At 37.1% G+C, this 72,089-nt stretch overlaps 2 long non-coding RNA genes across 2 annotated transcripts; one reads left to right on the top strand and one right to left on the bottom strand.

The window, feature by feature from the left end:
• Positions 1–3,052: 3,052 nt before the first annotated feature.
• Positions 3,053–19,846, bottom strand: LOC139132918 (uncharacterized). The gene is made up of 9 exons (XR_011552484.1): positions 19,707–19,846; positions 16,443–16,643; positions 15,463–15,600; positions 15,093–15,153; positions 14,212–14,264; positions 10,379–10,520; positions 9,837–9,920; positions 8,336–8,478; positions 3,053–4,988 (listed from the first exon to the last, which is right to left on the bottom strand). It is a non-coding gene; the product is annotated as an uncharacterized lncRNA (long non-coding RNA).
• Positions 19,847–36,941: 17,095 nt separating this feature from the next.
• Positions 36,942–53,032, top strand: LOC139132917 (uncharacterized). Its single transcript, XR_011552483.1, has 4 exons — positions 36,942–37,056; positions 40,035–40,111; positions 46,983–47,108; positions 50,749–53,032. It is a non-coding gene; the product is annotated as an uncharacterized lncRNA (long non-coding RNA).
• Positions 53,033–72,089: the final 19,057 nt, after the last annotated feature.

Below are 72,089 nucleotides of genomic sequence, written 5' to 3'. Positions count from 1 at the left end.
AAATATCAAATCAGTAAGTACTGCGGTTCTCAAGATATTTGAGTGGACGGACGCCTCACAAACGGACATACATACATACATACATACATACATACAACAGACTGACGACGGACGCCGGACGGATACCCATCCCAATAGCTTCTATAGACTATAGTCTATAATAGCTAAAAACGGCTGGGACGATTTGCTGCACAGTACAAGAATGCAAAGGAAAAATTCAAGCAAACCTGGCGACACAGTAAAAAAATTTCAAGATAAATAAGAAATGAATTTCGAATCACTTCACGTGGAAATTCAGGGGAATTTTTGACAGTGTTGAAAAAAGTTGCACATCACAAAGGTCGTGCATCTAATGAGATTTCTATGCAAACTTGGTATGGTAATTTCAAGTCTTTATACAATGATTGTTCTGATGAGCATACAGGAGATGAACATTTACGTTCTGTGGAGATCGTCTACAGCTAGAACGTACATCGGACCGTTACGATAAAGGAAGTGATGAAGGGTTTTTGAATATTTTAAATGCGAGACTTACCGAGCAGGAAATTTTGCATTCCTTAAAAAATTTTAAATCTGGTAAAGCTTCTGGTCGCGATGGTCTCCGAAATGAATTTTACAAATACTCTGCAAATGTTATTTTACCAACCCCACTTGAAATTTTCGATTTTATTTTGATTCTTGAATATTTCCCCTATAATTGTCTGTTGCTATTGTTATACCACTTTTCAAAAAGGAGTCAGATCTGATGTTAATAATTATAGAGGAATTTCCCTTTTAAATGTATTAGGTAAAATCTTTACTTCCATCTTCAATGACAGATTATTCAAGTGGTCTGATGCGGTTAATGTTCTTTCAGATTGCCAGGCCGGTTTCACGAAAAATCATAGCACTATGGATAATATTTCCGCTCTCCATGCCATAATTCAAAAGTACTTATGTGCCAGACTAGACTCTCTCCAGCCCCTCGCCTGCTTCACCTCTGACCATAATACGGCCTCAGAGGGTGAGCCGAGCTTCCAGCGAGCCGGCGACGCCGGCGATGCACGGCTGGCTCAGTGAGCGTAGCTTGTTAGAAAGACCGTCGAGGGCGCATAACTGCGTAGCCAACGAAGGGGCTGTGACGTGAGAGAGTCTAGTGCCAGACGTGGGAAATTCTATTGCTTTTTTGTTGAATTTTCAAAGGCCTTTGACTGAATAAATCGTTCCCTTTTAATGTCTTGAGTTAAAGTTAAAATGTACGATATCCTGTACTCAATGTATTCTAGTGTTAAGGCATGTGTTAGATCTTGTGACGTCATGTCTGATTATTTCCACTGTCCGACTGGGGTGCGTCAAGGGTGTGTTCGGAGAAGCATACTGGGATGGGAGGAATTAAATACAATGTTAGTAAGAACTGAGCAGATGAGAATTCAGCTTATTTTTGCTCTGCTGTACGCAGATGACATTGTTATTTTTGCTGATTCTGTTACTCATCTTCAAAATCTTATCAAAATTTTGCATAAATTCTGTTCAAAGGGGCATATTAAGGTTTATCTAATAATTTAGAGAAGACCAAAGTAATGATTTTCCGGAAAGGGGAAGATAGAGCTTGTAGCGAAGTCTGGCGATTTGGCAAAACACCTGTTTGCGTAGTTTTCTCCTTCAAGAAATATGTGGTATATTAAAAGCCATACATACACTTGCTTCACAAGTCAACATAGCACTAACTATGCTGTCCATCGCCAGATCGAGCCTCGAGTTCTTTCCATTCAAATGTCATTTTAAAATCTTTGCCTGTATGATTTTACCAATGCTTTGTTATGGCTCTGAAATCTGGGGATTCCAACACTTTGATGTTTTAGAAAAAATCATAGGAAATGGTGTCAACAAATTTTGGATTTACCGAACCATGCCTGTGATGAAGTTGTAATCGGAGAACGTGTCACGGTCCCTCCACAAAACAACTCTTGTCTGCCAGCGAAGGTGACATTTGAGGGTGACGTCCCAAAGTTTGTGCATGCGCAGATGTCAATGTGTCTCCGTTGTCGGCAGGCTTGGTTGTTGGCAACTCTTGGTCGTCCAGCAGTGGTGACGCCCCAAAGTTTGCGCACGCGCAGATGTCAATGTGTCTCCGTTGTTAGCAGAACACCGGCTCCCCAATTTCCACCATAAGCTTGCTCTAAAGCACTGTATAACTTACTGGTAAAGCTTTTAGAAATGCCTTCAGGTCGACTCCCAAGCAGGCTTATCAAATGTTATGTAACCTTGACAGCACCTGTAGGCACACATGAGTGACATCTATTAAGATATTTTGTTTTCTTATGGCTTTGGCTATGCATGGATAGCTCAAGAAATTGGTAATAATTTTTTATTTTACATATTTCAATATAAGAGTTTCAGACATACTTAACCCTTTGAGCACCAAAGTAAGTTTTTGTCACCCTTAAAAAATACATCTCAGTCAATTTTTGTCAGATTTTTGCCAACATTTTGATGAAAATCTGTAGTCAATGAAATGTGATGTCTTCTTTGTTCAAAATTATCAAAAAAATTACAGGAAAATTCATAAAAATGGTAAAATGTTGCACTAAAATTTTGTGGGAAAAATTACGGCTCTCAAAGGGTTAAACAGCAATGGAAACTTTGGTAATGGAAAAGCCCATGTTACGCTCTTACACCCAATTCGAACCTGTACTTGAGCCAGAAAAACTACATTTCTTTGCACCATAACTGGCAACTCATTCAAACCTTTGCTTGCTTTTGATGCTCAGAACTCCTTTAGCCATTTTAGAAGGAAGAAGGCAGAATATTGATCCATCAGCTGGACTGTAAATTATTTAGTAAGGGTGATGTAGAAGATGAGTATCTTTTTATGTTAATTTGTCCATTTTATAGCACACTACAAAAACATTACCTCTTATTGCTATTGTTGAGCCAAACTTTTATAAACTTACTAAGTCAAACATGAAGGAGACAAGTTTGTCACTAGATAACTTTTTTGATATTATTATGACTTAGGACATACTCTACAGGAATATCTCAAGTGTCTGCATGTGAAATCAAAGCAAATAAGTAACTTCAAGCAAAGAAACCTTGCCATTTTAATACATAAAATTTCTAAAGACACAATTCTCCTATGAAGCGTATTTCAAGTTTTCAATCTCAAGAACAAAGTTCAAGGTTACACAGTACAGTGTTACAAAAGTAAGCTACACATAAACTCCAAATCTAATACTACTGTAAAAGTTAAACTTGACACCACAGGTAACCAGTAGGTCAGTTTCACAAAAAGAAAAAAAGGATTTATAAGAACATGGGTATATAATATACATATCAAAAAGTCTGAGATGTGGTTGATGATGTATTTGTTCAAGCAATAGCCTTGGTATTTACACAATGTCATGTATCTGGACTCAATTACAGGAGATACTGGTAATAATCAAATCGTGAAAACAAAACTACCACATACTACTAAATCATCTCTTTACAGCTATAACTTTTTACAGAATGACTTATTCAATGTATTTGCAGTTCTCCAGTAACATCATGTTCAGTTTCAAAAAAGTTACAAAAAATTTCCCTCTTGATAACATAAGCATTAAGGAACCAGGAAAATTCAACCCCTGTACAATTACTGTGACTTAAACAATTCACACTTCATCAAAAAGTACTTGACAGACTCGTGAAAAATTTTCAAGTTGTCTATTTAACAACATTTTGATTACAGATTGATGCCCGATGCAATGACAAATGACATATTGGTATTTACTGATGAACTTGATATAAAAAAAATTTAAAAAACCTGATTTAAATGACGGCATGTGCAGAATTTTCATTGAGTGAGCCATAATTTACTGGCTAGCTGTGCTGATCAGCTCTTAATCTCATAACAGGAGCCACTAGCATTAGGCTATGGTGTGTGTATAATATGCAACCTGTGTATATACATAATACTTCTTCATATAAACACTTTTACAAACATGTACACCCATCCATTCAAGAATTTAAAATGACAGATACAAGTGAGAGAATGTTCAGTATAAAAATGTAAATTATACCACCTGATCATAATTATTAACATAAATTAGCATTTATAGTTGTTTTTGAATTGAAAGCGTAAAGTAAAACCCCAGTGAAGAGTCTCTCTGTATCTCAAGTATATCTACATTTAAATTTGGTAAAACTGATTCGATGGATCAAATTAAGTCACCACGGTGATGAACAAGGCATTCCAAAATATTGATAATATGAAAGATGACTTGCAATTCTATACAAAAAATTCATGAATAACTGAATACAACACAACATCAGTTTCATGGATAGACGTAGCACTATCTGAAAATCTGATTAACCAATATTGCAAAATTACAGTTAAGTGTAAAGATCTTTGACATGGTTTCACACATATGTTGGTGTTATTCTCATCACTTTATTTTCATTTGGTGTTTTCCATGTCCAAGGTTTCCACCATTTTGTATTTTCATCACTATCATCACTTCTCATACTTGTTGATCTTTTGATACCAGCAATGGAGCGTCGTTTCTTTGATGCTAGAGACTTTATAGCTAATCAGTGAGACCAAAATCTCTGTCCATGGCCCTTTCACAGCGTTTTTTACTACTCAACTGATCAGTGAGACCCAAATCTCCATCCAAGGCACTGTCACAGCATTTTCTGCCCTTTAAACTATTTTCATAACATTTTACAAAGCTAACTTCTGCACTTTCAGAGCTTCTGTTAGCATTGTCAGCATCAGGATCTTTTGTTGTTGCCATGACAGTAGATGAGGTCTCTTCATTCACAACCAGTGTTTCTATGGAAACTGCTGTACCGGTACATGTTGATGATGAAGTTGTTTGTTCAAACCTGCTGTCTTTCTGCCCTTCCCTCTGGTTACCATGACTACTGGGTGCTGCACCCTCAGGTTCAGAGTCTTTGTCACCCATTGTTGCGCTGCCATGGAAATCACTTCTATCTTCTTGTCCTTTTGCCTTTTCAAGTTTTTTAACCTGGAACAAGACACATTGAAAGAATGTTGACATTATTTCAAAGCTGTTGATATTTTTCTGCCTTTGACAAAAAAATCTTTCAATATGTTTAGAGAACACAAAATTTTATACGTGACACAGTCCCATTTAATGGAAGTATAGGTGCTCATAAAGAAATTTACATGTAGACCCTGGCAGCTATGGAGACAAAGGCAATACAATTGATAGGTTGATTAACATGAAGTTTATCTGTAGAGATTGTAAGCTTTAGAGACTGAGGCAAAACCATTGACAGACAGATTGACATAAAGTGATTATGTTTGAAAAATCAAATTTCTGTAAATACAAATGCACGAATAATTCTTCACTCTGATGACAAATTACTGAAACAAAGTTTACTGCCGTAACAATGATACAGAGTCCATACACTCAAATGGACTTCAAAATTCAGGGACTTTCAAGGACTTTTTAGCAATTTTTAAGAACCTTTGTAGGTCTACCACATATTGTGAGTGGATTGTCAATTTTCCAAGACCTTCCAGGACTCAATTTTATTTTCAAGGACTTTTCCAGGACTGTCCGGAAAGATTTAAAATTCCAGACTTTCCAAGGGTGTATAGATCCTGCAGACAAAAGTCTAGCTTCACTTACACGGCCATTATGCTATGTATGCTGTTACCAGTCAGTTTTCATTTATAAATCTCTGTGACAGGCTTTAACTAACTTTGCAGAAAAAAATTGAATATACTGAGACTATGAAATTGTTGTCTGAGTAATTCATGATATGTATGCTTATTATTGGGTTAATTTATTTATAATCATCTTCTCTTTTACATTGCAGTATTCACATGATCAGATGATCAAGCCAAGTTTGTCATCTCTCGACAAAACTATAGATTTATCCCCTAGTCTTTTTGTGGCACAACATGCAGCTTATGTCACAAATTTTGGTGTCTTGAACTTTTTCGGCATCAATCTTCGGTGTGCTCATCAACGTAAACAAAAAAACATGGTGGCCTCTATTTCTCCAATGATTGAAATTAGTGTGTGACATGAAATTTCGTAAAACTCTATCATAATTATTAGAGACTGAAAATTTATCCATGCACTTGGCAAATTTTGAGACCCCTTGTTTTAGTTTTATCACCAATATGGAGATTCGTATTTGTATATCATGAGCATGCAATCATCTAGCATTACTGCTGTACATGAATGGGACTGCCATGTTCCTTGCCAACACAAATGACAACAATGATTATCACTTGCCCACAGTATTTTGATATTATTCCAAAAGTAGTTCAAAAGTTAAAATGCGGAATTGTTAAGGAAAATTCCTCTTATTTTGCAAAATTTAACCAATTCTTCACTTAACGTGCTTGTGATAAGTGTATAATTCCCTAATATTTTTCTTCATTCAGCTCAGAATCTACTTGCAATGTCATCACATGTCTAATGTTGTTGACACAATCATTACATTACTCAATACATGTTTTCCTTTGATGAACAAAGAAAAATACCAGGGAAGAACATCTACTTTATACCTCTCATCAGCATTAAGCTTACCCTAACTCAAGTACACCACCACCAGCTCCTCTTGACCATAAAACATCAACTCAATGACAGCAAACATGTACATGTATGGATAGCGTTCTCATACGGGCCTGAAACACAAAAGTCAAAACAGACTGTTAAATAGTCATACGTGGTCTATAGCATCAACATAGTCACTGGATATCACTCTGACAGTTATATTCAGCTCTCAAGTGATGTCAGGTTTCTTTATAAATACAATTACAATTACCTTATTTAGTTAAGTCTTCTTGAATCCCCAAAACAAGCTACATTGTGCTGAGAGTGAAGAGTCACAGTATCTATTCACTTCATATTTGTAATTTGGCAGCTTGTAAAACCTACCAGCAAAACAGCAATTACAATTCTGTTCTTTTCTGATTACCGGTAGTTTAAGAATGTGATCTTTCATTAGTTGGTCAAACATAAACTTTTGAGTCTTGGTAATTTTCATGATCATACTCTACTATCACACTGTCAAGATATCTTTATGATCTTTACAGTTGTACAGTGTGTGTGTAAACATTCCAATGCTATGGCATTTTTTTTCATTGACATCAAAGTTTCATCCAAGTTTGGTGTTTCAATTAACTATCAGAATAAGAAAGGCTGTGTAAGCATTAAAATAATGTAATTACGTTTGTGAGAAATTGTAGATTATTGTTACCAGAGAAAACATCAAACATGCAATACATGCCCCTGTTGACAGAAATTTGAACCAGGCCTCTGGTTTGAGCCTTTTCACTAATATTGCTGCTGTTGCACACTGGTGATGGCTAAGTACAATTTTTGAATTCCAGTGTACAAATTTTTTACGGCAGTATGTGCCTCGAAAGTGAAAGACTTAAAACTTTTGCCCAAATTTCCTATAAGAAACTTTCATCAATTCTCTTACCAAATCAACAATAAAAATTGGAGATCACCATGCAAAGTTTGGAAATAACAAAACAAATTACCAAACGTTTTGCGATATTTGACATTCAAAATGGCCGTTATTCCTGTGTTAACTCTATGGGGGGAAATTACATTTTGGATTTTTGAAAAACTATGACAGTAAAAGTTTTTCAAATATATGTCCCAGAGGAGCATATAAAGTCTTGTGAAAAATTAGAACTGTGAATAATGTCATTTGGAACTTAGCCCTGTTATTCAAATCAATCGTTTCTCAGAGTGTTACAAATAGATCAAAGGCTTTTGGATGTTGGGCAGAAATGATTCAATATCATGATGTTCAAATATGCTAATGACAGCTGATATTTGGTATTTTTGTGTTCATCCCCATTACGTTATGCAAGGAGGCAGAGAGGTAGTCAACTGAATGATAAACTATATTTTGTGAAAGACACACTTTCTTAAAAGTTCAATCTCCCAATCTTTCAATTTCTCTGAATTTTATCATTATTATTCATTCTATTTCAAAGAACAACTTGACATTTTTTATTAGATGTAACAGTATGACAATGCCTGCATGCAAGTATACAGTGTACATGTTAATGTGTTGGAATATGCAGGTACAACATACATTGGTTCAAAACGAGACATGTGCCATTTTATAGAAATTTTTTAAATTACTGGATGTGTGTTTCAATCTAAAGTATGCTAAACTTTGATTGACTACAACATGATAAGAGAATGTGAATTTCAAAAATGAATGATATACAAACCAAGCCAAGCAAATGTATGACAAAAGTGTAAATATTTCTGGTCCCTGTTTCTTCATGGTAATGTACCTACAACATTTGTATGATGGAACATGCCACATTATGCAAATAAGTACAGGAAAAAAGATTCCATATTACCTGTACATTCTGTGAGGCTTCATTTTCTCTGATACCACCTCTGTGAACTTTGAACTTTGATGTTTTGCCAGTCACAGTGGAGAAAACAATAACTATGGCATAGCGAATTCACTGCCGTATCTATGGTGATCCCTGGATGGTAGCTGAGAAAAAAGATCAACGTTACATTTCATTTCTAATTCAGTAGAATAAGAGGAATTCTCCTTTAAAGCAGAGTACACCTAGCATATCTGACATGAAAAGTAGGAAAAACTACTCGGGCAAAATTAAGGATTGGAAATAGTTGGGTTAAGAATACTGATATTGATTTTCAGACTTGTTTCCAAATTTAGGTAGTATGCACCTAAAAAGTAAAAGACTTGAAGTTTTGCTCTAACTTTCCTCAAGGAATATTTCAACCCTTCTCCTTCAAAATCCACGATAAAAATCAGGGGTCACCGTGCAAAGTTGGAACTAGGGAAACAAATTATCCATGATATACCGATATTTGAAATTCAAAATGGCTCCCATCCCTGTGTTAACTCCATGTAGGGAAAAAAGTTTCGATTTTTGAAAAACTAAGACGGTGAAAAGTTTTCTTCCACCAAGAGCTTTATAATAAACTGCCACAAGTGGCAGATCAGAAAGGAATTGTAAAAGTTTGAGAGTCTGAATATCTGTCCCTGAGACGCATTCTACCTTAACAGAAGAAATGACTCGGACTTTGAGATATAAACACAGCTGAATTGAAACTATCTATTTAGCTTTCAGTGTACATGTCATGTAATGATACTGACTGTCAGCAGTTCTGTATGACCCTTTACATTCAACTTTGTTATTAATATAACATTCATTGAAAGAGTTTTGTGAAGACAAGTTTATGTAAATGTTATTGGGGTTCCTTGGTAGTCTATCATACACAGCATTTCTTACCTATGTCAACACTGCCATTACAAGATGAAAGACTTATGAAATGAAACTACAGATGACATTCCACAGTAAGTGAGGCTACCCACTATTCCCCTTGATTTAAATTGAATGAGAAGTCGATGTATGGAAGTGCTAAAAATTGCACACTTGTCAAGACAAAGTTATCATCAACTAAGATGGTCTCATCATACCACCGGTCAGACATGCAAATTTCCTTTGTTACGAACATTAAAAAGATCAATACCTTACTTTTGCCAACACAGGTGCAACTTATTCCCTTAATTTCCTTGAAAATATTGTGTATGGCTGTCAAAAATCTATGTCGACAAAATTACAAAATTGCTATCTCCTCCACGGAAAAGGGGTTGATCTTCTCATTATTCAGTGACAAATCAGATAATTATGGTTATCAGAACTATGTTGCCAGAATTTTGAAATATGGACCGAGTTGTTCTGTGTACAGAAGAAATTTGCTTCAGTTCAGTGAGTGATCTCTGTGTGTACAGATCATGGAGAATTGTGGGTAGCCTCACTTACTGTGCATTCCAAATGAGAAATTACCAATCACTGTTTCAGAATTTCAAATTCTTACCTGCACACATCTGTTTGAGAATTCTCCTCTAAAAGCTCTCATATCTTCTAAATCAAGCTCTGCTGTGCACACTTCCTTCCCATGCTAAAAAAGAAAACATTAACACATGTTAACAAAATTGAGTGGATAAAAAAATATTATTACATTTTCAGCCGAATGTAAACATCTTTGAAATATACTGGTATCGAATTTGTCACAAACATTAGCCTGTGAGAAAATAACAGAATTACCAGTATATTATGAGTCTTTACTGTTGTCTGCATTGACTTTTAGCTGCCTTCTTGAATGTTGCATGGAGACAATATAGAAGTTTGTGTAACAGCATGCCAATATTATTAATGAGAGTGGCTAAACTTGACATGCAGCACATTCTAACTGAGACTTTGCACAGCAGCAATTAATTCATCAGCGGAGATACTGATTTCAAAGTATTAATAGATACACTGTCAACAATAATTATGTATCATGACCATGGTGGATTGACAGTAATTGGTGCAAGAAAGATATAGTTACACTGTGTACTAGCTGTGACATCACATTACCTGGCCTGTGAGTTCTGAGATCATTCTTGGTAGGCAGTAATCTTCCAAGGTTTGAATATTTGCCCAGCCTCTGAACCAACAGAGTTCTCTGAAATTGCCTTGGTTACAAAGATCAATCTTGGCGCGAATCTTTAAGCATTTTCTGTAAACAAGAAATAAATTGATGTTTAATTTTTTAGCAGTTACTTTCATAGTTGTGTGTAATAAATATAAATATATCATTCACCATATTTTCAAAACCCATGCTGGAGATAAAGTAGAATGCATAATATTAGACTGAACCTGTTTCATGCAAAAATTCACTGTGTTTAATCACATTTACAAATCCAATTAAAGCTTGAACACTGTTCAAAGCTGCTTGTAGGAAGTACAGAAAGATGGCACAAGCTCCACTGGTAGGATCATTAAAGAAGATGCATTAATTTATCAAAAGCTTAGCAGAACATGAATGAAATTTGAAGTTTAATATTCCCACTGTACTTAATGTCACTTAAAACTGTATTTGTACATCAAGCTGTGTTCAATGCCTATGAACAATCTACACATGGATCTTATTTTTGAACAATCAAAATTACAGTACATACTGGTAATTGGACAGCGGAAATATGAGAGAGATATTTGTCAAACTTCAGAAAAAGGAGTAACTGTGTTTGTTTTTGAGAAATGCCTTACACTTGTAAGTTTAACCCTTTCACCCCCAGTTCCCTGTATACAGGTCAAAGATCACCATTGATAACAATGGGTTTGGGTGGAACCATGGTGGTGAAAGGGTTAAAAGGACCCTATCAATGTCATTTTTGAAGAGACAGTGAACACAGAATGGTACATGCCAAGTGTAGATGTACTCAGCTTACTGATATACATGTAGCACATCTGAGTGATACAGACAGAATGATCCAGTGGGATCTTTTTGAAAATTTGCAGACATTGAAAAAATCAATTGACACCATAGGAATTTAAGAAATGTATTTGCAGTCCGATGTGATATGGTGTTCTGTTCAGAAACACTTGAATATGTCAGTCAGCTACCTTGTAATGTCTCATTGCATGATACCCACTCTAAGACAAACAGACACAGCAGCACAAGTGCATCAGCAATTGAGTTATCAATTCCACTGACGTGGGCAATCATGACATGGAAATTTCCTTTGGCTGCCTCATAAAAGATGCTCCTTACTAATTGCATGATGTCAGGGCATCTCGTTGTGCCTTTTTTCCAGATGTGCACGACGGTTTGATTGTCACAATGAAACAGCACTCGGCGGCCATGCCAGCGATGCCCCCAAATTGTGTAGGCGCGGTCCTTGCTTTTCTTCGTTTTTGGCATGGTGAATTTTGCGGTGTGAACTTGAGCGTGGCAGAGGTTGAAATGGGCGAGATATAGCTTTGATCACACTGATGTGCGCATGGATAATGACGTGGAAAGGGTGATATAATTGTTTAGATAACGGTAAATGAGGGCAGTTGGTAGAGTAGGTTACGTCTCAAGTGCATCCAGAAGTGGTGTGGCAGGTGACGCATGGTGACCCATACATGTCAAGGTCTAAACCCTTTTCCCCCCGTGTCCCTCCAGACGTTAACAATGATTAGGGATGGACCATTAGACCTTGGGAGGGGGGGGGGTGGTCACAATGAAATTGTGAAAATTTTTTTTTACTATTGTAAATTTCTGAAATTTTTTTTTTCCAATTGAGATTAGCTGTGCAATTTTTTTTTTTCAGAGTAAATTTTCAGATTTTATTTTTTTTTTTAGTTTGTCGCTGTCTGAAGATAAAGAGGGCAAAGATGTGGTGCCAAGCACCACAAGCGGCACGCAAGCGGTCACGGGGGGGGGGGGGGGGGAGGTCAGAGAGGGGTGTCCCCCTGCTGCTGTTGGAGCTTTTGAAAAATAGAGATTAAAATGGTGTTATTTGGTGCACTTGGGGAGTATTTTTGCGGGGGAGGTCAGGAGGGGGGTGTCCCCCTCCTGCTGTTGGAGCTTTTGAAAAATAGAGATAAAAATGGTGTTATTTGGTGGCACTTTGGGAGCATTTTTTTCGGATTACACATCTTCCTCTGAAACATGGTCTTCTTGCTCCTCAGTAGCTTCATATAGTTTTGAAAATTGACTATTTTGGTTTCCTGGCTTCCCTTTCTACTGCGTGGTGAAATGCCTACATTCACCCCACCAAACATCATGCATATCTCATGATTTACAATTGATTTTGACAAGCTGAGAAGCTAAAATAAGCTAAATAATAAAGTTAAATTTGCATATTTGTGTTTTTAGAGCAATTGTTGCCCTTTTTTGATCAAAACATCTATTTCTCTGCAGCAGCATGTCCAAATTGATTGGATGTGTATAGATGTGTTGAAATTTCAATATTTGTCTTTTTAGGGCAATTTATGCCATTCATGGTCAAAAAATCTGTATTCTCTGAAAGGGCTTGTCCAATTTCTTTGAAATTTGCAACACAAAAACGATTATTCATGCAGATTTATTCAGTATTTGCTATCGAGAAACTTTCAAAGTTCAAGCCTTTTGTTTTTTTTTGTGTTGGGATTTGTTGGATAGATGGCATTCTACGTAGCGTATTGTTGAATGTTAAAACATGTGTTGCTGTTGTTTTTTGAGGCTGTTTTTTGAGAAAAAAGAATTGAAAATGCCTTTTTAAAAGCAAATAATACATAATGACTTGATATGTTGTTTTATCATTGACGTGTTTCTACTTGTTCACCCATTCTTGCATTCATCATTGCAATAAAATGCCGTGAAAAAAATGAAACTGATGTGGCCTACATCTGTTTACCTTGATCTTAAAAGGCAAATACAACTTTCTGTCTTGACAACCATACCATAGTTTCAATGTTTTACCTAGTGTACCTGCTTGGTTTGTACGCAGGAAACAAGTAGAAAACAGGCTCTATAATTTCATAATTTTCAAGTGATCAGAATACAAAAGTCCTGAAAAGATAAGATAATCACAACTTCCAGTATAAGGGATACAGTCACTCTAAATGTATAAATTAAAATTAAAAATGTGCCTGGAGGATGTACTAAAAAATACAGAAAGTTGCTTTCTGTCGGTAAAATCTAAAAAAATTCAAAATTTTAAAGACTTTTGCAGATTTTTTTTTTACGCCTTTGTCTTATTTATTTTTTTTTTATTTTGCAAACTAGTCTGAAGATTTTTTTTTTTCCTAACTTTCTGCTCTGAAAATTTTTTTTTTCTGTTTTTGACCACCCCACCCTCCCAAGATCTAATGGTTCGTCCCTTATAGCAAAGCCATAATCACCCATTACTGTACTTTTAAAAGTAGTACATGACAAAACTTTGAGTTAATTCCATGATACAATGAAATTGGGCTGTTTGCTGACACTGCTCCTGCTGTATTTATGAGAAAATGGAATTTAGTAGTTGGATTTCTCTGCTTGACTCAATAAGTCGAAATTTAACAGCATTCTCATGGCCAATTGATAAAATGAATCATGAATTACTGAAGGAATAATTTAACTACATTTGTTGTGTATCAGGAATAAAATAGAGTATTGCTGTTGCTCATCAGGTCAATTATCCTAAACATTATTGCTTGACAGAAAATATTTTGATTGTTATTCTTCTGATGCAGTTCAGACTGACATTTTTCACAGTTTGATTTTGTTCCATCACTGTTCAGATAGTCATAGCACATACATGTACTACAACTATACCAAGTCCATATAATAGATTGTAAAGAGTGTGAAAATACAAGATGGTGTCTGAATTGTCAGAATTGATATCAAAATTAAATATTACAGTAATGTATGACAATAATTCAGGATTTAATAGAAATATACAATCTGATATACTTACATGCCAACATCACAGATGGTATCTGTAGTGACTGGGAGACTGCAGTAATTTTGCTAACACATGGAATAAATGCAGAAAGATATTTTGTTCATCATGGATATGGTCAGGACAACTGTACTTGCTGGAAGTAGGAATAACACTATATCAATCTGATTACATTCATTTGTTTATTAGAGGCAGAAAGCACCTCATAGATACACTGGCCAAATCTGAAAAGACCTGATGTATGGACTTGAATTGATCTTCGCAGGGAAAAAATATGTTTTCACCTTACTGCTTCTGTGAGAATAAAATGTTTTTTCCCTAACAAGGTATTAGAGTTTATAGCCACTGTGCTAAATCTTTAATGCCAGGAATGAAAATGTTCTCAGGGTGAGCCTTGACTTTTATTCTTGATTGTGAAAGTGAACTATTTCAATGCAGTCCCTACACACAGTGGTAGCACTATGGTTTAAAACTTTACGGGGAAAATTTAAATATTTCATTTTTTAGGTGCACATTATCTCTAACTTTCTTCACAAGACTCACGACTGGATATCTTCTGTTTTGTCAGTTTCTGAAAGTGAATGCCCCTCTAATCTAAGTAAAGTAATATAGAATACTTCTGAAATTGCTATCCATAACGCCTAATCAATACCTAAAAAGGCATATATGAAAACAGGAGGGTCTGTTTTCTACATCCATTGGACACAATTTAATTGAAACTTAATTCATGCACATACTGTTTTGGATCAAACTTTCTGTGCAAGATGTACCGGTATCTAAGGCTCATATCGGTCAATGCTGTTTTAAGACACCTTGACAGCCCAGTGTTCAATAAATACATGTGTCTTGCTGCATTCAAATACACATTTTTTCTTTCAAAGTAACCAATATCTTACCAGATTTCTAGCTCATGGCCTAGCCTGCATCTTGCACCTCTAGACTTGGCCATCTCAATGTCTGTGAACAGTTGAAAGATACAATCTTAAGTTCATCCAGAAAGTCTATCAATAGTAATACACTAACAGCATATACTTTCTTTGCAGCATTTGATTTTGTAGGAAATTTTCAGATGTTCTCGGTACCTGAAAACAATCTAAAACAATCTCCAAGACGTGGTATTTTTTTGGTCATGGTTTTAAAAAACAATTGCGGCAGTATTGATTGTGACTCAGCAATTAATAACTAGGATATAAAGGTGATGTGCTGCTGAGTGGAGTCACTTGTAATTTGCAATTACAGAATGGAAGAAACAAATCAGACTCTTACTTTTTATAATCCTTTCGAATTCCAAGTTTCCGTCAAAGTCCATCACCCACTGATTGATGGTACAACAACAAGTATCCAAAGCAACTTTACGGCCCATGTTTGTAACATGCAATGGTCCTTACATAGCATATATAGAACCTGAGAAAAGGAAAAAAACAGACATTAGAAAACATGTATATGTATGTGCTGTAAAAGAAGTGAGGATGAAATACATCATTGTTTGATTATTGTATTGAAATGGATATCACAGTGAAAGACCGTAGCTTGGAATCAAGAAAAATTCTCACAAGTATATACATGAACAGTACGACTTTCTTAAAAACATTCAGAGTTCATTCAAGTGCCAATGTCTTCACTTAAATAGACCTCAAGGTCAGACAGGGACATACTTTGTGCATGGCCAGTGCAACTCGTAAGAAGTCAAATTCATTGATTCCAACTAATCCCAACTGCCCCTCTTCCCTTATATTCATTGACAAATGTGGCTAAATATCAGTAATGCATCTTTGTTGAAAGGCAAATTTGAATATGAGTCAATGCATAAGTAAATCATTAAATTTGTTATACTGAATATCATCTATCGATCGGTACAGAAAGGAAACTTGGTAACAATTATTGTTGTATGCCTGAAAAATGTCAAAAAAGACATCAAATGGATATCAGCCACATGCCATGAATAATTTGGTTTGGAAGTCAATGATAAGTTATTGAAAAAGTGAACAAATATTTGCTCAATAATTTATTTCTGAACGTTTTCTGGTGTACTAAGACCATGAGAATATGTGTACCACACTGCAACATGTCCTTTGTGCTATATTCAGGTAACATGTACATTAACTTTGTTCTCCCTCCTCAAGCTACAGTACTGCATTAAAGCTCAACATTGCTTTTATCACCAGGCTTCCAAGTGGTGTATCCAACTACACGTGACTACATTCTACATTTTGCACAGTGTGGTGCTGAGTTCCCTGTACTTGTACCTTGCAAAGATGGCTGTTGTTGGTCTTCTGAGGGACTATGGCACTATTGTTCCACAAACTAAACGTCCATGATTGCGTTACGTTGTGTTTACATTTTCAGACTGTAACCCTGTAGCCTTGCCTCTATATAGTCAGTATATTCTTCCACCATATAGACAGTCACGACTGTCTATGCTTCTAGCTACCCAGCAACAAACATACCTAGTGGGTGGCAGCAAAACATGATTGCTATGAAGGGGGAAATGGGGGCAGGAGCGAAACTACTGTGACTCCCTTTTCTGGAGTGACATGCACAATAAATTACACATTGGATCTTTTTTTCACCTTTACGGTCTTTTAAGTAATATACTAGGTATTACAATGTGTATGGCCATGGCATCCACAGCATTGAAGGGCCCGTGTCATGTAAAGATTTATATAGTGGACACAAATATAATTATATTAGTCGCGCCAGCGGCTTACTGACTACGCATGCGCTTATTCATAATATACATGTACTATGCGAGTAACCGGAAGTGTACCCTTCTTTCTCAAGATGGGCGCCGCCATGATTTTTTTTTTGAGTACTCGTAAATAAACAAATACGAAACAAATTATTATGATATAACATGCCTTTTATAAAATATACCTCTTTAATTAGCCAGTAAATGTTATTATACACCTTGTCGCTGATACAAAGTATCGTTGATATAGATAAACGGAGAAAACTGTCGTGCATATGAACGGGGGCATACGCAAAGAATGCTGGGATTGAATTATAGAAGAGCGCCCCCTGTGTCAATAATTAGATTCAAAAATTGCAAGTTTTTAGACGGAACGCTATAGTTTTCAGCTTGCAAGTGGAAGGTGGGCAGTGCGGTTACCATTGCAATGATAATTATTGCATAATACGTCCCTTGTTTAACGCCATAGGCTGTTATCATTGTAAAAATTGCCAATTTTTTTCCAAAATTTTTACACGCTACAGAAAATCTATACCTGCCCTGCTGCAGGGTTTGACGTCGTGTAAGAACGTGAACTGCTTTCATCAGAGGGAAACTGGGCATAGTTGTCATATAAACGTTTATGAAGTAACAATTACAGTTTATCATGAATCAATACAAATAACATTGCCAATCTTAACCCCTGGCGCGACACCAAGGGCTGAGCCCTATATAATATTAGATATATATAATTAGATATACTAGTAAGGGACTGGTCAGTTCTTCAGCCTGGGGGGGCTGGTGGATTCATGGGGGGGGTCACCCTGTTTTTGACTTTGGTGATAGGGGGGTCACCATGTTTTTGAAATGCCCAATAGGGGGGGTCAGTGTGTTTTTGAATTTTGACACAGGCTCATCATTGCCTAAAATGCTAGTGTCAGCCACAAAATTCATCATTCAGTTGTATTTTTCGGCGCGCCCTTCGGGCGCGTAACTTTAATAATCAGTCATATTTTTCAGCACGCCCAACTTTAACATATCAAGCATACATACATCAGAGATATCTGTATGTTCAATATTTTTCAGCGTGCTCTTCAAGCTTATTACTTTAATATATCATACATCTTTCAGCATATGCCCTTCAGGTGCATGACTTTAATATACAAGGCATATATATCAGAGATATCAGGATGTTTCATATTTTTTGGCGCGCCCTTCGGGCGCCATACTTTCAGAGATATCTTGATGTTTGCTAAGTGAAAGTGTACCATTATGAAATCTGCATTTCATATGAAAAGGATGACAAATTCCTGATACTTTTCTGTTCTCTCTGTGAGAATTCAGTATGAGAAAGCAACATGCACAAATATTTCACAATATATATTTGATACAGTGAATTATTTTAGAGATAGAAAAATGACAAGATATCTTTCCTTCTCATTGATGCAATTATTTTCCTTTGTTTCATAGGTTTTCTGTAGAAAGATGCTTTTTTATGAACAAAATAACAGTTAAAAAAGGCAGTTTTTGTCATTATTAGCTGTGCTTTTATGGTTTCAATGTTACACAAGAAAAGGTCCTCTCAGACACTGTACACATCAGATTTGGCTAAAAAAGCTCTCTATGGCTCCTCAGTAGATTTAATTGGATGGTTGGCAAGTCTTAACACCCATCAAAGTTTTTGATTCACTGCTTTTTCCTCTTTGATATTAATGATTGACATCCATTTCTGTACAACAGTTCAGGACATCTGGTTAAGCAGAGAAAGTGTGAAATACATTCACAGCTCATTCAAAATACTGGTCATTCAAAATGTACTGCATTTAAACTTTAAGATTGACACTTTGAAATTCCTATCTTACAACTGACATGTCAACAATTTCACTAAAACATAGAATGACTATTTAAAATATAAATATATGTAAAATGTAAAATATAATATAATATATATATATATATATATATATATATATATATATATATATATATATATATATATAATTTATGTCCATCTTTTGTTTTACCTTTGTCGCGCCCGGGGGGGGGGGGGGTCACCCTGTTTTAGAAATTTGGAATAGGGGGGGTCACCCTGTTTTCAAAATTTGGAATAGGGGGGGTCAGCCACTTTTTGACATCGGCAAAAAATAATCCACCGGCCCCCCCAGGCCGAAGAAACTGACCAGTCCCTAATTACTGCTTCCCCAAGGTCTCCCTAGGTCACTAGGGAGTACAACATGCCAGTGTATCACAGCATGTCACGATCGAGAAAATATTTATACACTCAAAAGTTGCTATCAGGGTATTCTCGTGACGTGAATGATGTGGTATTCTGTTGAATGACATGTGGTATATTATACAGATACTCGCCAGTCCTACCTAATGAGACGTATTGGAAAGTACAATTCACATCCTATGTTTGTGTCCACTAATCTAAACGGCACAGGCCCACAAGCCCCTTCAATCACAGGCATTAGACACGTCGCTTCCGAGTCGCGATCGATCGCACTGATTCACAGTAAACAGAGACTGCAGAGAGAGAGAAAAGGTGTGCATCAAACGAGCTTGCTGCGGATCCGTAGCCCACTCCCTTTGCTGGTTGTGTTTGGGGAGTGGGGCACAACCAGCAAAGGGAGTGGTAGGGCTACGAATCCGCAGCAACAAACGAGCTTGCTGCAGTACAGTAGCTCGAGGTTTTGCCTGGGTATTTGGGTCGGACGGCAAAACCAGGCAAAACCTAGAGCTACTGTACTGCAGCAACAAACGAGCAAGCATACTGAAAACTGCCGACGACGGCAAAATGTTCAAGCGGCGATTTCGCCGCATAATTTTCTTTAAAACTTACCGAAATGTGGCGGCTAGAGGCTGTTGTTCATAAAGTTTATGATCCATAGCAAGAAACAGCCAGATTTTACGGCAAACTACTCAAAACGTGAAGGTTTCAAGGGGAGTCCGAGCGTGGCTTTCATTTCTCGACAAGTTGACTGCTCAGTCTGAGGTCAACTGTCTGTGACCTCGGATCTCTGGCTCCTCATTGGTCAAGATGTACGATGTTGATACGTCATATACCTCTCTGTTTACATGTCCCCGAGGCGATCAGACATACGACGGCACCATGATCAGAATTTGGACGCACTTTTTTAAATCTTTTATTAAAATGCATACTTCAAAGAAAAATTTCAATATAGCATTAAGTTATGTTGTTTCCAAGAGCAAGTTAATTACAATTGTAATATGAAAGTGTAAATTTCAATGGATAATTGTACATTTCAGAGTAAAAGCTGTATGTTCTGCAAGTACCTCTGACCAATTGAAATATTTTTCCCCCTTTGCCAATATTTATGAATAGTCGATTTACCAATTAATGTAAGGAAATTTGCAAAGCTTTCATCAGCTTGAGAAATATTATTCAGACAACAATAAGTATATAAATGTTGCTTTCTGTTTTATATATGGGCGATTTTAAAAGTTTATAATTATCATTCCAGACATCTTGAGCAATTCATTATTTGACATCGTAAAAGTCTGTGTTCAAGGGTATCTTTGTCCTTCCATACATTACAATAAAATCGTGTACATTTGCTTACATGAACGTTTCTGTATTGGAACTTTGTCGCTTATTACATCCATTGTCTACAAGCCTCAGAAAATGTTTTAAAAGCGTTGACCATTTTACAGAAGCATTTTCATTTGGTTGAATACAACGCTTTGTTATTAGCCATGATTTCAAAAAAACTTGCTTGTAGAAGCATGCTAAACTCTAAATATGATCTACAAAGCTAGGTTTGTGTCATCTGACATTGATGGAATAAGGGACTGGTGGATTATTTTTTGCCGACGTCAAAAAGTGGCTGACCCCCTATTCCAAATTTTGAAAACAGGGTGACCCCCCCCCGCGACAACGGTAAAACAAAAGGTGGACATAAATGTGTTATATATATATATATATATATATATATATATATATATATATATATATATATATATATATATATATATATATATATATATAATATTTTACAAATATATTTATATTTTGTGTTTTAATGAAATTGTTGACATGTCAGTTGTAAGATAGGAATTTTAAAGTCTTAACATGGATGTTAAGACTTGCCACCCATCAAATTAAATCTCCCGAGGAGCCATAGAGAGGTATTTTAGCCAAATCCGATGTGTGCAGTGTCTGAGATGACCTTTTGTTGTAACATGATTGAAACCATAAAAGCACAGCTAATAATGACAAAAACTGCCCGTTTTAACTGTTATTTTGGTAATAAAAAAGCATCTTTCGACAGAAAACCTGAGACACAAAGGAAAATAGTTGCATCATTGAGAAGGAAAGATATATTGTCATTTTTCTATCTCTAAAATAAGCCACTGTATCAAATATATGTTGTGAAATATTTGTGCATGTTGCTTTCTCATACTGAATTCTCATAGAAAGAACAGAAAAGTATTAGGAATTTGTCATGCTTTTCATATGAACTGCAGATTTCATAATGATACACTTTCACTTAGCAAACATCAAGATATCGCTGACATATATCTCTGATTTATTTAAGTATGGCGCCCCAAGGGCGCGCCGAAAAATGCAACTGAATGATGAAATTTGTGGCTGACACAATGCATTTTAGGCAATGATGAGCCTCTGTCAAAATTCAAAAACATACTGATCCCCCCCCCCTCTTATTGGGCATTTCAAAAACATGGTGACCCCAACACCAAAGTCAAAAACAGGGTGACCCCCATGAATCCACCGGCTACCCCCAGGCCGAAGAAACTGACCAGTCCCTAACACAGTCATGGTGGTATTCGAAAGCGATACATAATACGATGGAATATGTGACCAGCTTTTATCTTTCGGGCCAAGAATACGTTTAATCCATAGCGTTGTAAGGACGTCTGTGGTGTTGACTTAATCAATTAATCCTTTGATACGGACAGCGGATTAGCAAGTTGGCAATGTTTGCGGAGCAATTACAGTGATGTATACACAGATTTGATAGGAGATATTGTGGACTTGTAGTAAGAAAGAAAGCAGTCAGACGGTTTGGAGTCGAAATCTTTATTTGAAATACCACAGTCAAAATTAATAAAATCAAATAAAGTAAACCGTACGTTGCACAAAATACGCACCCCTCCCCACCCCTCCCCACCCGAGGGGACTAACTTCTGTGCCCTGTGCTGTCACGGTTAAATGTACGACTAAAAGTTCGTGAGCAATGGTGAAAAGAAGGGTGATGCGACATTAAAATACTTCAGAAATGATTGCCTCGTCTCACAAAATTTGACCACGACAAGAGACATGTCAACAGTTTCAACATGTACTGTATATCTTCTGTTTCCTTATTGAAAGCCGACGTTGGAATACGTAGATTGATCGATGCTTGGAATTCTCGTCCACTTGAAGGGATTAAAGTACATGTAACGCGGTTTGTGCAGTGACAGCGTGTGTAATTATCCATCTGGCACCATATTTTGAGGTTCTGGGGCACAGAAAACTTTGTCACCCTACGAATACCAGAAAGATGTCGCTGATTTGCAAAGTTACCGATAAACCATTTTGTGCTTTTCAAATTCAAGTCCACCAATTTGCATTGAAAATGTTATTTTATGGGTTTTCCATAGTCTATGCGAATGAATTTAGCATTCACAGCTCTCGAGTCATTTTCAAAGTGCAAAACGCATTACGAAATCATATTTTTTAACATTACACAGATTTTTGCTTTCCCCGGGAGTCTTTTAAAGCATGTTTTCATGATGACATGCACGGCGACCCCATATTTTATGTCATTTTTTAGTTTGTCTTGTGATAAAGATCTTGTGCAAATTTTCATGTAAACGACATGGGTTTTGTAATTTCACTGAATTTGGCGTTCTCCACCTTGAATGTTTGAATTTGTTCCATCTACCTATATAACCGGTAAGCCAGCTCCCATTGAAAATGACCAGTGTATATTTCGCAAAAAGTAGAAAGATAACAAATCATAAATGTAGTTTATGTAAACTGAACACACATGGCAAAAACCACTGCGGGAATTCAAACATCTCTGACTCACAAATCAATAAATACAACACTATAACAGTACAACACCTGTACTGAACAACATCATTCCAATCACATGATTGGCCCTGCATTGGCACATGATATCTCGACAAGACAATAATTTCACGATCTCACTTGCCGTGACAGGACTTTAACAAAGAGACATACTATTCAAGTATTCCTACGTCATGTGACTAGATTGGCGCCAAAAGTCCATTCTCTCATTGGCTCTGCGGCAAAACATTTGTTTAAATCAAGTTATTATTCATATCATTGTACCTGTGCGACATCTTATTGGTCGATGCGACCGAGGGATTTCTGTGCATAACCACCACGACTTTTATCGTCAGTTTTCCAAATGATCGCAACGCATGAACTTTTGGATCAGTACGTTCTGTAAGTTTCCGACCGACGGAAGATGTACAACGCCGGAGTCCACTGCCTGCAATTGGGATCTTTTCAAAATTTCGACCGACCTACAGATATTCTACGCTGAAGTCAGCTGCCTGTTCCTCACACGAACTGTTGCCGGAATTTCTTCAAGTTTTCGACCGACCTACGATGTACTACGCTGGAGTCCACCGCCTGTTCCTCATGTGCATGAACTTTTGCTATGATCTCAGCACACGCAAGTTTCCTACCGACGGACGATGTACTACGCTGGAGTCCGATGTCCATTACACCCACATAAGTACGGCTTGGCGTGTGGGTGTCCTACAAGACGGGTGAGTCTCGATCTCTCTCAATATTTTGTTGAGACTAATTTTGTGTCCTTTGAGAAAGTAAGGGTTTCAGTGGGGGAAAATTAGATTCATTTATAGGCGGTCATTTATGGGCAATACCTTGCATATGGTAAAATGCGCCATCGACTATCAATTTTTAAATACCGATTTTTTTTTCAATATTTGTGTGCACCCATACAAGTGCAGCCTGGCTTGTGGACGGCCCTATAAGACGGTCAAGTCTCGAACTCTCTCAATGTTTCTGTGAGCTACTGGTTGTGGAGACTAATTTCGTTGTTCTTTGAGTTCGATGTGACGGCATGGTCTTGGAGAAATACAGGCCATTTTTGTTTTGGAAGGCAGTAGCTTGCATATACTAGCATGCGCCATGGACTATCGAATTTTTTGTACTTATTTTTTCAACATTTTTGTCATCCACCGGATGCTGAGGCTAATTTTGTTGTTCTGTGAGAAAGTTTTAATTTCGTCGTTATTTGAGAAAGTTAAGTTTTCACCGTCATAATTTTGTTAAAATCGGATATTCAAACGGTACGTAGGTCTCTTCTTCTGTCTTCTTGTGTAGATTTTTAACGCAGGCAATAAGTTGCCTCTATGCTCAGCTCTAGACTCTATAAAGTTGTAGTAGATTTGCCAGTTCTGATTTATCTGGTGAAAGGTTCGTTGTAATTGTACTTTATTGGTTGGTTCTGCAGATATAATAATAATAATAATATTGGGTTCTTATATAGCGCACATATCCACAAGTACATGTGATCAAGGCGCTTTACAATTATATCTGTCTAGTTGGTTTTTAATTGGTTAATTTCTAGTTGGTTGTAATTGTACTTTATTGGTTGGTTCTGCGGATATAATAATAGCGCACATATCCACAAGTACATGTGATCAAGGCGTTTTACAATTATATCTGTCTAGTTGGTTTTTAAATGAGTTCACTGAGTCAGCTTTGAATGTAGAATGAGGCAGTGTATTCCATATGTCGATGGTGCGTTGGGTGAAGAAGTTTCATCTGATCTTTAGCCGGCAATGATGTTTGACTAATTTAAGTGAATGACCTCTGGTTCGGTTACAGCTGCTAGTGGTGAAGATTCCATCTGTTACTTTGGTGTCGTAAAAACCAGTCATAATTTTATATAACTCTTTTAAGTCACCACGTATTCTGCGAAATCTAAGTGTGGGTAACTGCAACTTTTTAAGACGATCTTCATATGATAAATGTGTCAAACCTGATAACATTTTTGTTGCTGTGCGTTGGACATTTTCGATACAGTCAACGTCTTTTTTCTGGTATGGATTCAAATTACTCAAATTAATCTCAAATTACTACTGCAGTACTCAGGAATAGGACGCATCAAGGATTCAAATAGTAACTGAATGTCTCTACGTCGATAATAGTGAAGGATCTTCTTATTATACCCACTATTTTTGTTTGCTTTATTTACTTGGTTCTGTATGTGACTCTGAAAACTTAGATTGTTATCAATTAGTATACCAATGTCTTTCTCATTTTCAACTTCTTCTAATTCAGCATTAGACCCGTCCTGTCGGCGCATGGTATATGACTTAGGCAGGATACTTTTATTGTGTATTAGTAAAACTTTGCATTTATCCGGAAGAAACCATAGCAGGCAGTCATTGCTCCAGTCTACCAGACTGTCAAGGTCACGTTGAATTAACTTCATATCTATGGTCTTCTTTATTTCTAAATATTTTTTTTTTGTCATCGGCAATAGCTTTCCTTTTAGAGTTCACATATTGTCAAAACGTTTTGCAGTTAGACTTTGTGTAAGCTGCGATATCTTTCTCTCTGGCTTTTCTGTCTTTCTTCACAATGTTTTTTAGTTTATTTCTAGCTTTGCAGTATTCACGATATGTAGCAGGGTCTGCGGAATCCATACATATCACCTCAAAAGCCTGTGTTTGCTCTTAATATGATGCATATTGTTACTGTTTAATGGTGTCTTTCCTTCATGGAGTCTGTTATTCTTTATTGGGATACACTTTTGTATCGGATTTCTCAGTTTAGTTGTGAACATACTATAGGCGCTCTGTGTATCAGTGTTCTGAAGGAGGTGCTTCCAATTAATTGCCATTTCCTTAAGTAGTTCATCGTAGTTTGCCTTGCGATAATTGTATCGTTTCTGCGTAATAGAGTTTACCTCTGTGTAGAAATTAAATTCGATCCTCAACCCACAGTGGTCGCTGGAACCGAGTGGACTGTGATGTTCAATACTGGGTATATAATTGTCGTCATTGGTAATCACCAAGTCTAAAGTAGATGGTTCTTGATTAACTCGTGTTGTAGTTGGGTCCGTTATCATCTGATTGACGTAACAATCACATAGACATTCTCGAAAACCCTTTCTGATATAGACCAAAATTCCTCGTTGAGTATTTCCAGGGAATCATTTCGGAACATGTCGTATTCTTCAATCATAAGTTCTGCAGCGGTTACATCATAGCGACGATTCTTCGGAAATGCTTCAGTTATAGCAATAATATCTGGTTTCTCTTCATTGTCATCCATGATATATCTCTGTACGAATTCATCAAATTTGTTTAGTAAACTATCAGTGTTAGTATGAATACACAAAATTCTATCTCTGTAAGTTATGAACATCCTTATTTACAGTTTATTATCACTGTTCACTGCTTCTTGACTTTGATAATTTTCCTTCCCCATCCAGGACATCTTTTACATTTTTACTTGTGTACCAAAAATCAGACCTCTAGCTCTATTATTCAGACCTCATTTTCACAAATACTACCATAGCTTTTCGTCTTTTTGCATATCTAATCCTCTATTGCCCCTGTGCATTGAGGTGTCTCGAAACCCGGTCATTGCTGCTTTGCGGCTGTATTTTGATTGATTTTTATTTCCCGTTTCTATTTCATCCTGGAAAGGTTCAATAAAAAAGGTGATCCTGTGACACAAGCAGAAGGCTGAATGGACCCGAAGATGGAAGGTGTGATACCCATTTTCTTTCCGTTTTCATTTGCTTGTTAATTGTTGTCCCAAATGCATGATTTTGTTTCAGCTGCGCGAGAAGATTTTTTTTTTGATATCTCGGACCCTAGGCCTCATCGTTGGACGTAAAATGAAGATTACAGATTGTACCCGCTCATGAAAAAGGTGAGATATATGTTTAATGTTTTATCATTTTCTTGATAATTAACTACGACTTGTATGGATGAATGTAATTTTTTACAGCTCCCTTGGAAAGAAGACCCTGGCCCCAACGTGGGACGAACAAAGATTGGTGATTATGAAAGGTGACATGTTTATTTTTTATTCATTTGCTTAATAATTAATTACAATTTTGACCCAAATGCATGATTTTGTTTCAGCTGCGCGAGAAGATTTTTTTTTTTTGATATCTCGGACCCTAGGCCTCATCGTTGGACGTAAAATGAAGATTACAGATTGTACCCGCTCATGAAAAAGGTGAGATATATGTTTAATGTTTTATCATTTTCTTGATAATTAACTACGACTTGTATGGATCAATGTAATTTTTACAGCTCCCTTGGAAAGAAGACCCTGGCCCCAACGTGGGACGAACAAAGATTGGTGATTATGAAAGGTGACATGTTTATTTTTTATTCATTTGCTTAATAATTAATTACAATTTTGACCCAAATGCATGATTTTGTTTCAGCTGCGCGAGAAGATTTTTTTTTTTGATATCTCGGACCCTAGGCCTCATCGTTGGACGTAAAATGAAGATTACAGATTGTACCCGCTCATGAAAAAGGTGAGATATATGTTTAATGTTTTATCATTTTCTTGATAATTAACTACGACTTGTATGGATGAATGTAATTTTTTACAGCTCCCTTGGAAAGAAGACCCTGGCCCCAACGTGGGACGAACAAAGATTGGTGATTATGAAAGGTGACATGTTTATTTTTTAATTACAATTTTGACCCAAATGCATGATTTTGTTTCAGCTGCGCGAGAAGATTTTTTTTTTTGATATCTCGGACCCGGCCTCATCGTTGGACGTAAAATGAAGATTACAGATTGTACCCGCTCATGAAAAAGGTGAGATATATGTTTAATGTTTTATCATTTTCTTGATAATTAACTACGACTTGTATGGATGAATGTAATTTTTTACAGCTCCCTTGGAAAGAAGACCCTGGCCCCAACGTGGGACGAACAAAGATTGGTGATTATGAAAGGTGACATGTTTATTTTTTATTCATTTGCTTAATAATTAATTACAATTTTGACCCAAATGCATGATTTTGTTTCAGCTGCGCGAGAAGATTTTTTTTTTGATATCTCGGACCCTAGGCCTCATCGTTGGACGTAAAATGAAGATTACAGATTGTACCCGCTCATGAAAAAGGTGAGATATATGTTTAATGTTTTATCATTTTCTTGATAATTAACTACGACTTGTATGGATGAATGTAATTTTTTACAGCTCCCTTGGAAAGAAGACCCTGGCCCCAACGTGGGACGAACAAAGATTGGTGATTATGAAAGGTGACATGTTTATTTTTTAATTACAATTTTGACCCAAATGCATGATTTTGTTTCAGCTGCGCGAGAAGATTTTTTTTTTTTGATATCTCGGACCCGGCCTCATCGTTGGACGTAAAATGAAGATTACAGATTGTACCCGCTCATGAAAAAGGTGAGATATATGTTTAATGTTTTATCATTTTCTTGATAATTAACTACGACTTGTATGGATGAATGTAATTGTTTTACAGCTCCCTTGGAAAGAAGACCCTGGCCCCCAACGTGGGACGAGCGAAGATAGATGTCACCTGGCGACCGGAGAAGTAAGTAAGTTGGTAAGTTTTGGTTATAATTAATTATATGGAGAAGGAAGATGCCGTGGATGTGTTGATGCTGACACAGTCGATGCATTCGGATGGTTTGTGAAGATGGTTTTGAAGACTATTCTCATGGCTGGAACTGGTCCCAAGGATTGATGCGATGTTGTGGCTGGTACATGGGAAAAATTCTGCCCGAAGCAAGGCAAAAACACCTGTGGATTTAACAAGAATGGAAGACCACAGATGGTATGTGACTTTGATGCTGTCACATCACAAGAACTCCGCGGATGAAATATCAACAAATGGTCTACCAATCAAAAGATGGCTGTAACTCACATGGATTCAAAATATCAATGATTCAAGATGCCCTGGATGCTTGGAACCACCTGGACCACGCCACAAGAACTCCGGTGATGGATTACGTCCGGACGTGTGGACACGGGTTCACTAATTAATCAATTGGGTAATGGCCGCGCTTTTGGGTTGGTCTCGGACGTGTGGACACGGGTTCACTAATTAATCAATTGGGTAATGGCCGCGCACATGGGGGTCGGTGCCCGGGGTAATAAAATTAAATGGACTGGGTTTTTGGCATTTACCCAGTCTACCTCTTAATATGTGTTCATTAATTAATCAATTGGGTACTGGCCGCGCATGGGGTTGAGTGCCGGGATAATACATTTAAATGGACTGGGTTTTTGGCCTTTATCCAGTCTACCTCTTAATTTAGAGTAGGGACGAAGCAAGACTCCCCTTGTCAAAACTGCGACGACAGTCAGGGCTTTAGCTTGGGTGGGCGCGAGGGATTTTCCCTTATAGGCTGAGGTATTTGAGGTGTCGTTCAATTTGGTCTAGCTTCACGTGCTGAACGACGTTAATCTGACTGGATATAAACTCTTAAATGAGTTTCCAGCCGGAGACCAAAAGACCAAACCACCCCCCCCCCCCCAATCACGTTCCCTGTTTTGTGAAGAGAGTTCCAGTGGACCTTGACACCAGCAGGCCCAGTCAGATGCAGTGATCTGTAAAGTAAAAGTGGGTTATAGTATCTTCAACTTAAAATAAGGTAAGTTTACGATACTTGAATGCTCTTTATTCTCGAAATCTCTGGTCACACTATGGGCAAGGTTAGCAGAGTAACCATGCCTATAGGTAATAGTAACGGTCGCCAGGAGTAGTTTGACAAATCATTAGGATGTCGTTGAATAATGTATCTACATACTATTGTGCATTGTGAAGGGATGTAGCCATTGTTGCTAGGGTAGCAATTGCAATGTTTAATGAATTTTATTTTGTGTAATCATTTGTTCAATTTTGCCAAAAACGTGCTAAGTGTTCCCTGTTGACATGGACTTTGGTAGCTATGGAAAATTTGATCATTCCCGCATGCCGTAATTGAAATTTGCGTAATACGCAGCCGATAGGTTTCCTTACACATCTTTAATTTTCCCGATGCCATAGATGTGGTCATGTATGTCATGGTAAGTTTGATAATTATTAAGGCTATTATGCAAATTTGCATAATAGCATCACAGTAGTAGCATTTCCTCAAGCATATTTTTCTGTTGCTTTGTTCATGCAACTGTTTCAAGGGTTAGTTCGTCAGTTTTTTGTTGTGCCATTGCTGCGTGCAAAGATGAGCTTTACGAAAAGATTACCATTTGCTTGTTTGATGGCTTCTCAATATTGCCACCAAACCACGTGACAGATCAAACTGCTTTTAACAAAATTAAAAGTGGTCACTTTAAGGATGACACGAGTAAAATGTCAGCGATCAATCGGTGTGTTTTTAGATTTTTCGCAAAATCCAATATGGTGGGCTAAATCATGTGACCGATCCAAATGCCGTTTGCAAACTTAAAAGAGATCACTCTAAGGATGACATGAGTAAAATTTCAGCTCAGTTACTCAATTAGGATTTTTGCAAATTCCAATATGGCGGCTTAATTCACGTGACCAATCCTAATGCCTTTAGCAAATTTGAAAGTGTTCATACTGAGGATAATACAAGGATACAAGGATGATTCAAGTCAAATTTCAGCTCAATTGGTGCTTTGGTTCTGGAGAAAAAGACTTTTAAAAAATATTTCTGGATTTTCGCAAAATCCTATATTGCAGCCAAATCACTTGACCGATTCCATTGCCTTTTGCAAAATTTAAAGAGATTACTGATAGAATGACATGAGTAAAATTTCAGCGCAAGCCGTGTTTTTGCTGTATAGTAAAGATTTTTAAAGATTGAATTGGGATTTTTGCCAAATCCAATCAAAACGACGCTTGCAAACATGAAAGAGATCACTCTAAGGATGACATCACTAAAATTTTAGCTAAATCGGTGTGATAGTTCTGGAGAAGATTTTTAAAGATTGAATTAGGATTTTTGCCAAATACAATATGGAGGCAAAATCACGTGACCAATCCAAATGCTGTTTGCAAACTTGAAAGTCTAAGGATATACGGCTAGTTTTCAATCGGATTCGAACCCACAACATACGGCATCAGTCGCCTAGCTGAGAGGCCATAGACAGAACCGCTCGGCTAAATCTCCACTCCCAAAAAGAGTGGTTCAATAGCCGGCTAAGTTGTTACATTTTTCTGACTGAGACCGCTCAACACGTTGTAGAGTTCGTGAAGCACTCACGCACGCATGCTCACTATCATACATCGCACATACACACTTTATCGAAGCGAAGAAACGAATTTCATCGCTTTAACTGGGCGAACGATAACCTCGGGGACAATTCTGTCCACCAGCAGTGTTACCAACCCAGGTTAGAAAATACGGCTAGTTTTCAATCGGATTCGAACCCACAACATACGGCATCAGTCGCCTAGCTGAGAGGCCATAGACAGAACCGCTCGGCTAAATCTCCACTCCCAAAAAAGAGTGGTTCAATAGCCGGCTAAGTTGTTACATTTTTCTGACTGAGACCGCTCAACACGTTGTAGAGTTCGTGAAGCACTCACGCACGCATGCTCACTATCATACATCGCACATACACACTTTATCGAAGCGAAAGAAACGAATTTCATCGCTTTAACTGGGCGAACGATAACCTCGGGACAATTCTGTCCACCAGCAGTGTTACCAACCCAGGTTAGAAAATACGGCTAGTTTTCAATCGGATTCGAACCCACAACATACGGCATCAGTCGCCTAGCTGAGAGGCCATAGACAGAACCGCTCGGCTAAATCTCCACTCCCAAAAAAGAGTGGTTCAATAGCCGGCTAAGTTGTTACATTTTTCTGACTGAGACCGCTCAACACGTTGTAGAGTTCGTGAAGCACTCACGCACGCATGCTCACTATCATACATCGCACATACACACTTTATCGAAGCGAAGAAACGAATTTCATCGCTTTAACTGGGCGAACGATAACCTCGGGGACAATTCTGTCCACCAGCAGTGTTACCAACCCAGGTTAGAAAATACGGCTAGTTTTCAATCGGATTCGAACCCACAACATACGGCATCAGTCGCCTAGCTGAGAGGCCATAGACAGAACCGCTCGGCTAAATCTCCACTCCCAAAAAGAGTGGTTCAATAGCCGGCTAAGTTGTTACATTTTTCTGACTGAGACCGCTCAACACGTTGTAGAGTTCGTGAAGCACTCACGCACGCATGCTCACTATCATACATCGCACATACACACTTTATCGAAGCGAAGAAACGAATTTCATCGCTTTAACTGGGCGAACGATAACCTCGGGGACAATTCTGTCCACCAGCAGTGTTACCAACCCAGGTTAGAAAATACGGCTAGTTTTCAATCGGATTCGAACCCACAACATACGGCATCAGTCGCCTAGCTGAGAGGCATAGACAGAACCGCTCGGAAATGACGTGTAAAATTTCAGCTCAATTGGTGCGTTAGTTCTGGAAAAGATTATTTTTAAAGATTAAATTAGGATTTTTGCAAAATTCAATATGGCGGCCAAATCACATGACCGATCCAAATGCTGTTTGCAAACTTGAAAGATATTACTCTAAGGATGACGTGTAAAATTTCAGGTCATTAGTGTGTTAGTTCTGGAGGAGAAGATTTTTTAAGATTAAATTAGGATTTTTGCAAAATCAAATGTGGCAGCCAAATCACGTGACCGATCCTAATGCCTTTCGCAAAATTGAAAGTGTTCATACTTAGAATAATACGAATTTGAGATCAATCATTGTGTTGGTTCTGGAGAAGAAGATTTTATAAATTAAAACCGGATTTTCGCAAAATGCAATATGGCCACCAAACCACGTGGATGTTGCAAATTTTTCTCTTTAACTTGAAAGTGCTTACACTAAGGATAATTCAAGTAAAATTTCAGCTCAGTCGGTGATTTGGCTCTGGAGAAAAAGATTTATAACAAAATAAATCTGGATTTTCGGAAAATCCAATATGGCGGCCAAATCACGTAACCAATTCCAATACCCCTCTACAAACTTTAAAGAGATCACTGTTAGGGTGACATGAGTAAGATTTCAGCGCAATCAGTGTTTTAGTTGTAAAGAAAAGATTTTCAAAAGATTGAATAGGGATTTTTTCCAAATCCAATATGGCGGCCAAATCACATGACCAATCCAAATGCAGGTTGCAAACTTAAAAAAGATCACGCGAAGGGTAACATGAGTAAAATTTCACCTTAATCGGTGTTTTCGTCCTTGAGAAGAAGATTTTTAAAGATTAAATTAGTATTTTTTGAAAATCCAATATGGCAGCCAAAGTCACGTGACCGTTTGCGATTTTATTTGCAAATTCTGAAGAACTTAAGTCACGCTTGCTATATAACTAAACGTAATTTATGCAAATTATTAGCAGGCTGGTGTAAAAACTGGTGCAAAATCACTTTTGTCGATGTAACTATGACGAAAACATATTTCCTAATTCTGGTGGACACATATATAGGCCCAAGATTCCACTCAGCAGAACACTCGATAATGAACATCAATGACTGATAATAAAAAACTGTAAATCACTTTGAATAAGCTGCATGCTATTAATGCATATTCGAATTTTTAGTAATTAGTAGGTTTTTAAGGTAGTGACTCAGTTTTGTTGACACATATTTTCAATCAAAAGTTTCACATAGAAAACAGGGTCTCAAACCCAACATGTGGTACATTTTCTAATAGGTCTATATTTGAAGAAGGTAAAAATTTTGTTTAGTTGTCAAAACATGCATTGGTATGTTTGTTTAAGTCAAAAACATGTGATTTTGAATTTTTTCACTTAAAAGAGTATAAGTAAGAATTGGCAGCACCCCTAAGTGATCTGTTAACGGCACTAGACAGCTGGATATACAGGGGGAAAAACCGTGTTTTGGATTTTTGAAATTCGCTTTTGTTTCTGCACAGTGAGCCTTCGAAGTGTGAACTGTCGGATTTTCGCATAAATTATCGGCTTTTGTTCACGTTTGTCAAGTTATCGTCACTTCAGGGGGGTTTATCAAAAATCTAAGACACGGTTTTTCAGGTCTATTCATGAAGTGTTAGCATGCGAAGAATCGGGGAAATCCGCCCACGCGTCGCCGACTTACACTCATTTGAAGGTGCGGATACATAGCAAAAATCGGAACTGAGAAAATCGACGATTTGTGTAAACGTCCCATTTTTCACACAAAATCGCCGAAAAAAAGTCGGATTTTTGTGCGTTTCAAAAAAAATTATTCGATCTGGGTCTAGGTTAAATATTGGGCATCAGGTTAGAGAATTTCTGACAAGTCCTAAACATTAGTTCGCCTAAAAAATGATGAAAATTGTGCTTAGAAACGTGAGGCTGGTCAGCGTAAGCGGTGGGTACTATTTACACGATAAACACTAGAGAGATAATTCAGGGCATAATCTGTTTGTCAAATACGTATCTAGCTTATAATTATATTAACTGTACACTGTTTGGTAACGGTTAGAGTCTGGTTACAAGACGAGAAAAGTTTAAAAAAATCATACAGCCGGAATGGTTTACAGGTCTGCGTTCTGCCGACGACGCGCGCTCGCTCTCTCGCTAGCGCTCGACTTCCGGTCTCACAGCCCGTAATTTATGCACGTACCAAGTGTGAAATGGTTGCCCAGTTCATTTTAGTGCCGATTTTTGTGCCTATAGTACAAGACGTCACTTGCTTGCTTGCTTGCTTTCGGAGATGAGACGACCAACTCTCGATGCTCTAAAAAATTCTGTAGTTGAGAAGTTCAAGGAATGCGGGAAAGTCGCACTTGTTTTGTGGTTTTCACATGTGATCTGCTGCAGTCCTTTTGCTCACCATAAAAAATGACCGGGTTTTCGTGCGCTATTTCGCTTTCCACTGTGACATGTACTATTATGGCCTCGGGTATAGTATGAAACCAAAATCAACTTCAGTTACACGTAAAAGCGATTCTTCATGACTTAAAATAAACGACTGAGGCGATACTCGACAGATTCACTTATCGTAAAATTGAAACGGCGACATATCGCGACACCCAGCGACACTCTCTTGACCACAGATAGAAATTGACAGGCAACGATCGTGAGGCGACGTTTCGCGTACGTTGCTGTGCTCTAGACCGACATAACAGTGTCGGATTGACAAATTGGACAAACCATGCTTCCTACATCCATGGACAAACTAAGTCCAAGATATGGGCTGCTGTTATAGAACCATATTTTCCAGTGAAGATTAAATAGATTCTCTTTGGACGGCAGTGTAATCTATAGCCCGGCGTACGATGCTATGTGTTCCGCTACAGCTAATCGCCCCGCTCACCACAGCCCTGCAAAGACCCGTACGTAGGGTCGGTGACTTCAAATCCATTTTGGGACTTGACGTAAAAAGCCAAATTACTGTCGAAATTCAGCGTTCTTGGGCCCAAGTCGTATCCCTGCCGGCCTCATCGGCCTCTGGAGCTACTCGATCGCTTCCAAAAATGCCAGTCTTTTATGCACTTTTCGTAAATAACCGTCGATGTCGGCAACTCTCTCGCTAGCCCTGTGTACGATGCTGTGTGTTAGCTGTAGCGGCCAACACACAACATCGCGTCCATCAGCTTTCCATTTTGCTTCTTCGGCCCCGTTTGCGTTTTCTACACTGCTTATTCTTGACCGCGGAGTGACGTCACTTTCACCTCACGCACGCGAGTGAGGTGAAATGGGATTTGACTATACAGGACAGTGAACAATGCAGAAATTATGTGACAAAGTACAGAACTTAGTGTTTATCATTGACATAATGTTGAAACTTTGAATACTGTTGTAAATGTTGAAAAATCCACACTTCATATTTTGTTCTCACGGCAGTGTGACGCAAAAATGACGTAAAAATCCGCAAGTTCCCGGATGTCCGCGGTCAAGAATACTGAGACAGTCATCAGCCATGTTGGATAGCGTCTCTTATGAAGACGTGCGCGCATGCGCAACATCGTGCGTAAAAATTTACATAATCTCCTCAAGGTATAACGATAACGCTGACAGTAATCCGGACCGTTAAAACAAAAAGAAAATAATAACTCGCGCAGTGGTTAGAAGGCCGTGTTTTCACTAAAATTTAAGACATTTTCCAGTACAATGTTACCTCACAGTTTTCTCTAATAAAAAGATCATATTTCAGGGTTCAGAATATGAAATAATCACAAAATCGCTAAAATTTACAAAGGAACCCCAGTCACTACATTTAGCTTAAAAGACATTCTAGCCTACGTAAATAAAGGGAAAAGTTTGAATTAGCAGGATCTTAAATTATTTCATCTTTTACTTCATTAGTTGATAAATTTTTGTGTTTTTGATGGACATCATGCCTCATAGTTTCTGCGTTCGCAAATATGTGACTGCTATATCACATAGCAAATTAGTTGATTTTTCACAAAGTGGTTATCACCGACTGTTCAAATGCACAACACTGAACCAATGTATACATTTTGCCTATACCACCAGATGGATGGTGATAGCCATAACTTACATATTGCCTATACGAAAAAGTATGGGACAGGAAATTTATAATATGTGAACCATGTGAACTCTACTACTAAACATTGAAACTGGAGAAAATGGAGCACTTTTGATTGGAAACAAACCTGTAAAAAGCATTTTTTTAAATTAATGCTTTCACATCGGATAAGCCGTAAAGTTTATCAAATGATCATAATATCTCATGTTATTATGTACTCAAACTCCAAACAGGTGTAATAATATAACCAAAAATAAGAAAATCTTATGAAAGTTGCAATTTTGCTTATTTCAATGTAAATTTGAAAAGTTATAATAATATTTTTCTTGTAGACCTATGTAAGCTTAAGCTTCCACGTCCACGGGGCACGTACGTACGTACGTAGGCGCAGAACGGCATTGGAGCAAGCGACTGTGGTTCAAACACTTAATTCAATCGATGCCCTACTTATGTATACATGCACACTGTATCTATATTTTCATTAAATAGGATGTCTCGGACAAAGTCATTACTGTGATGTGTTTTACCACTGATTATGTTGGGTCTCTTAGGATTTCATGCCCGATTTGATGCAAGCCTAACAGTGGCGGCGCTCTCACTCTTCCATACATGACTCAAATCTGGAATCTGATTCTGATGCCATTGTTTCTGGCAAAAAAAATTTCCGTTATCTGTATGCTGTCCTGGAGGTGGAGTCGATTCTCACAGGTATGTATACATTTATGGTTGATACAGCGTAATCAAGTTTAACGATTGTTTGGTCGTTATCATAGCTGTGATATCGCGACGGTACTTGTGGCGTGTATCGAACGCTTCCGGATCCCTGATGTACGGGGTCCAGACACTTGCATCATGGAGGTAGTAGAGACTTGCATCAAACCAGTTCGCCCGACACAACTTCGCCCCAAAACCATTTCCTATCAAAACCACCTCGTCCCAAGTAGTACTTCTTCCAATGACACCTGGCCCCAAGTACCACCTCGTACTAAAACCGCTTCACTCAAAGTATAGTACCATAATACTGCCAACTCGTCCTAAAACAGTCCGGGTCAGCTCCAAAATTGGAGACTCATTATGATAATGTATTCCGGCATTCAGCCAATCATCGACCAGATTACATCATTAATAAAGTACAGGGTCACGCTGGGTCACAAATTACCCACCAAGTGTGATCGGCAGTTTGGGCCAGCTTATTAAGTCCCTGTCTTGTGAATTTCGACGAATTTTCGACAGTCAACATAATCCACGTGTTCTGCAGAAGGTCATGTCCAACAAGGAGTCCGATTAGTGAACAAATATTCGAAATATTGACGATTCATTTCTACCCCCAGTTTATCGATTTCGCTCAAGTACCGAGAATCATTTGTGGATGTTCGTCATCTCTATTAGAAATACTGTTATAAAGGTTATTTGTGTAGGTACGCGTATAACATTTTGCAAGAAAGAAGAGCAATGTCAGAGCTTTAAAACGATACCTGTTTTGTAGTTGTCAAACGCAGACTAAAAATGGTACGCGATTTTGAAAATGTGTTGACAGAGTGGCCACACAACTGTTCCCCATACGGTAGAATTTGTATCGCTGCCATCTCCGATACAAATGGGGTATTCTGAACGATCTGTGTAGGTACACGATTTATATTTCGCAGGACTTCAAGCCAGAGTCTAGGAATCACAGCGATATATGGGGTTTGGTTGTCTTAGCCAGAATAAAACTGGTACGCGATTTTGAAATTGTTGTTTTGACAGAGTGGCCACACAACTGTTCGACATTATGACAGAATACGGCGCGGGAGTTCGACACAGTATGGCGTACGTAACGAAGGACGCATGTGGAGGTTGCCAGGAAATACAATTTTTACTGATGGCGCACTGGCCGCTGATTGGCTAATGAGAGGGGGAAATATTATGGTATAGCGTCTCCAATTTGGAGCTGACCCGGACTGTAAAACAACGTTCGATACTACGATGTATGCGGACATAACGTTGTTTTTACCTGCAACTTGGAAGCATTAAATTATGTGTCAGGAAATTTTGGCTACCACGGACCATTTACTCTTGCATGAAACCAAAAATGTCCAGTAAAAAGAGAAAACGCAAACTACTAATGCTTCAACTCAGGTGCCGTGCGCAGAATTGCACGATGTCATTTTCTTAAAATGTGTACAATGTATATATGCTGCAACTTTAAGTTACACGGTAATTTGTAAAGCCACTTTCGTCTCCTTGCTTGTTTTGTCGCTTGCTGACTCCATTGGTTGGAATATCACCAGTATATTGTGCTACAATGCAGAAGAGTGGAAAATAAGCCAGACACCAGTGTAGCACACTCAATGTACCAAATTTATTTGTGTTATGGCTGTTTATCATTGCACCTAGAAAACTTCAGAATCGTCTACACTAAACTTGTCATTTTTGGGGTTATAAAATCGCTTGGGACACAGCCATCGCAGTTGACAAAGATCATCAACAAAACCAGCTTTGTGTATGATGCCGTGTGTTCCCATCATTATGCTGCCAGTGTTGGGAGGCCGTATAATGGCGGGAACACACAGCATCGTGCAGCGAGGGCTATGATAAAACGAAACATTACACTTGTGTTCGCTTTGTCCTGAACACGTCCAGTATTTGCATATTGTATAATTGGGTGTACTACACTAATGTTGAGCTATTTTTCTGAACTACAGGGCTATCGGCATTGTAGTGCTACTGAGTGAGCTCGCAAAACCCGGCTGACTGTCTCACCACTATCATATTTCATGCCCTTTCCCCAATAGCTGCGAATGTGTATATAAACTGATCTCAACATATCCTCAGTTTTCCAATATATTTCTTTGAATAAGACCCACTAAAGACTGAAAAAGTGTGTAATACTGTCATGTGTCGAAAGAGACATGTAAATTCAAACGTTTTGATATCATTTTAGATTTCCTGCTTTTTTCAAAAAATAATCATGTGACAGATTTAATCAACAAAATGTTGGCTATCATGTTTTGTGCATTCAAGTAAATGCATCGTGCTTGTTTCTCATATAATCATGGTGTGTATGTGCAGGAAGTACTGCATTTTTTGTACTTTTCTGCCATTTTATGAGTGTGCCAGGCACCAGTTTATTATTGAGCCTGTTAAAACATGTAGGTATGGTCCAAATCAGTGTGCAGTGATACTTCAATACACCTCCTTCAGTTAGCACATTTACACAGACTAACTGTAGTTTGTAATTAAAATCATGAAAATAATTAATAAAATTTGCAGCTATTGAGACTTTAACCCTTCTCTTGCCAAGTTCATATGTCACTATCAGGTTACATTATTACTGCATTTTGACAAGGACACGATCATTTGAAGGCCAAGAAAAAGAGATACTGCATGTATGAGTTTTATTGACTCCTCAATTTAGACAATATGTCTATTTTCGCAATATGCCAATGCTTCAAAGCAAACCACTGTATTATGCCAAGTAGGTACAATTTGATAGATGAGGATATGACAGGCTTGGCAGGATAAGATAAATTACAAAAAGAGTTTGTGCTCAAGGTGGTACTGCCTTGGTGTCAAAACATTAAAATTGTATCTGACAATGTTGATAGACTCCTTCACAAATGGAAAGTGAGTTTTAGTTATGTGGAATGCAGAATTCTCCAGGATACAGTGTACAAAATAAATGGTTGTTGTAAATGTTCTCACAGGATGAGTCTGTGGAGAAGATGTGATCAAGACAGGAAAATCCAAGAAGAAACATGGAGAGATGATCTCCAGGACAATTGTGAGTTTACTTGGAATGTAACCATAGCAACAAGTTACTTTCATCATTCTCAGTTCAAGCAAAGTGACAAATCATTATGCCCATGTGAACTACTTTATCATTGTCACAAAGATGTCAGATTGCAAATGTTAGAGAAGTATTATGGCTTCAGTGTATTAGAATAATGATTTCATGAACCAGTGAAATCCGCTGTTACAGTCAAACCTGTCTTAGTTGTTACCCTTACAGAGCAGTCAGCTCTCTATAGTGGTCACTTTGCAGCAGTCCCATGACATTTTATGTGTTAAAAGCCCTCTACAGAACAGCCATCTCCCTTCTATGGTCATTGGCTTTATGTAATTGCTCCAATTTGACCAAAACCTGTGTATAATGATCAGTATATATGACTTTAAATGACCTCTATCAAAAATGCTTAGACTGAAGAGCAAAGAAAGGAGTCTATTTTGACCAATTTTAGATCTCCATTACAATCTTTTAGAAAACTAAATGGATTTATTATGATTTTCAACAGATTTATGTTATGGAATTTGTTATTGCTGTTATGTTTTCCTAAATTCACTGCTCAGCACACCACCTACACTCAAAGTAATGCCACACCCAACCTACCGTATATAGAGAGAGCAACCCCCTGGTCTCTTTTTCTCGAACCCTTGAGTGACCGCCATACACAGATTTGATTTTATTTCATTTTTCCATTGTAAGGTAAACTTATATATTGTTGTCTGCCTACAGTCAGCGCCATAAGTTGCTCAATAAGTTCTCAAAGAACACATCACTGAATTTTATTTCTGAATGACAGCTCAGGTGAAAATTCAGATTTCTTGATGATCATAAACACCAATTTGCATGGTGGATGTTAGAGTGTACTGTTACATGTATCTCAATAAACCATGTGTTTGCTTTTCTTCAAACCAACTATTTGGCTAACAAATGAAATCTGTAGTCTCATTTACAGATATGCAGTGCAGAAAGTAAATAGTTTAGTAACCTCATATTTCCAATAGGGTCACTGAGTATCCCACAGACCACATGGAATCTTTTAGTTAATGTGAATTTGTTTCAAATTTAAGTTGTGAAGATCAATTCAGATGGTATTTTGTCTGTCCCAATAGGTTTTTGACAATTTGATTTCTTTCAGTGTGGTAGAAAAAATTGTGCAACAAATCAACCACAAAATTTTATTGATGAAGATGTGGTATAGTTTGAACAACGTGTATCTAAATAACTCATGTAATGGTATTCATTTGTATGTCTGTGTAAACATCAATGTTAGCAACAAGACTTGCTAGAGTCAGATAGATCCCTTATGGTTGAAGTCTTCAAGCATAGTAAGTAGAGTGACAGTTAAACTGAGACAAATGAGGGCGCTGTTCTCTCAAAGTGTAAATTTTGTCAGTTTTAATCAATACTATACTTTTAGCAACATGTCAATTTCATAGTGTATATTTTATATGGTGATTTAATGAAGTTATTTGGACTTAAATCTCTTGAATGGCAAAATACTTGATTAGTTTTTTCAAATTTGTCAAAATGTTAATAGGTAATTGCAGTTTACTGTCTACTCAAATGTATTGTGGTCTCAGAGAGCCCATACAATATTGTTTGTTGAAATTCATTCAGTCATTGATTTAATTGACGGACCCATATTTGGCAGATGCAGTTTCGTTGTCACTGAAGGTAACCCGTAACCCGCCTTTAGACAGAAAGTTTTCAGCTTTGGCTAGCAGTTTGACAAAAGAAACTTTAAACCTTTCAATTTTGTACTCAAAAATGAAAATCTTGCATCTAAGAATTAGGGAAGCAAAGTTCTTCCACACATGCATTTGAAATTCCAAATGGCCAATGTATCCTGTGTTAACTTGATAGTACAATTACATGTCCTATTATTATGTTCAGTGTATTAAAGCTCAACTTGCTTTGCAGCCTTTAAAGTTCCACAAGCTCTGTAAGTCTTGAAATTTGTTGATAAGTAAATTTAAATTTTAAACGTTATTTTGATTTCCCATCATTTTTAAAAACTAGTAATATTACAAAGAAAAAGCATATGATGTCCCAGTGGAAAACATTCAGCACTATGCATTTTATTGGACTACTCTGTTGTTTCTGTGAAGATTCCGATGCCTATGGTATATGCATGACATACAGTATTTTTGCTTTATTTGCATGGGGCACCAATTTAAGTTTGGGCACATGTTTATTATTTATCTTATTCAAATTGCACATGTAGTCTCAGTGGCAGTTTATTATTCTTGTATAAACACCCCTCAATAAGTACATTCCCACAGAGTTGTTTTAGTGTGGATACTGCTAGTGGGGCTTTAATGTTGGTGTACGCCCACATCAGGCCAGCAAAGTATTGTGAATAATGGAAAGTCTAAATCCCTGTCCCCGTTGTATGGAGCATTCTGCTTATTTGATCAACACAAACACATAACAGTAACAATTAGTCATCCTTGATAACAATGATCCACTTGTAAAATTCATGTTGGTGGTTGTCAGTGAGATGTGTTTGTAAAATGGTCATTTCAGAATTGGTGTAAAAAATTGGCAGAGATTGCATTGATTGTTCTGATTTGGTTTAAATGTGGCAGTGGTAACATTGAAAGTGCAGACATGAACGATGAATAGTGTTTATTTGAATATTCAGAACAGAGTATGCTGTCAGTATGTCCTTCCACATCCATCCATGTGCAGCATGTGTTTTCAAGTAGTGTGGATGGTTAAAGGCAGCTTGTAGTTTTGTGGATCCATTTTGTATTGGCTGCTGTGCTATCTTTGGACTTGCGACTTACTTGTCATTTTTGTGCATGATTGTCAGCATCTGTTCATTGGAATTTGATCTTGAAGTTGATCTGTATTTGTACAAGAGTAATAATACAACCATTTTCAGTAATAGAGCGCGAAGCCACTGCAGTGAACTGCAATAAAACTGCTTACACTAATTAGTTTCAGCTGTAGCCAGCTGGCAAAGTCGACAACATTGTATGTCCCATGCAGACAGTTTGTCTGGGGAAGTTGAAATAAAAAAGATTTGTACATGGACCAGTGCATGGTAATGTTACATTGTATCTTAATCTTGAACACAGGGTGCCAATCGTAAAACTCTCATTTACAACCCGAGCCTCAGACAGAGCTAGTTTTGCCTTTGTACAAGCAGACTGAAACTAATTAGTGTAAGCAGTTTTATTGCAGTTCACTGCAGTGGCTTCGCGCTCTATTACTGAAAATGGTTGTAGAGATGTAGCATTAGTACATATATGTGGCAGGTTATTTTTAGAGTAGTTCTGTCAATGTGCTATCAAGAATTGTAGACAAAGGGTATGCAGATGAAAGGAAATAAATAAAGCCTATATTCAATATAATGTAATTCAATGCAAGGTGATGGACACATTAAATATGCAAATGCAATGCCACCTATTACATGATTCAAAGAGCATGACATTTGATAAAACCTGCAAGGACAACTTCTGTCAGTGTTTTCAAAAAAATCACATTGCTTTAAGTTGTGAAAGTGACTTTGCCTGGTTAGTGAAGGCAGGAGATGCACGCAGTGGTAAAATATCAGTTTGACTGATGCTTCTCGCACTGCTCAGGGATCATTGAGGAAAAGTATAATTAGATGCATGCAATGGTTAATGTGACAATTAATTACTATTTAACATATTTAAATGACTTTTGTAATAGGGTTTCAGGCTAGATTTCTCTTGCGTTTTCAACACCATGGTTTGTGCCAGTTCTGGATCTCCAGACAGGGAAAAAGTGTTTGCAATTACCAATCTATTTCCTGAATAGCTGCACTAAATCTGATGAAACTTGCTGTACACGTTGATCATACAGTAGTTATAACAACAGCTAATTATAGTAAGTCCTCTATGATGAAAATGAGGATATTCTTGGTTCTTATCTTACGTTCTGATTTGTTCATGCCAAAGTCATTACTCAGACATGTCTGGACCAGTTTCTTGCAGATTAGTTGAATTTTGACATTTCAAGAGCCAGTACATACCTACATGTTGTAATTCTGTCCCACATAGTAAAAAGACATAATCCTATGCCATTCATACAAATGTCTATAACTTGTTTAAAATATACTCCAAGATTGGCATCAGTCACAGACAGGTCTTTAAACACTGTAATTTCGTTTTTCAATACTGATCTCAATTCAATAGTTCCACAGACAAACTCCAAATTACAAGTGGGGACTATGTCACTGTCAATGACTCATCAAGAGTGTTTGAGAATTTGACAACAACAGTTGAACAGTTTTTGTGACAGCAAGAGATATTACTGTACTTGCATGGATAGTTGATTTTAATGTGAAGTTAAGGTAGTATGCACCTCGAAAGTGAAAGACTTAAACTTTTGCTCAAACTTTCCTCAAAGAATATTTCAACCATTCTCTTTCAAAATCAAGAATAAAAATCGGGGGTCACCGTGCAAATTTTGGTACTAGAGAAACAAATTACCCAAGATTTACCGATATTTGATATTCAAAATGGCCGCCATCCCTGTGTTAACTCTATGGAGAAAAAATAAATTTTCGATTTTCGAAAATCTAAGCCGGTAAAAAGTTTTCTTACACCAAGAGCTTTAAAACGAACCCCCACAAGTGGTAGATCAGAAAAGAATTGAAAAAGTTTGAGAGTCCGAATATCTCTCCCCGAGGCGCGTTCTACCTTAATGGGGTGTCATATTGTCATTGCCAGATGTCAATTGACATCTAATCCTTCAGCTAAGACATTGCCATCTAGGTCAAAAGTAGGTGTTGTAGCTTTCTTTCCTCAAAGTTTGACGGCTATGGATCAATTGAAGTCATCTGTTATGACTGGGCATGATTTTATGTAGTGAATTAAACGCTGCACGCCACCCAGCTGGAAAGCATGTGTTTGATAGTATGTTGTTTTAAGAAAATGTTAATGATACTGTAAATTGTGTTTCTGATGTGAAATGTAATGCAAATTCACTTGTTAAATGAGCAGAATATGCAAATATTGTGTATTAGGATTACATGGTCATTTTGATAAGCAGCATATGAGGACTTTGATGTATTGGAAGTGATATGGTCAGTTGTGTAGAGTAGCATTGATGTGAATGCAATGATACGTCAATGCAAGTGTTTAAAGTCAGGGAATGGAAAGTGCTGTAATTGTGATGGGAGGATTAACTGTAAGTAATTTGGCAGGCACCTTACTGTGAGTGGTAACTGGATTGTGTATGGGGCAGTCAGTGTGTTTTAGAGATGTATCAATAATACTCTCTGTTTGTAATAATGCCATTTGACCTAGTTTTGTTTTTTATTTGTTGCATAAACATGGAAGCAAACTTAGTTGAAATTAGTTGTTAGCAAAAAGATATGTACACCTATGATTGGGAGGTAGTTGAACAGATGGTGTTACATAGATCATAATATCAGATAGTCACACCCTAAAGCTGAGTGAGTTTCTGTACTCTTGAAAAGTGCTCTGTATCTGAAACATTTAATTATTGAATTTTACAATATTGTTACAATGAATCAACTTCAAGGTAGCACATAGTTACATGTATAGTACATTCTTTAGTATGCTTTCAAGCAATCTTGGAACTCAGTGATATTTTTACCATCAAGAGAGGTTGATGTCCTTCATTTTAGAGAAAAGCTTTCAGAAAAATTGGCGTGTGATTCATGAATTATTTGCCTTGGTTAAAACTTGCCCTCTTGTTGAAAGCTTAGTGAGAGAGCAGAAATACAACCACCTGTCTGATTGTTTTGTTATGAAGGTCCCTGGGATAATCCTTATCTGATCAATTTTGTGGAATGGTAATGAAATCAATAATGCTAGCATTTCCTGGCATTGCTAGCTAAATGCAGTATTGACAACCTTTATAAATTTCCAACCTGATTGGTAATTTTTCACAGCTCACAGCAGGGCAGGTGCATGTGTTTCAACTGTTCCTTGAGGTGGACAGTTTGTGCACAGGTGTTGGATGGAAAATTCAAATGAGTACTCTCCCTCAATAGTTCAGATCTGATTCAAGCAGTTCAGTTTCTTGACAACTTTCGTGGCAAATGTCAGGTACTGTACACGTTTTCCATTCCTTGGACTACATGGTCACAGAAAAAGTTTCTGCAAAGCCTGTAGAAATTTGCTATGCATATATGTACCCTTGAAAATTTGTGGCTAGTCTTAGGTAAGCAGTGTTCAAAGTTTCCTATTTGAAACTGCAAAATTTTCATGCTAAGTTGCATGTTAACAGACATGCTTACCTTTTCTAAATGATGACGTGGCATGTGCATGGTGTACGTGGAAATATATCGGCTGTCTGGCAATGCTTGAAGGCAGTTTACGGTTTGTTGTAAGTGTTCAAACCAAATGAAACGTACATAACTTTTGAGTCATGTGGTCTTCCCTGAGAATTTTATGCAACTGTGTACAAGTGTAGCAAAGTGATTTTAATTTAGTTCATGAATACAGAACTGTTCATTTCAACTAGTTGATTTTTTTTGTAATTTTCATGTACTTTCATAATAACTATCCTATATTGCATATAATACTTTGTAGAGCTTATGCGCAAATACAATGTATGGATTTATAGCAGCTCCTCTAGTCACCCTAAGCAAAATTGTTGTACCCCATTGGATGTGTGCACAGAGCTGAGGTCCAGTACAGTCTACAAGGCCTATTGCAGTGTCTGAAAAATCACCAAAGTTCACATCTGTATACACTGGCCAGAATCATTTCTAACATATATACATGTAACGGCAATGAACTTGCTGTTTTAAGCATGGAAGACATCGAATTTAAATCTGCTTTCATTTAACAACAGATTTGAACTGCAGATTCATTTGTATTGTTTTTTACAATGTTATTTGAAGATTTTTTCCTTTGCTCAGTACTCTAGATTCCTTGTTCGTGGAGAATTTCCTTTGAAGACTTCGGCTGTCCTGCTCTGCTTCAGCCTTATCAAGTGATGTTGACTGTTTCTCTTATGATAGAGATGTCTGGAAAACCTGTGAGAGGTAAGATTGCAAAATTTTGCCGGCTTGGATCTCCATAATACTGCCATGCTTTATCTAATTTGCAGTATTTAGATGAAGATGAATAGCATTTCTTCATTTATTATTCCTCATTGGTTGGATATCACAAACTTGTTTCTGTATCTTGTATCTGAAATTACCTTCATGTTGTGTAAAAATACAGTACCATAATCATGAAACACAGGCAGTGGTCTTTGAGATAGTAAAGTCAATATCATGATCTGAAGGCCACACTCTTTGGAAGAAGGGGAGTTTTTTAGAAGGTTGATGAGATGACAGTTTTTTTGTTTTCTCTCTGCTCCTCTGAGCATGATTGATTCTGGTGACATTATTTGCATTCATGTTCAGAGAAATTGTTGTAATGGCCACTATTCAAAGTACACAATAAACAAATTGTATGTAAGATGTGACAGAAAACTTTGCATATCTGTTCACAAAGTTCAATTTCAAGATGTTCAGACAAACTACATCTTCAGAAGTCCTCAAAAATGAGTTTTAGTCAACTTAAGGTTTAGATCCAAATCAATTCCTGCAATAATCTTTATTGTACCATCATTTTTGCAACTCATAGATTTGCTTCATGAGGGTAAAAACTAATTTCCAAAATGAATGACATAAAAATGGTAAACTGTGAAAATGAAAAAGGACAGTCTTAACATTGATCATACAAAGAAGCCAGTAAAAAGAATAGAGTGACATGTAATCAAAGTGTCACAGGAACTGTAGTCTTGGATACCCAGACTGCTCGGCGGGGCTCACAACCTGACACCTTTGTGCAGTCAGGGAAATCCCATTCAAAAATCTCTGAACAAGAAGGTTACATCACAAACAAGAGTAATACATCCAGGGAGCAACTGATCTATGATGTAATTATGTTTTTGACAAAGTCAAGGCAATATGTAGCTTCAATGTTATGTATAACTGACTTTCAAAGTTCCTCCCCAGGACTGTGAACAATGACTTTTATGCCTTGGGTCAGTGTATGAACAAGTACGATACAACTGATCCGGGGTATTAAAGTCATAGTTCACACTTATTACTAACTTGGGACTTCAAAGCAACTTCTACATCACCTTACATATGTTGAAGTTATATTTTCTGTGACTTTGTCTCAAAACATAACAATAACATCATAGATCAGTTGCTCTGTGTTGCACTGTTGGGTTGCAGTGGCCGAATGAAAGCCCTACAGAATAGTCTGGGCAACAGAGACTAAAGGAACCACAAATACAGGGAGATAAGACAAAAATAATAAACAAAGATATGGAAGTATACTATAAAATGAAAAATCTAACGTTGGAAATCTCAGCAAATATAACAACACAAGGAAGTAATTGATTTTATGCTGGTGTTGAAAAGTGAGAGGGTTTCCTAGATGAATGTACAAAGTCATGAGACTAAAGCTCCCTAGCTGGATAGGAAAACCATGTATGGGAATGGTAGAGGAGGCTTAATGAGAGAAACCCTGAGAAAAGAGTGTACATAGAAAATCAGTGACAGATATCGGTACAATGTACCGGGTATGGTATTGTCCGTCCTTATACTGGTAGTTGATTCATTTTTGTGACAATGTGCCATGAGACTATCCCATTGCTCTGATATTTGGTAAGCAAGTTGCAAGGGAGAAATCAAGTCATTAGATATCTTCAAATTGTGTCAAATTTTGCATATTTATATTTTTTGGGCAATTTATCCTATTTTGTTGTAAAACAAAATATTTTCTCAGATATTGCACATCAGAATGCTTTGAAATCTGGTATGTAGGTTGCTAGGGGTGACCCCAGTCAGGTTTGTTTAAATCATAGTGGATTTGTATATTTATATTTTTGGGGCAATTTTGGTCAGAAAGTCTTCCCTGAAAGTGCCGGTTTGAGTGGTTTGAAATTTGGTATGCATGTTGATTGGGGTGACTTAAATCATGTTGTTCAAATTGTCGTTAAATTTCCATATTTGCACTTTTTGGGTAATTTTTTGTGTTTTTAGTCAAAAAACATTCATCTCTGAAACCGCTTTGAAACTTAGTACTGAGATTCACTTCAGTAAGGTTGGTTCAAAAAATGCTGGAATTTTCATAATGTAATCTTTAGGGCGGTGCTTTTGTGTTTTCAATACAAAAAAATTCTGAAAGCGCGTTTGAAATTTCACATTAATTTTAATGCAACTTGGAAACAGAAAATACATTGGTTTTTGATATGTAGTGAAAATGCAAAAGACATTGAATGAATAACATCAACATTGCAACTACATAACCTTGAAAATATCAATCTCTGCATGCATTATAAAGGCCATGTTTTTGTTGGGCAAGTTATGACTAACTGATGAGGTCATGCATCGTCCAGTGTAGATGTAAATTTGTTTGTTTGTAATGTCCAAAGTAAAATTCAGTACTTGTTGTTTTGCAGTACCAAATGTGACCAGTTGCCCTATTTCCCTGTTAGCAATTCTGTGTGGTTGGCTGTCCAAAATTTAAGAATGATAAAAATTGCTATATCCTCACTTAGTCGTCATTATTCAAAACTGGAAATGAGAACTGACTCTACAAAGAAGCATGTTTTAGAATTCACAGTTTAGGTGCTTCTGTACGGGTATATAGGGAGTCAAACAGATACAACGAATTTGTTTTATGCAGAAATCTGAAGGCACAAATCAGTGTGAATTATGATATATCTCTAGGTAGTTGATATGTCTGCTTGTAGAGCTGAACAACTTAAATCATTTGGAGTGTGATCAATCTCATCATTGACTTAAAAATTCAGTCTTTTATGGGTCTCCGCTAATACCAAACCAAACACAGACTGAATTCAGGCACAGTGTATGGAACTGGTATTATACTCCAAAATGGTAATCTCTTTGAGTTCAGCGGCAAGTTGGAATGATTGAAGTAGCCATGTTGTCGCTTCCATGTACTAAGTTGTCAACAGCAAATCTGAATGCACAGCTAGTCTATATATGCTCTTGAAAAGACTTCAAATTCAAATTCTCCTGGAAAGTCCTTGAAAATTGATAACATGCCTTCAAGTTTCCAAAGACAAGATAATCAAACATGATATTGGTGAAATGGTACATGGTTATATATTATAAAAATGATCTCTGGAAAATGGTGTTTGAAACTCAAAAAGACCTTGAATATTGCTTAAAATGAAATTCAATGTGCTTAAATTTTTGGTGACTTTGTATATGGATCCCCAGAGGATAGTCTTCTGTATGGGTATACCGGTATATACATGGTGTAAAAATGACAGAAACCAGTCTTCACATATCAAGAAGTACATGACATAGAATCATCCTCTCATATGAGTGGCAGTGAAACTGTATGGTTAATTGTCACTACAACACAATTCTGTTTGCATTGCTCAAATTTCTAGGCCTCAATTGATACAGGTACAAACTGTTCAAATGTCTAGTCTTGAAAACTTATCTTTATGTGCACAGCCTAGTAACAGAATCAAACAAACACACTTGATGCATGGATGAATTGGAATGTCTTGAAGTATGCTTTGAGTCTCCACAGCTGCATCAGACCAAAATATTTGGCTAGTTCTTGTGAATTTCATCAAATTCTAGGGATAATGATCTCTGACTTTGCAGATAACAATACAATACTTCATGTTCATTTTTCCAGGACTGAATTGATGAGATGTTGGATTGCCGTCACAGCTGGAAAGGAGAGTCCTATTCCTAGACTGAAGGACACCAGTATCTGAAATTAAAAGATGGACTTCACATCAGTCTGTTTGCCAACCATGGATAAAAAGTGTCAGTAATGAGAGTTTTCAATAATTTTTGCCAAGTACCACACACACTTCCTGAATGTTAATGTGCAATAAAGTATGTAAATAATTTTTGACTGGTAATTTCTGTACAAGATTTTCATGAAATTACAAATATATCAAATTTCAATATTGAATCAATCAAATATTCATTCGAACAATATTTACTTAATAAAATATTTGCGGACAAAAAGTCAACAGCAGTGACAATGTCATTCCGGCATGTTGGAGTATTTAGTTCAGAATTAGATGTACCATTTCATACAACATGACCTTTCTGTGATAGAGAATATTTGCGACAGCAAAATACTGTAATATTGCATTGTTTAGTTTATAATTACTTATAGCCTGTTGTCATCTTCTCAGAAACTTGACCATCCCTTAGTATTCATGTTTTTTATCACTTGTATAATTTCAAAATATGTCAATAGACAGGGAATGAATGTATCTCATAACAGTTTTTTATCACAAATTTTAAGTACAAGGACAATCATGATGGTGACGGAGGATTTGAAAAGCACTGCTAAAAAGTTTCCTTTTTGTGTTTGTCAATTATGTCAGCATTATTTCAAATCAACAAGTGCCTATCACTGTGTATTTTATCAGAGTTATTTCAAACCAAACAAGTAGACACTGTTCTTGCTGCAATTTTCTTGCATTATGAGTAGTCATTGCCAACTTGCCAAACCTAACATCTATCTTTATTTTACAACTTTGACAGTGTTATGTGTACCAGCATTTCACTCATAGTCTTGCCGTAATGTATTTTGTTTATACTCTACAATAAATGTGTAATACACCTTTTGACCTATGATTTTTGAATGATTAATATTTGCTGTTAATTGATATGAAATTCAACTTTACAGGGCCTGAAAATTTCCATTTTACCCACTTTTCCCAGGATCAGTGACCTGTATTTTTTCACTGGTCCCAAGGTAAAATCCACTGGTCCCAAGGTAAAATCCACTGGTCCCAAGGTAAAATCCACTGGTCCACACGAAAATAACTCATTTCTCCTACACATTTTATATTTGCTTTTTTTACTTTTGTCAGATTCGCTTGGACTGCAATTACAGCAAAGACTTTGTAAATTATTGTCATATAGATACATCGCATATACATTGCATATACATTTACTTGGCAGATTTCTCGGGTTCTTGTTTAGTTACTGTCATTTTATCTGTCCATTTTTACTGGTCCACAGACTTTGAGGGGGGTTCCTTGATAAAAAAGTCACTGATCCCAGACCTCAGACCAGTGTTATTTTCAGGCCCTGCTTTACAGTTGAAAAGTTCTTCCTGTATTGGCAATGAAATACTACTAGTATACCAGTACAAGTGTTAAAGTGAAAATGACAGCCTTCTTGATTTTTGCTTTAACCTTTTGAGCGCCTCAGTCAATTTTTTCAGATTTTTGCCAAAATTTTGATAAAAAATTGTGATCAATGAAATGTTGTGTTCATTTGGTCCAAAATTATCATAAAAATTACAGGAAAGTTCATAAAAATTGGTAAAATTTTGCACTGAAATTTTGGTGGGGAAAAAATATAGCACTCAAAGGGTAAAAATTGTATGATATTCCTTGTGTTGCTGTTTACTTACTTTGACTGCATTGAATACCAGGTTGGTACAGCTTGTCAATTGTTTACCTTTTTATTCTGCCATCAGTTCGAAATGGAGAGATTTTCATCAACTTTAGTTTATGATGTCACCACAGCAGTAGCTTAAAATTGAACATGGGAGTAAATCAGTGAGGCTAAATTGAAAACCCATTGTTTCAAGATAGATATGAACATTTTGTTTTTTACATTTTGAAGAGACCGTGTCACAGTAAATCATTGGTTTTAAAAATACTTTTGTTGCCTTCTATCCATATTTTCAGAAAACCATTTATTCTATCCATCAAGAGTCAACAAGATGACAGTTTACTTCAACATATTTAAGCTGTATGTTGTCACAGAAATTTGCACGGACTACCATCTGGAAGTCTGTACGCCTGGAAGATTTTTGTTCTGTTGAAGCAAATAATGAAATCTAGGTACTTTATGGTCTAACCTCACCTGTAGTGTATTATGTACTCTATTGTCATGTGTCTGTGGCAGTATTAAACAACCTAATGGTTCAGCCTAAAGTGCAATGTATTGTGTACTTGATTTATTGTTAGGTATCTGTGTGTGCAACTTTATAAATGATGCTGTCATCTTTTGTGACATGCGTGGCAGATGTATGCTTCCAGGTTTTGGTTGGGATTGTTTATTATAAATATGAATCATTGACACACAATACGTTCAGTTCAATGTAGCCATCTAGTCAGGGCATGCCTGCTGTTTGTATGTTTTAGGCACACTTCTGAAGAATGTACAGAAATCATCAGTCTATCATCTGCAGTATTGATCTGGAAATCTGCTAAATACAGACTTCTAAAACCTTTTAACATGCTAATTTGATAAAATGACATTAAATGACTAAAGTTAAAGCCCCAGTAGCTGTAAATGTTCTCACTCAAGGTCGTATAGAGAAGTATCGCCGCTCACTGATTTTGGCCATGCCTAAACGGGTGCCACACTCATAAAATAGCGCCCTCAGAGAAAAGTACAAAGACAAAGTATTTCCTGCACATTCACATCACCATCATACCAGAGACAAGCATGATGCCATTTACTTGAATGAACAACACACCATGGCCAACATTTTGTTGCTTTAATTCTTTATTTTCTGTCACATTATTAGTTTTTGAAAAGTGTGGGAAATCTAAAATGATGTTAAAACGTTTCAATTTACATGCCACTTTCGACACTTATAACAGTGTTGTGCACTTTTACAGTCTTTCATGGGTCTAATTCAAAGCAAACTCTTGGGAAAATTCAGGATATTTTGATATTGGTTAATTACACATTTGAAGCTATGGGTGCTTTAATTAACGCCTAGTCGCTTCGAAATTAGACATGTAAACAATAAATTACCCAGCTATATTGAGTGGTTTTCTCCGCAATTTTGATCAAAGATTTTGACAAAAATATCAATTGGATGGTCATGTGCTGACAATGCCGAAGTTGGAAGGAGGCTTTCAGAACGGTATCAATTTTCTCAGTTACATCATGCTTGAACGCAAAGCTATTTATTACATAATTAGAAAATAAAAAGATATTTTATTTGGATCGCTGAAGTAAGCACGGACACAGATGCATCTTAACAGTTGAAAAAACACGTGTACAAATGTGTGTTCGGGTTCCTCGCCATTTCGAGAAAAAAACCAAATTCGTTATTGTGAGATGCTTGCGCCACCAACGACCGAACGTTGTAGAGTAAAATTTGAAAATTTTGACCATATTTCGTTTATTTCTGGGCCAAATGAGACTGGATATGGTTTAAAGATGATCCGAAGGGTAACGACAATGAAAATAAAGCTGACTTCAGCGTGTGTACCGTTTTACCCGATCTGAGTCGGACACAAAAGGGCAAAATTTACATCTTACCCAATTTTCGCGTAATGGTAAAAATCGGCCAAAATCAGAATGGTGAAAGAGATTTTTGGCAGAAGTATGAAGTGGCTAATTTTAAGGGCAGGTCCATATATATTGACTGGTGTATTATTTTGGATTCATCAAGCAAATGTCTGCTGTACAATTGAACGCCATTCAATGAGTGGAAAGACAAATATATATGAGTGGGAACATCATTGAGATTGATAACACCACTGTAAACACCCTGGAGATTATCAACAACACTCGCTCTCATCGAGTCGTAAGTAATAATAATAATAAAATAATAATAATATTTATTTCTTATAGAGCGCATTACATTTAAAAATCTCAATGCGCTTTATACAACACTAAAAAGAGGTAAATTATAAATAAAAATTACGAGAAAACACCAATAAAATGCAAGAGGTAAAATTTTAAAAAGTGTCTAGGAATAAAATGATCTAAAAAGATAAGTTTTTAACTGACTTCTAACATTGTTATAAGAATTAGCAAGCCTTATCTCAAATGGTAAAGCATTCCACAAATGGGGAGCACATACAGAAAAGGCTCTATTGCCATAGAAAGCCGTGTTGCAAACAGGCTGATGCAAAATGATCGCACCACTAGACTGGGACCTAAGTGTACGACCAGTATGACGTACTGTAAGCATTTCTGCTAGATAGTCGGGGGCTTGGCCTGTTAGAATTTTGTAAGTGAATCAAAGAATTTTAAAATCAAGTCGTTTCTGGACTGGAAGCCAATGTAATTTTGTAGTACTGGTGTTATGTGGTCCCTTTTCTTCTTTCTGCTAACAAGTCGGGCGGCTGAATTTTGAATAGCCTGGAGTTTACGTATTTCAAAATTCGGAAGACCAAAAAGAAGACTGTTGCAGTAATCCAAACGTGATGTAATGAAGGCATGAACAAGTTTCTCCGTGGTACGTTGGTCGAGAAGATCACGAATCTTTCCTAACCTCCAAATCGCATGTGATGCTGATCTACAAATATTTGTAACATGGTCTGACATGGTGCAGGCAGAGTCCATTGTAACACCTAGATTGCGAACTGATTCAGATGGATATACACTGACATCACCAATCCGAAAATTACAACGAGGGACAGTTCCCACAATCCCAAATTTCGAGGAAAAATGTACAACCTCTGTCTTACCGTCATTGAGTGCAAGCATATTGGCCCTCATCCATCCCCGAATCTCGTCTAAACACAACTCGATCGTGGCAATGGGAACCTGGTTACCATCGCATGTAATATAGGATTGGGTGTCGTCAGCATACATCATGTAATCTAAATCATATTTGTTAATAATGTCCTCCAGGGGTGCCACATAGAGACTAAAGAGAATTGGTCCAAGGACAGAACCCTGAGGAACACCACAAAACAACGACTGTTCTTCCGACAGGATTGACTTGACGCAAAAGACTGTGTACGCTCCGTAATGTAAGAATTGAACCAGTCAAAAACAACACCTGTGATGCCAAACCGATGACGCAGCCTGTGTAACAGAATGGCATGGTCAATCGTATCGAAAGCAGAAGAAAGGTCGAGTAAAATCAAAATTACATCTTTACGTTTATCTAAAGAGCGTAGTATGTCATTCTGCACTCTAATGAGGGCAGTTTCTGTGCTGTAACCCGCCCTATAGGCAGACTGACACTTGGCGAACAAATTGTTGTTATGTAGGTATGCGTTCAATTGAGTGGAAACGACGCGCTCAATTAGTTTTGACAGAAAGGTTAATTTGACACAGGGCGATAATTACTGAGAATATTTGGGTCCAGATTTGCCTTTTTGAGTAATGGACGAACAACGAACAATAGCATGTTTACAGGAACCTGGAAATTCACCAGAGAGTAAAGACTTGTTTACAATTTGACAAACAGCTGGTGCCACCTGGTCACAACACTGCTTTAAGAATGTGGCAGGAATTGGATCCATCATAGAAGTCTTTGTTGGCATGGTGTTAATGAGCTTTGACACCAACTCGATTGTAACTGGAGAGAAAAGTGAGAATGAATGATTTACACTTTGGCAATCAAATGAAGTAACAACCGGTAAATGTGAACGTAGACGTTCGTGTGCGTTGAAAGGGATGTGGAAAGTAAATTTCTTTTTGTTGTCCCTTCTATTGAGACATAACTGCTATTCTCTGGATCTTTTGAGTTTCAGTAGTTGACAGAAAGTGCCACCTCTTTGAAAACCTTTACTAATATGAACGGAAGGAAAGCAATGATACTGAATTTGAATTCTCAGTTTTCTTAATTTGAAGTCCTTGAAAAATTATCTACGCATGGAGTACAGGAATGCTCAATTTGAAAGAAAAATACTGTTGACATTATTACCGTGACGGACTTCGAGTATCAGTCACACACAAACGCTGAGTGCATTCCTACATGTACATAGACCCTAGAGAAACGTGCAAAGGAAATAAAATATTTTAAACTTGGATCGCTAGTATTTAATTTACACATTTGAGGTTATAGACTTCATTGATTCCTCGTTCAATTTTAAATACAAAAATTCATCCATGCTGTGTTTACTTTCACACATAGGAATACAAAATGATCGTTAACATTCTCATTATGAAAAGCAATTACGGTCACTCGCAGTGACCTTTCATTCTCAAATGCCGGAGTTACGTATACACTTGCCCTCTTCTAGCCATGCTCCCTACATTTAGTGTTCAATTTATATACTTGTGGCCTGTAACTTTTTTCAGCAAAATCTTGTTGTCATTCCTATTGGTTTATTTGACAGGAAGCGATAGATGTACAATCTACACAGCATTGAGTCTACCCGGTGTTCTCACTTTTAGTGCAAAATAGCCGAAATCAACATTTTCGATCCCAAATGTATTTTTTATTCTTTTGAAGGGGGTATTTTCTCAGTCAAGAAATGATAGGATCTCTGTAAACGAATGTACGAATGTAGTATAGCAACAATGAAACATGGAATTGATGCAGGGGATCGATTATTTCAATTCAATTCAAATTTATTTCAGTACTAATGGCCTGTAACGCCTCGTCTCAAAATTCTGCCAGACTTTCTTCGTAACCATCGAAGACCCAAAGTAAACACAGTTGTGTGATTGAAATTAAACATTTGTTCTTTTTACATAAGTCACTCAGTTTGTAAAGTCAAATACATGCAATGTCAAATTTCCACGATGTTTCAACATATTGGTCACTATTTATAATGCCACTTTTGGAGGGTCCTTTAGCGACGGGGGCAGAGTGTGTCGCATATTGCAGTTACGTTCATCCGAACAGAAATACTAGTTACTTTAGATAATGTTCAAAATTACACCATCTTCACGTTGCCTCTTTGCAGACCAGTATTCAAATGAAGAAGAAAAAAGCTGCGGGTCAGAAGGAACTAGAGTACTGACAAACTCCACGTACTTCGTGAAAAAATGTTGATCTTTTAGACTAAGTGCAGGACAATGGATTTAAACTTGAGTCCAATCCTTTCAGAGGCATATTTTCATCAGTGCTGGTAAACGCCTTGACTGATTTCTTGATCTAAAGGAAAAGAATGGATAAATTGATGTTTATTTTAATTTTTATTATGCAAACAGAATAAAGAGATGTAAGACATTCAAGTAATTGAATAATACATGGCAAGGTGATCTGTCGTTGATTACATTGCAATGTAAAACACAATTCTCGGCGACAGAAATATCTGTTGGGTCATCACCAATGATGAAGATGAATTTCTCGCTTTACATCGCATTTTGTTTCATCTTAATCACAATGATCGCAAAGATGACCTGTAGTGTGCGTTATTTCTCATTTTGCTAATGTACCTAACACCGAAACATGTTTGGAGAACAGTGAAGGACAATAACAGGATGAAATCCTGCAAGGAACATTTGGTGAAACACTATACACTCAATTCGGAGGAAATGCCAAAGTATTTTGTCGGTATTGATACGTAATGCCATTTCAGATTCGCTTGTTTAGATCAATATGATTCCTTATATGATTACTGGCCAGTTTATGACACTCGGATTTTGCATAGGCAGTCCTTGTTACCACAAAAAATAGTTCATATAACTATTGGAGAGAGGTGACATGCGTACAGACAGATTATAAACAGAAATGACAAAGAAAGCTTCACGAGGGGGACATTAAATTTGATCACATCACCATTAAAAGGCAATCAACATTGTTCATTTGAAAGTGATGTCGTGGCAAAAACTCGAAGCAAAAGTTTTATCTCACTTTTTCTGTACAAACTATTTCTAAATACATAGTTTGCCAGAGTGAAATATATTTTAAAGAATTCCTGTATCACGGTATCACAGTGATAGCGATCGCTGAGACGAGGTCATCCACTCGATTGCTCTTCGGGTTATCTCGAAAATGTCGCATTTGTGTGTAAGGTTGTTAAATATGCCATTAGAAATTCGTAACTAATTGGGGACGTCTTTGCGACTGAGAAATACAATCAGTTGTTCGTTGAGGTTTATGCAACGAGGCTTGTCGTCACAGCCATTTTGAGGTACTGCTGGAAAACCGTCGCGATATTGGGTAAAATACTGGCGTACTGCACTACGCAGTGTGTAACCATGGAAATATTGGCCATGAGCTGTGACTGCATGAGGAAAATATTTCATTGGCTGAAAGTAACGTAATCATAGCAGTCAGAGTCATATATTTGTTGTATTTACTCGTAGTTACATTGAAACACCCTTGTACAAGATCGGTGCAGGGAATCTTGAATTCATAGCACCTCATCGTGTGCGTAAGAAGGTCAATTACGACTCACATGTACAGTAAAAGGGAAACAAAAAAAATAGTGGAGAAATGATCAAACCTCTCAAAATCTCGAAAATTTCTTGTCACCAGAATTTGATGGTTCACAGTACCTGTCCATAACAGTTCAACAACTTGGATTTTCTCTTGCCAAGAAGGCGGATACGATTTCGATTCCATTTTGTTGTCAAATTCTGACTGAAAGTGAAACAATTGCAACGGGTTGACAAAACCTTAAAATGCTGATATAATAATAATAATAATAATTTTTATTTTTCTATACCGTAAATCCATAAAATGCTCTAAACGGTTCACAAATGTAAAAATATAAAACAAACCTTTGACACTAAAAAACATGCAGACACAGGAAAATGTATAAAATCTTAAAAAGACAATTAATTAAAAGCTTTGCGGAAAAGATGCGTTTTTAGACGTTTCTTAAAACAATCGATGGTATTGCACATTCTAATATCAGCCGGTAAATCGTTCCATAAACGCGGAGCGACATGGCTGAAGGCCCGTTTGTATATGAATGAAGACCTCGTAAACGGAACCTCAAGCAAGCCCGAATCTGAAGAACGTAGACGGCGCGTATTACTCTTGGGTGTTAAAAGGTCAATGATATAGATAGGCGCAAGACCATGAAGTGCCTTAAAAACCAGTAATAAGACTTTGAATTCAATTCTACGCTCGATTGGGAGCCAGTGAAGTGATCTTAAAACAGGAGATATGTGATCATACTTGAGGCAGCCAGACAATAAGCGAGCCGGCTATTTTGAACTAGCTGTAATTTCCGTAGTAAACATAAGGGAAGCCCAAGAAACAATACATTGCAATAGTCCAACTTAGAAAAAATGAAAGCATGAATGAGCCTTTCAAGTGACAAACGTGGGAGAAATTTACAGATGCGAGCTATATTCCGTAAATGGAAGTATGCACTCCTGCATGTGGTTGTCACATGCCGCTCCATCGTCAATTGACTATCGAGAAGAACACCAAGATTAATTTTTGACAACTGGCGCCGAATTCACGAGGGAGCCGCCTATTGTAACATCCACAGGCCCATATCAAGAATGATTTCAAGTTTGCTTAAAAATGAATGACATGTGATATGACCCGATTACTTATTAGTGTTCAAAAAACCTGTTGCATTCGCCATCACTCAACAGCTAGTTCACCATCTCTGACCTGATCTGATCTGGTCAAATGTTTCTGACGATCGATTGTTTTCCGCGCTTTTTACAGGAAAATATCTCAGAGAATTGTTGTTTTTGGCAATCACAGATATTTATCCCGGAGCAAAACGATTCTCAGAATACTGGATCAACTAAATAATCCAGGATATATATTTGGTCGGACACGGGGACTATTTGCGGGATGACCTCAGGTCCGACGTTAATTTAGATCGCTGTTGCACAACGTGCCGAGTTTATGTCAACATTCTTTGGGTACTTGAAAGATTTCGCGTCAAAACATGGCATACGTTGAGGACAAACCCCTTTCGCAAAGTCCGGTAACAGTGCCAACACAAACTAGAAAATCATAGTCTATTATACATCTACACTCAATTACTTCTGAAAAACTAGGTCATCCCTCTCATCTTCTGAACAACAAAATAACATCAAATGTCGAGGTAAAAAGTACACATTCTTACAATATTCTCAAAATGTCGAACGGTAACTTTACGGTATTGCCCTATTGGAGATTTAAACGAGCAGTTCGGTAGAGTCTAATTTCTCTGCTCAAATTCCTGGTCCCCGTGTTAACACGATAGACCGCTTGGCAACAAGCCTATTAGCCTGCCTGTGACAATTTTATTTGCGCACAAAATACGTTCGAAGGAGACGAAAAGTGTGAGACAGAGAGAATATTAATTGGAGTGTCAAAGACACTGGTGATTGATCCATGAAACTAATCACGTGACCGATATTCGAGACTACACTTCACTTTTCAGTGAAAGAACGACTACGTTTTATTATTTTTTCATCTCCATTTACACTTGATATTGTAGGCTCGCTCCTTTAAATAACTCTTTTAAATTCAAGATTATCATCGCACTAACTTTGATTTCCTTGGGGGAAAAATAAAGTTCAGTCAATACAATTTTACAAGATTTGAATGTATAAATATTCAAATCAAGATGACGCAATTGGAAGGTTGCTATGACACTGTCAAAGTTGAAAATAATGAGAATTTCAAAAAGTACCTTGCAAACATCTATTTACACCATGATACAAGAACATGTGATTCAGAAACAATTCTCTGAAATTGATTTGAATATTGAAATAAAAACATTTTATTTGATTCGCAACAGTAGACTTGATATTTACACGGATAGAGATTTTCGAATGCTCGAGTCAATAAAGACAATACTGCATTCGGTTTATTCTCTGTCTCCGAGAGAAAGAATATTGCCCTGGGGTTTCAAGAATCCCACCATCCCGGTCAAAATGCATGGACGACCCCTTAAAATTGCCCACTTCAAACTTGGTGCCTAAACCCCTTTTACCAGCCCGATTTTTGCCGATTTTGACCGTTACGCGGAAAATGGGTAAGATGTACCGGTACATTTTGATTCTTTTACGTCCAACTTGAAGCAGGTAAAAGGTGCACACCAGAAAGTTAGCTTTCTTTTCAATTTTGTCGCCTCTAGGACCATGATGGAACCATGTCTAGTCTCATTTGGCCCAGAAATAAGGAAATTTGAGTCAAAATTTTCAAAATTTTCAATAACATTTTCTGTCGCTGGGGGCGCCATCCTGCCCATCCTGAAATAAGGGACAACTCATCATCACAAATGTCGGAAGCGTACATGCCGTTGCTGAATGTGCAGAGAAAGTTAAGCCTTCAAACATGGATGGTAACAATTTAAATTTCACAGGAAAAACAAGCTCATTCATGCCAAGTGTAATTACACAAACAAATGATTGAATATAAAACTCTGTATTTACCGACAACAATTGCGACTAGACGGAGTGAATTTTGAGATCTATCTCTTCCCTTCCCTCGCCGCCCCCCTCCCCCTCTCTCTCTCTCTCTCTCTCTCTCTCTCCTCTCTCTCTCTCTCTCTCTCAACTCGCGGAGGTAGACTTGACCATGAAATTTGTATAATGTCTTATTCGACAGGCTACTGTGACAATCGGTTTTGAAAGTTGTGTTTCACCTTAACTTGCCGATTGGAAAGTATTTCTACATTTTTTTGTTTCCGCGTAATCTTGTTGTCATTGCCATTGGTTTAATTTAAAGGAAGCAATAGTTGCACATCTCCAAAGCATCCGTCAGTATTTAAAGTGGACGAGCCAAAGTCAGTTCAAAGTCAGTCAGTTCAAAGTCAGTTCTATGTAATGAAATAAACATAGATATACAGGTACGCCCGCAAGGGACCTTCCAAACGTGCGACCGTGGACACTTAGTTTACATATCTGACATGGCTTCCCTCGTTTTCCATTCGATTCCCGAATTAGAAACTATTTAAAACTCTACTGACAACGTATTAAAGCCGTTATTTTTTAACAATGGAGTGACACCTATCCTAGAAAATTGTTTTAAAATGTTCCACAAGACAAGGAAGCGTCAGTATTTCTAGCAGTGTTAGAAGTGCAGTTAGACGTACAACGCACAATTACACACCCAGGCAAAATCGACAAAATCGAACAAATTTAATATTCTGTACTCGATTGGTTTCGATGAATATTAGGACGCATCGCCGATTGAACGTCTACGTATGATAAAAGTCAACACCTAGAGTTTGTTAGTGTATTCACTTACAGAGAGTGCAGTGACTCAAACCAACAAAAGTTGTCAGTCCTAGGCTTTGTAGATTCTTATAAAGTTGGCATTTTGTACAATTAATACGGTATGATTTATAATGTGAACGTAGTGGAACATTAATGAAATACGGAATTGAAGCAAAGGAACGTCCAAATTATCAATATGGCCTCGTTGTGCTTTCACACGTCCTTCTTAACGGTCGGAGACTCGATATTACAGAGTAACTCTGTAATATCAAGTACATGTATGATAGTAAATTCCGATGACATTTTTTGGTTGCTCCTTACAAGACAAGTGTTGGAAGACCGACTGAGTGACGAAGTCACTTGTCATACTTTGCAGATATCATTTTGAGAAACGCTAATATTTAGATAATGCTTACAATGACACCATCTTCACTTTTCAGAGTGTAGTTTCCGTGTGAAAATTCCGCGTCAGAACAAAGACTGCGTTCATGTTGAACCCTTTATTCTTTTAAAAAATCATGGAGGGATAAATACCCATTCTTACCAGATCCTAATTATATCAAAAGATGAATTTCTGGCATTATTCTACTAGACATATCAATGAGCGCTTCGGTAAATATCATTTAAAATCTGCGTATTATGACACTTGTTGGAATATCTAAAGTCTCCAAAAACGTCTAGTATTATGAACTATTTGCTCAAATGATGTCTTTGTGTTTTAGCGTGGTAGGACGCAAATATGCCTATTAGGTGCTCATGGTCATATACTTGCGCACAATATACGTTCGAATGGAGACATAAAGTACACTAGACAGAGAGAGTATTTATTGAAATATTAACAAGAGGACTGATTTATCAAGAAGCTGAACATTTGATCGCAGACTTCGCCCATATATCCCACTTAATAATCGAATCGTGTTCTATTATGGTTTAATCCAAAGTTCGATTGATTACTGTATCATTGTTTTGGGTAACACTACGGAATATAATTTGGATAAGGTTTTCATTTTGCAAAAGAGAGCATTGCGTGTCTTGTTTAATTTACCCTATGATTATTCATCTGCTGACCTCTTTTCTACGTTTGATGTGATGTCAGTAAGGTAGCGTATTTTTTACTTCCTCGCCCTCACAGTGTACAAATGTATATCAAATACTGCTCCACATTATCTCTTTAATGTATTTATTCCTCAAAGTCACGTAAATTTGTATCCTGCACGGTCAGCTTCACAGTTAAATTTCTACGGTCCACGTTGTTTTTCAAATGCTGGCAAAAGACTGAACATTCCATTATAGAGCGACAGAAGCGTGGAATTGCCTACCAGTTGACGTAGAACTCGCATGTAATGAAAATCAGTTAAAAGGTTATTGAAATACTTTATTATGAGTCGCATTTCGTTGTAAAAGAATTGCTTTGCTTTTTTGTTTTGTTTTTTCTTGTATCCTATCAACTTATCAACTTATGTTTGCTGTATTTATTGGCGTGAGCCCCGATGAATATTACTCATTAGAGTAAATCGGTCGCTCATAAAAAGTGTAAATAAATAAATATGTTAGAATGCACTTGACTTTCATTAAAAGCGGTCAGGTTTTTATATTTCTTTCATCTCAATTTACACTTGAAATTGCACATTGTAACAATCAGTCTCTCGGGTAAATTTTAGGACACCTGGGTTATCACTGCATAAGGGTTATCCTTCCGTAAGTCTCTAGCGAAAATTTTAGAATTCAGTTGATTAGAATTGACACGATTTGAACATTATAAGATAACATAAATTATTAATTTTAATCAAAAGACATTTATTGCTTTCTAGTAATTATTTTCTTTAGGATTCATTTTAATCACTGTTCGACCAAGCGGTTCTGCATTTCTCTCAATGTTATCACATGGCCTGGATATTGAAAACTATGCGACATCCCTTTTGACATTCAGGAAACGAAATTAACTCCCCCCCCCCCAAAAAAAAGTAAGTTGTGCGTAGATTTCATCATCGATGGCCCCTAAATTTGTGGTAATCTGCGAAATCTCTCCGATGGATCGATATACGAATTCAAATAACGCTTCTGAACGTACTTTAGTTGTGTTATTGTATACTCTATTCATTTACTAACATTCACGTGTACATTCCAGACACCGATCTCATGTGAGCTGCGCAACACAAACACGTATCTGCAACTTATTAGGCCAACGATGGATTCAATAAGAAATTGCTCGCCAGATACAGGGCTGGTGATGGTGGGATCTGTTGATCTATTGCAAAACTGCATAAGTAACCGTGACGTCAACAGAAACATCTTTACTTGTAGAAGGCAAATGATGGAGAAATGCCTTTGCTCTTTCTGGGTGCGGTTCAAAGAGACTCGCCTTTGGCAAGAAAAGACTTGTCATTGCCAGATAAGAGTAACACGCTAACTTCAAACGTAAATCTCAGAAGGATTAATTCTACACAATCATATAGGGTGCTCTCGTATGGCAGGAATTTCGTTTTCAGACGTTCTGATCGGACCCTGGTTATACAACGCAGTGAACCGACGTCTTTTTCCGACATTTTCTCTTGAATGTGATCACTCTACATACTTACATATTTCAAATTTGAGGAAATGAGCAAAACGTACCTCTTCTAAGACAGGTCGATAGTCAGCAAAATGCCTCTACCAATCAATTCTCTGGATCCGCCGTTTGTCTTTTGATAGGCATTCAACAACAAATAATGATCGGTTGAAAAACAACAACAAGCTAACCCCTCCTGAAAATTATACAAAAACAAAAAGGGGATGATTTCTGGATGCTGGCTTTGGTTTCCATATTCTGAAGTAAAGATGCTAAAAACATTAATGATAGAAGCCCGTCATTAAGATGCAAATACAAAGTTTATCGATATCTTGAATGACCAACGATAAATTTGTGCCACTATTATCATTCACTTACGGACTATAAGAAGTTACAAAAGTAAGGAATTTTATCTCCTGCAAACGTTCATACAGCGCAACCTGTGGCGGGGGTCAAGAGGTCACCGTGTGGGCTTGTCCTGTCCTATTTTGCCCTGAGACAGTCCTCCAGGCAAGACTGCCATTTCGGCAGCTGGGGGATAAATAGGTGATTGTCACAGACCCCGGTCACAGACCCAATTAAGGAACAGGACTATATCCTCTCCAAGGACTAGTAATAAAAGTACAAATTAAACAAGTTGGTACTGTGTCATCAACGATGATTTGTTCATCTCGTGCATCAGTCTTGTGAGACTTGGATAGACCATAGCAATTTGAAATTTAACATATGTGTTTATCCCATCGCAAAGCTTTGTAGCCATGCAAGATCTTGAAATTTTTCAGGAGTTTGGAAAATGACCTGTCAATCCTTTATGTATATGTGCAGGTGGGTCAGTGGGTTGTCTAATCAAGCACTCATATTATCAGAATGTTGTTAATGAAGGTCGATCCACACATGTAATTGGTCTCCTTCATAATATTATGTGATAGATGATAGAAAGTACATATTCAATTCTTAAACGTAATGATGATGTGTACCTAACAAGCAACATTTCAAGAGTAATTGGACAACAATGAAATGTAATGAAAATAGTGATATACTTGATCAGGTCACAGTTTTGTATAATTACAACTGAACAAACGTGTAATTCACAAGCAGGACAAACTTGCAACTTGATTTCAGAAGCCATTATTTTTTAAAATCATCACACCATTGTTAATGTAAAATTTAAGAAGGGTCTTTTATTTTATTAAAGGGCCGTAGGAGACAATATTCAAAATCTAGAGTATTATGGCGGAGTGTACACGGAATCAGAAAAGAGAATGGTGAGAATTGGTCAGACAGCTTCGTACAAGTCAGAAACAGAAGATGTAAGTTTTTAAAAGCATTTTGGACGAATGGTAAACAAATTAAATACAGCTACAAACTAACATTCTGTGAGTTAAGATATCAATCCTCTTTATGTCAATTGTATTTTTTACATGATTTATAGAGCCTGGTAAAAAGAGGATTATATTAGGAAATCAGTATCAAGTTCTAATTCTGTCCATTGTAATAAACTATGTTGCGTACCACAGTTGTCTGAAACATAAAAGTCATATTACAACAATTGGAACCAAAGAGTATGTATATGGTAGTAAAAGCTATACTTTAAGCCAAGGAACAGTTTGTCTGTGTGTGTATGTGTGTATGTATGTATGTATGTATGTATGTATGTATGTATGTATGTATGTATGTATGTATGTATGTGTGTATGTATGTATGTGTGTGTGTATGTATGTGTGTATGTATGTATGTATGTATGTATGTATGTATGTATGTATGTATGTATGTATGTATGTATGTATGTATGTATGTATGTATGTATGTATGTATGTATGTATGTATGTATGTATGTATGTATGTATGTATGTATGTATGTATGTATGTATGTATGTATGTATGTATGTATGTATGTATGTATGCATGCATGCATGCATGCATGCATGTATGTATGTATGTATGTAGGTATGTATATAAAATATGTATATGTATGTGAAATCCAGATTATTTTCTACTACATAAAATCACAACTAAATTATGATGTAAGGTGTTCTGTGAAAGGACTTTGCAATTAGGCCTACATGCCCATATTCCAAACCTTGGTAATATTTTGCACTGACATGTTAGTTTTTCGTTATTTTATTAGGTTGCATATGGATTCTTAAGAAGATGTGTGAATGTTCAAGAGCAAGCCTACATTGGTTTTCAGAAATTTATAGATATATCCAAGTACTGCCAATACAATTGCAAAGTGTTAAGATTAATTGATGATATCGAGTTCGTAAGTTCTGAGAGTATTGTGGGTCACTCATGTATTCAGTATATCTGCGAAAGAACTACATGTAGAGTTGTCACATCATGTAGCAGAATTCAAAATAATGTAATCCGGACAAAAATATTTCAACACAATAGACATTATCCTTTCTATAGAGTAAACAAATATTTCATTGCAAATTGTTAAAACTATAACTCTAACGTAGTTTACATTAAACTTATTTTGCAGTATTAAAAGACAGCAACTGTTCCATATGAGATTTTTACTCAGACAGAAAGCTAAAAAGTATACGGTAGAATATAATTAAGTGGATAATTCAGAGACATTCATTTTTGTGGTCATTTTCATCTTCGCTGTCTACATAAATTTACAGATTTTGAATTGAATTAGCAAACAACACTGAATGCAGCAATTACTATGTCTGCGCATCCGCTCGATATACGTCCTGGTCATTGCGAAAACTAAGCTATAACAATGATATAGTTTATATGTATCATATAAAGTAAACGCCTAATACCAACTGAAAAAAACAAAACCTCGAGTTAAATATTTTCGGCCAAAGTTTATAAAAATCAGACTTCAACGACTTCCATCTGGCATCTTTCCTCTACGGCTATTATGATTATAAACATGTTCATTATGATTTCTTTCTTTTTAATTCTGATTAGGATTTAGTGACAAGTAAATTTCAAATTTCTCCCCAACATAGGTAGAGTGTGTACGTTGGGACAAGGTTGCATCGGGTCATATAATGATAGCATCCTTATAGTGTTTCTTAGGTCATCTACATACGTTTAAAACAACACAATAGTTATGTTCATTGAGTTTTATTGGTCAACAACAACATGACTATAATATCAACATAAATACCGATACAAACGCCAAGAACAACAACAACCGGATTTCTTGTTTCCCTGTGAGAACACCCGAATTTTGAGTGAGCTCCATGATCAGCTATTTCGCCTCCAGTTAGTTTAGGAACATATTTGAAGATGTTTCGGGTACTGTTGCTGCATTAGTAGACGCCTACTTCGAAAATGCAGCAAAGTTTCATTTTGCCCGCACTGAACTGGAACACTTAGAAGACGCTCCAAGCTCTGAATAACAGTGATCATATCGATCGCTCACAAACCAAACGGCCCTTTTAAGCGCCACCAAATATTCCAAAAAGAGATTTGCCTGCCATTATAAGCTAGAACGCGCCTCGAAGACAGATATTCGGACTCTCATATTTCTACATTTCTTTTCTGATCTGCCACTTATAGGGCCTCATTTTGAAGCTCTTGGAGAAAGAAAAACTTTCACCGTGCTAGTTTTTCAAAAATCAAAAATTTAATTTTCCCTCATAGAACCTCACAGGGATGGAGGCCATTTTGAATTTCAAATATCGCAAAACGTTGGGTGATTTGTTTCCCCATTTCAAAACTTTGCAGGGTGACCCCTGACTTTTATTGTTATTTTGGTAAGAGAATGATTGACAGTGTAATTTCGGAAAGTTTAAGCAAAAGTTTAAGTCTTTCTTTAGATCGAGTGCGCTCGTATAGTCACTGCGATGCATTCATGCTACCTGTTACAAAATGGTATACTTACCCCGCCTGCTTCCTGACAAATGTCAAAATAGACTGCTAGAAGCAACATAGTTTCTGCGAACTTTCACTATCAAATCACTATCAAATTTGCAAATTGGCAAATTTCACTATCAAATTGGCAAATTGCGATAGCTGACAGCGTTCAAATGAAAGCGACTTTTCTGTGTTTAATACTTGACTAAATGCACAGTCCATGTGTGTGCGCGCGCACTTCTTTTTGCATTTTCCTGCACAAACAAAGACGTTTAATTGTTCGTTTAAACCGCAAATGATCTACATTTTATCCAGCACTGTAAAACATAACACGTCATTCAGTTAACCATAAAACATAGAAACGATAGCGAAGGGTCAGTATAAGTACAGAGAGACAGTTGACGTTAGTAAACCATCAATTCAAAGCACGAGTGCTTTGAATCGTCCCGGAAAATGCGATTTTATTAGCATCTCTGTGTATTCGAAAAATTTGCTTTTTCCCAAAAACATTCCTGGGAGGGGGAGCTGCTCCTCCTGCTCCCCCCGCAGGCTACGGTTATGGATGTAGTATGTAGTTCGGATAAAACCAGGCATTTTGGACACTTTGTCGACTTTACTTTCTTGAAAAGTTCGAAGAAAAGTTCGAGAAAGTTTCGCCATTTGAGCTACCGTTAATTCTGCTGATCACAGGCATGACGCGGTGTAAGGTATATAACTCGGTTTATATGTTAGCAATTCAAAGTTCACAAATACAGAACGCAGGTATATCAGCAAGTGTCTGGTTTTACGATCGAGCAAACGATTGCCTGACATCAGTTCCCCTCGGTCTTGTCATCTGACGCGCCCACTCAGGTTTCCTTCAGAGTCGAAAAGAAACTCGTTTAACCACTCACTATACGAATTGTTCTGGTAAGTGAAAGGTAAGGATGACAGCAGTATATAATTTACTTCGTATAGATAAATAGACTGCTCTGAACTCAACGAAATAGACGATACCGTGAACTAGTAGTAGACAAGTATTGCCAATCCACAACACAAATAGTTGGCAATCGCACAGTAAGTGAGGCTACCCACAACTCCCCTTGATTTCTTTACTAAGACATTTTTTGCTAAAGGCTTTTTTAATGTTATCAGTTTCTTAACAATTTTAACTTACAATTTAAGTTCAGGATTATTTGTTAAAACTATGTTCAAAAATTATTGATTATATTTAAAATTCAAGAGTAAATTGAATGTGAAGTCGATGTTTGGAGGTGCTACTTAAAATTGCACACTTGTCAAGATAAAGTTATCAGCAACTAAGATGGTCTCATCATACCACCTGTAAGACATGCAAATTTCCTTTGTTACGAACAGTAGAAAAATCAATACCCTTTCTTTTGCCAACACAGATTACTTGGTTTCCTTGAAAATAATGTGTATGGCTGTCAAAAATCCATGTCGACAAAATTACAAAATTGCTATCTCCTCCGCGGAAAAGGGGTTGATCTTCTCATTATTCACATTTGGAAATCAGAAAATTATGGTTATCAAAACTATTTTGCCATAATTTTGAAATATGGACCGAGTTGTTCTGTTTACAGAAGAAATTTGCTTCAGTTCAGTGAGTGATCTCCGTGTGTACAGATCATGGAGAATTGTGGGTAGCCCCATTTACTGTGAATCGGCGTCATAACCTGGCCTATTTTCACTATTTTTATAATTTTTCAAATATAATCTGTTCTGAAAGAGTGTAGTGAACAGTCTTGAGAATACAAGTGGGTTGAGTGCTGTTCAAAATCAAATATAATTCCTAAGTAGAAAATACACTTTAAAAGGTAATAAAATGTGATCAGAATGTTTTGTTCTGAGAATTCTCACGCTGTCGTATGTCAAAAGTAAAAATTAAATTTCTACATTTTCAGTGGTTGGTCATTGCATAAAAACTAAAAAAGAGAAAGCAAATGGCGGTAAGACGCTTGAAGGGATTTTCCTGGCAGACATTTCTTTGGGGGTCACTGTGGAAAACTATGAATATTTTTAACAAGTAGTAAGACATTTGAGCTGATAGAATTTGTGTATCTGTTCAATCTGTTCGTAGGGGGCGCACTACTATCCTTCCCTGAGAACAGAGTCATCAACAAGCACTGTTTAAGCGTTTTCAATAAACTTAAATTGACACCATTCTGAAGCAATGACAATCGCGTGATCAACTACTTTAATTACATTTGTAAGTAACTTACTGGGGACAGCCTACCTAAACCTAACCCAGCTTCAGATTGACTACATCATTAGGGTTTGGTCAATAGCCTAACTGTATTATTTCTTCAAATATACTAAAACAAGGGATAAACTTTTGAATGCTTATTTGCGGGGCTATAGCACACTAAAGTTTCGTTTGAATGAATCAAGGAGTTCATTGGTTATGTTGTACACCTGGCGTTTTTTATATAGGAGTCAGCTACTATCGCTCCAGGTATAAAACATAACCAATGAACTCCTTGATTCTTTCGAACGAAACTTTAGTGTGCTATAGCCCCGCGTAAGCTATTCAAAAGTTTCGGTTCTCAGGGAAGGATGGCAGAGCGCCCCCTACCGTGGATAGATAGATAGAAGGCCGTGTGTAACTGGAAATCCATTTATGCCTTTTACATGTAAAAACTGAGCTAAAACATGATTAAAAGAAAATATGTTTGCTCGAAATAAAAGGATATGTAATCAGCGTCTGCTCACTGACTAGTACCACCATTCAAATTAGAGATTGGTTCATCAAAAACGCCTTATTACAATTTACTCCAAAATTTTATTACAAATCACTGCAGTGATTGTTATTACAAATTACTCCGAATTTTATTACAAATTGTGCTGGTTCA

This window comes from Ptychodera flava, chromosome 5 (genome assembly GCF_041260155.1).
Source record: "Ptychodera flava strain L36383 chromosome 5, AS_Pfla_20210202, whole genome shotgun sequence".
In the NCBI taxonomy this organism is placed as follows: domain Eukaryota; kingdom Metazoa; phylum Hemichordata; class Enteropneusta; family Ptychoderidae; genus Ptychodera; species Ptychodera flava.
Note: the sequence above shows the minus strand (reverse complement) of the source record. Positions and strands in the feature narration are given on the sequence as shown.